A 70675-nucleotide genomic window follows, 5' to 3' on the forward strand; every position below is an offset into this window, starting at 1 on the left:
CTGCCTCCCTCACCTATTTTGTTTTGTTTTTTGAAGTTTACTCAAAAAGTAAACAGACATCTTGTACTCTTATTACACAAAAATTTTGTTCCAAAAAGGAAACCAAATTTTACATTTGCATTAGTATTTATTAATAATGAAGCTAATTTTAATAAAATTTTATAAACAAATCCATCCATTCTTAACCAGTTTGACCACAAGATTTTTATAAATCTTTTATAAGCTTTGACAATTTTCCATTTTCTTTTTCAACTTTCTATATACATTTAGTTTTATCTATCATTTTTAAATTCCCTCAGTGTAAAACTTAACTAGGCAAAATTAATATCCCTTTAACAAAAACTACAATGGTATGGCTTCTTATAACCTCCTTTACTAAAAACACGTTTTACTTTCCTCATATATTTTGCACATAGAAATGTTTTTCTTCTATCTAGTAGTTTTATTTATTTATTTATTTTTGAGACAGAGTCTCACTGTGTAGCCCAGGCTGGAGTTTTAATTACATATATTAATTATGATGTGAACTCTTAGTAACACTTATTTTTAGAGAAAAACCTCGAAGGTCAGCAATTTTAATAATGTGCTGGATGCAGAGCCCAGGACAAAGGACAGTGCCTGCAGCTATGCCTCCACATGGCTGAGGTGGGACGATTGCTTGAGCCCAGGAAACAAAGATTGCAGTGAGCCAAGATCTCACCACTGAACTCTCACCTGGGTGACAGAAAAAGACTCTGTTTCAAAAAATTAAAATAATAAGCAACAGTTTTATGACTTTAAAACATTTAGGTGACAGAATCTGACCAAACAAACAGACCATTAGACTTAGACAAAAATGTCTAAGTTAAATTCTGAAGACATTTTACTATCCTGTTTTACCAATAGTTTAGAACCCTATTTACCAAAGATTGCTAGAGTCACCTGAACTAGAACTCATTTGAGTTAACGTTTCTGTTTTTCTGATAAAATATTTGATTTAAGTGCTTACCTTTTCCTTAAGCCAATTAATTAGAGCTCTTTCATGTATTTTGGTAGTGAAACATGACATACACATGACATACATAAACACATAGACATACAAACACACAAACACAAGCAGATCTTATAGACTCATAAGATTCTTCATTTGCCATTTTTCATATAGTTTCTCTCCCTCACTTCAGACTATTAATCTCTTAACTGTTTCATGCCCTAAACAATTGTGAAGGAACTGTAAATTTTCATCTCCAAAAACATGACTCGGCAGGTTGAGGCAGGAGAATCAGGCAGGGAGGTTGCAGTGAGCAGAGATGGCGGCAGCACGGTCCAGCTTCGGCTTGGCATCAGAGGGAGACTGTGGAAAGTGAGGGAGAGGGAGACCGTGGGGAGAGGGAGAGGGAGAGGGAGAGGGCCTGTTTCTTAATTAGATGACTAGATAAATTAGATTACCCTGAAGAGTAGAGCCCTTTAATGAAAAGGGGAAAGAAAGCATGGTGTTTTTAGGGCCTAATCTTTAAATACGCATAAAGCAGGCACAGCTGGAAGGCAGAGCACAGATCCTCCAAAATCAAAGACCCCATTTTTACACCAAATCCTGGGTCCCAGAAAGAAGAGAGCAGTGTGGGACTGGCCGGTGCAATGCTCCCACGGTACATTTCATCTCCTCACAGGACTGAACGGTGTGATCCTCCCACGGTGCATTTCATCTTGGCACGGGACTGGACGGCGTGATGCTCCCACGGTACATTTCATCTCCTCACAGGACTGAACGGTGTGATCCTCCCACGGTGCATTTCATCTCGGCACGGGACTGGACGACATGATGCTCCCACGGTACATTTCATCTCAGCACGGGACTGGACGGCGTGATGCTCCCACAGTGCATTACATTTTGTCATGGGACTGGACAGTGCAGTGCCTCCACAGTGCATTTGATTTCAGCACAGGACTGGACCGGGCAATACCCCCACAGTGCATTTCATTTCGTCATGGGACGGGATGGTGTGATGCTCCCCACAGTGCATTTCATTGTAAGGACATTCCCTGGAGGCTGGTGGGCAACCCAGAGCTCTAACTCAACAGTAGAGTAGGTTAGTTGCTGGCCACTTGCAGAGTCCAATTATTTAGAATGAGGTCTGGCACAAATAAGGTTATTTATTCCAAAGCTAGCTTGGGGAAGTGGCACAGGCATTTGTCTTGCATTTAGCTGTCCCACTTTGCTTTTGGAACAGAAAGTGGGCACTTCTAAAAGACAGGGGAGGAAGTGAGCAGGGGCAGGAGTGGGTTCATGCTAGCTCCAGTGCGTTATCTATCAGGTGGTCGAGCTTGTGACTGCTGGCACTTTTGTGGGCAGACCATTATCTCTCCAGGCCACCCCCTGATGGAGGAGTTCCATAGCAGGCATGCTTTGGTCTGTAAATCAACTGTTAACTCTCCAGGAGTTAGATGCACTTGCCAGGGGATCTCGAGGGACTGTCTGGTGAAGGAGGGGAGAAAAGGCTAGATTTGCATACCTAAAGGGCTAAGTAGGAAGTCAGGAACTGGGAAAAGGAGAAAAAAAGAGAGAAAAATATAATTAAATATCTTTTAGAAAAATGGGGGTACTCGGAAACAAAGCCAGTTATCCCAATCTGTGGCCAGCCTATCGTCCGTGGAGTCGTATCCCTTGGTGGGCTGTGTTTTCATAGCCTCTAGGTAACACAGGCACACCTCAAAATTGGGGCTTAGCCTGAGAGAGTTCTTGGCTTTGCTCAGGAAATAATTTAAGAGCAGGGCTAACCCACAGGGAGAGGCCAGAGTAGCAGTAAACAGCAGCAGGAGGAGGAGCAGCAGCAGCAGCAGGGGCAGCCACAGCTGCAACAAGGGAGCACTGGCTAGCCACAATGACACCCGGTCTTAATTATATGCTAATCAAGGGGTGGGCTATTCTGAATTTTCTAGAAAAGAAGTAGGGGAGTTCTGGAACCATATAGGGTATTGCCATGGCATTTATAGGCTGTCATAGTGCCGTAAGGAAGGTCTTCATGCTGATGAGCAGTGAGGGCAACTGGAGGTCACTTTTCTTTCCATCTGCTGGTTTCAGCTGGTTTTTTTTTTTTTTTATTTAAGCCTGCTTTTTTTTTTTTTTTTTTTTTTGAGATAGGGTCTCGCTCCATTGCCCAGGCTGGATCGCAGTGGTACAATCATGGCCTACTGCAGCCTTGACCTCCTGGGCTCAAGCAATCCTCCTGCCTTAGTCTCCCAAGTACCTGGGCCCACAAGCACATGCCACCATGCTTGGCTAATTTTGTAATTTTTTGTAGAGACGGGGGTCTCACTATGTTGCCCAGGGTGGTCTCAAACTCCTGGCTTCAAGTGATCCTCCTTTTGCAGCCTCCCAAAATTCTGGGGTTATAGGGAAGAGCCACTGCACCCAGTTTGCATCCTGCTTTGACCAGCAGGGTCATTACTGGTGCTCAGAAAACAAATCCGGCTGATTTCCCACCTCATTGGTGCCCCAAACCATGCTTTTTGTCACCCCCTGTAGTAATAACCATTTTCTGTAAGCAACTGCCATCAGCCACCTCTAAAACTGTATCTCTTGCCTAACCATTACGCAAACCACGGTCAAGTTTTCTCACAATACAGGGCCATTTTTGGTATCTCCGAAAAGCCAAAGAAATCGGGTAATACTGTGCAAAAGAGAGCGGAGCGTTAGACCTCAGGAGACTCTCCATGTGGCGCTTGAAACTCCACAAGGAAAGCAGAAGCCCTCCAACCAACGGTGAGTGGCATCTTTTTTTTCTGAGTTCCTTAAGGGGTTTGGGTCATTAGAAATCTCTAGATCTCTTTACATGGTACTGAATATGGCAGCGGAAGCAGGAGTGGGGCAGAGTAAAAGTATACGGGAGAACAATTTTTGTAAATTAAGTGAACAGCGGTGTCAGAGGCGTTCAAACCAGAGTGACTCCATCTTGAACAGGGTCCGGGTAAAATAAGGCTGAGGCCCACTGGGCTGCATTCCCAGGAGGTTAGACATTCTTAGTCAGAGGATGAGATAGGAGGTTGGCACAAAATATAGGTCACAAAGACCTTGCTGATGAAACAGGATGCGATGAAGAAGCCAGCCAGAACCCACCAAAACCAGGATGGCGATGGAAGTGACCTCTGCCTGTCCTCGCTGCTCATTATATGCTAATTATAATGTGTTAGCATGCAAAATGACACTCCTACCAGCGCCATGATGGTTTACAAATGCCATGGCAATGTCAGGAAGTTACCCCGTGTGGTCTAAAAAGAGAGGGAATCGGTCGGGCATGGTGGCTCACGCCTGTAATCCCAGCACTTTGGGAGGCCGAGGTGGGCGGATTACCTGAGGTCAGGAGTTTGAGCCCAGCCTGGCCAACAAGGTGAAACCCCTCTCTACTAAAAATACAAAAATTAGCCAGGCATGCTGGCGGACGCCTGTAATTCCAGCTACTCTGGAGGCTGAGGCAGGAGAATTGCTTGAGCCTGGGAGGCGGAGGTTGTAGTGAGCCAGGATCGTGCCACTGCACTCCAGCCTGGCCGACAGAGCAAGTCTCTGTCTCAAAAAAAAAAAAAAAAAGAGAAGGAATTGGCTGGGCACAGTGGCTCATGCCTGTAACTCCAGCATTTTGGGAGGCCAAGGTGGGCGAATCACTTGAGGCCAGGAGTTCGAGACCAGCCTGGCCAACGTGGTGAAACCCCGTCTCTACCAAAAATACAAAACTTAGCCAAGCATGGTGGTGCATGCCTTTAATCCCAGCTACTCGGGAGGCTGAGGCATGAGAATTGCTTCAACCCAGGAGGCGGAGCTCGCAGTGAGCTGAGATTGTGCCACTGTACTCCAGCCTGGTTGACAGAGTGAGACTCTGTCCCCCCTGCCCCCCAAAAAATCCTTTCAAATCTCTTGTTAGCAGATTTTAGCTGGGCCAAACAGCTGATAATTCTTTTTGTATAAGTCCCAGACCCATCCCAAAGACAGCTCAAAGAAAGTGAAGTTTCACTAGCCACAAGTGGAGTCTAACTCACATTTCTGTTCAGCTGTATTCTCTAGGGTCTCAGCTTCTCAGCTGACCACCTGCACATAAGGGTCCAAAAGCCCTGTGTCCCAAAGACAGAAGGCAGGAAATCAAAAGCTGTTCATGGAAGGGATAAGGATCAATAAATGGAAGCCAGCAGGGACTGATTCTCTGATCAGGAGGCAAACCCAAGCCGCAGTGAGAATTTTAAATACCAGACTCCAAAATGGAGTAGCTTCCATTGTTAATCCCACATGGAATCCAAAGTGTGCAGTTTGGTTGTTTTGTTTGTTGTTTTTGTTGTTGTTTTAATTTTTTTAAGAGATAGGGTCTCACTGAGTAGCCCAGGCTGGAGTGAAGTGGTGCAATCACAGCTCACTGCAGCCTCAACCTCATGGGCTCCAGCGAAACGCCTCATCTTGTCTTTAACCTCCAAAGTGGGCTTGTGCCAAGCTCACTTTGGGAGACATTTAGTTTGTGGTTTAAACGATAATAGCCCTTCTCCAAAACTAAACTGTCATCGTAAGGCTAATGAAAGTCTACCAAGTTAGGAGGATGAGAGGAGCCTGAGTTTTGCTGATGTGTACACATAAATCTAAGATTGGCCTTTTGAGATGTCTTTTCAGGATTTTGCATTTCTTCTTCTTCGGTTTTTTTTTTTTTTTTTTTTTGAGATGGAGTTTTGCTCTTGTTGCCCAGGGTGGAGTGCAGTGGCCCGATCTCGGCTCACTGCAACCTCTGCCTCCCGGGTTCAAATGATTCTCCTGCCTCAGCCTCCAGAGTAGCTGGGATTACAGGCGTGTGCCACCACGCCCAGCTAATATTTTATTTTTTATTTTTAGTAGAGATGGGGTTTCACCATGTTGGCCAAGATGTTTTTGATCTCCCGACCTTGTGATCTGTCTGCCTTGGCCTCCCAAAGTGCTGGGATTACAGGCTTGAGCCACTGCGCCCAGCCAGGGTTTTGCATTTCTGACAGATGATGGGTCCACCTGGACCTGCCAATGTGTCCTGTGGCCTCACCCAGAAGAAGACTGTCACCCCTGTCATTGCATCTGTAACCAACCAGCAGCACTCATTCCCGGGGCCCCCAAACTATCCTTGAAAAATCCTAGCCTCCGAATTCTGGGGAGGCTGGTTTGAGTCATCATAAAACTCCAGTCTCCTGTTCAGCCAGCTCTGCGTGAATTAAACTCTTTCTCTATTTCGATTCCCCTGTCTTGATAAATTGGCTCTATCTGGGAAGTAGGATAAATGAACCCACTACACGGTTACAATAGCAGCATTCACGAGAGCCTGATGGCCATGAACAGACAAATGAATCAGCAACGCACGGCGTTCACACAATGGAATACGATATGGCCACATCCGGGACGAGGCACTGACACAGGCTATGACACAGAGGAGCCTCAAAACATCATGCAGAGGGGAAGACACCAATGCAAGAGGCCACATATTACACAACTCCACGTATATGAACTGTGCAGAACAGGCAAATCCAGAGATGGAAAGCAGATTGGTGGTTGCCTTTTACTGGGAGCTGCTTAACGGGTGTGTGGTTTCTTTTTGGGTGGTAAAACTGTTTTGAAACTAGATGAAGTGGTCACACAATGTTGTATATTTACTAAATGCCACTGAATTGTGTTTTTTTGTTTGTTTATTTCACGGAGTCTCACTCTGTGACCCAGGCTGGAGTACAGTGGTGTGGTCTTGGCTCACTGCAACCTCCGCATCCCAGGTTCAAGCAATTCTCCTGCCTCAGTCTCCCCAGTAGCTGGCATTACAGGCGTGCACCACCACCCCTGGCTAATTTTTTTGTATTTTTATTAGAGACGGGGTTTTGCCATGTTGCCCAGGCTGGTCTCGAGCTCCTGAGCTCAGGCAATCCTCCCAGCTCGGCCTCCCAAAGTTCTAGTTCTAAGATAACAGGTGTGAGCCACCGTGCCTGGCTTGAATTGTTTATTTTATTTTATTTTATTTTATTTATCTTTTTAAGACAGATTTTCACTCTTGTCACCCTGGCTGGAGTGCGATAGTCAGATCTTGGCTCACTACAACCTCCACCTCCAGGGTTCATGCGATTCTCCTGTCTCAGCGTCATGAGTAGCTGGGATTACAAGCACCTGCCACCAAGCCCAGCTAATTTTCATGTTTTTTTCTTTCTTTCTTTCTTTCTTTTTTTTTTTTGAGACAGAGTCTAGCTCTCTCGCCCAGGCTGGAGTGCAGTGGCGCGATCTTGGCTCACTGCAAGCTCCGCCTCCCAGGTTCATGCCATTCTCCTGCCTCAGACTCCCGAGTAGCTGGGAGTATACGTGCCCGCCACCATACCCAGCTAATTTTTTGTGTTTTTAGTAGAGACGCGGTTTCACCGTGTTAGCCAGGATGGTCTCGATCTCCTGACCTCGTGATCCACCCACCTCAGCCTCCCAAAGTGCTGGGATTACAGGCGTGAGCCTCCGCGCCCAGCCTAATTTTTGTGTTTTCAGTAGAGATGGTTTCACCATGTTGGCCAGGCTGGTCTCCAACTTCTGACCTCAGGTGATCTGCCCACCTTGGCCTCCTAGAGTGCTGGGATTATAGGTGTGAACCACCGCACCTGGCCTGAATTGTTCATTTTAAAAATGGTAATTTTGGCTGGCCATTGTGGCTCACACCTGTAATCCCAGGCCAAGGTGGGTGGATCATTTGAGGTCGGGAGTTCAAGACCAACCTTGGCAACATGGCGAGACCTCCGTCTTTAGAAAAAATAAAATAAAATAATTAGTCAGGCATGGTGGCATGCACCTGTAATTCCAGTACTTTGAAAGACTGAGACAGGAGGATCGCTTGAGGCCAGGTATTTGAGACCAGCCTGGGCAATATGGCAAGACCCCATCTCTACAAAAAAAAATTTTTTTTAATTAGCTGAATGTGGTGGCACATGCCTGTAATCCCAACTACTTGGGAGGCTGAGGCAGGAGGATTACTTGAGCCTAGGAGTTTGTGGCTGAAGTGAGCTATGATCACACTACTGCAGTCCAGCCTGGGCAACAGAGCAAAACCCTGTATTTTAAAAAAATTTTTTTGTGGCCGGGCATGGTGGCTCACGCCTGTAATCCCAGCACTTTGGGAGGCCGAGGTGGGCGGATCATGAGGTCAGGAGATCGAGACCATCCTGGCTAACACGGCAAAACCCCATCTCTACTAAAAATACAAAAAATTAGCCGGGCGTGGTGGCGGGCGCCTGTAGTCCCAGCTACTCGGGAGGCTGAGGCAGGAGAATGGCGTGAACCCGGGAGGTGGGGCTTGCAGTGAGCCGAGATCGCGTCACTGCACTCCAGCCTGGGTGACAGAGCGAGACTCCGTATAAAAAAAAAAAAAATTGTAAATGGTTAATTCTATGTTGTGTGAATTTCGCCTCAATATTTAAAATGAAAAAGAAAAAAGTCAATAGATGTGACTTAGCTGGGTTATATTTGAGGTGTCTAGACATCCAAGTGGAGCTGTCAGGTAGGCAGTTGTAAAACACAACAGGAGTGACCAGTTTTACCAGCTCTTATGGAAATAGCTGCTTCCTGCCATTCCCCACCCAGCCCACTGCACGCACTGTTGCGGCCCAGAGGTGGGCGTGAGGTCTCTGCTGCCACTCATCCTCATCCACAGCCAGCCACGCTGCAGAGCCACCCAGCCAGAGACGCCTACTCTGGTCTCCAGCTAGGATGTTGAGGACCTGTTTCGAATGTCTTGGAAGAAGTCCTGGAATCCTCCCAGCCCCCAGGTACAAGAGTGAAGACGCATACGCTCCCTGTTTATACAACCTGACCCTTTATTTACCTCCACCCGTGGCAGGGGAGTCAGGTAGAGGCCCCCTTCCTCGATCAACCTAAACTCCTGATCTTGGGGTTTTCTTGTGAGGGTCTGATTTTTATTCTTCTAGGGCCTCACGCCTCCATCTTCATCTGGTGCCAACATCATGATTTCAAGGCAAAGCTTTTCCCCAACTCCCTACATTCTATGGATGAATAAAGTGCCCAGAGGAGGCCAGACGTGGTGGCTCATGCCTGTAATCCCAGCACTTTGGGAATCCAAGGTGGGCAGATCACTTGGGATCAGGAGTTCAAGACCAGCCTGGCCACCATGGTGAAACCCCGTCTCTACTAAAAATACAAAAATTAGCTGGGCATGGTGGCACATAGCTGTAATCCAAGCTACACGGGAGGCTGAGGCAGGAGAATCACTTGAACCTGGGAGGTGGAGGCTGCAGTGAGCTGAGGTCAAGCCACTGCACTCCAGCCTGGGTGACAGAGTGAGACTTGTCTCAAAAAAAAAAAAAAAGTGCCCAGAGGAGCTCTTCAGCTGGCCCAAGTCTGGCACATGTCCGTTTCTTCACTGATCACTGCCACGGGGCACAGAGCCCCTGGGTGGTGCCGTCCTGGTGCCTGCTGGCCCCTGTCCCCCAGGTCCCCCTTCTGAGTTTTTCCAGGGATACCCTAACCTAACCTGGCCGGATTACTAGAGGTGCTGCTTTATTGGCTCTGGACATGTGTATGCAGCTGCAATTCTGTGTGATACAGATGACCTGCCAGTGGGGCCCTCCTGAAGATGCCATAGTGATTAAGATATGTTTTGTTTTGTTTTGCTTGAGACAGGGTCTCCTTCTATTGCCCAGGCTGGAGTGCAGTGGTGCAACCACGGCTCACTGCAGCGTCTACCTCCTGGGCTGAAGTGATCCTCCCACCTCAGCCTCCGGAGTAGCTGGGACCACAGGCATGTTGCACCACACCCGGCTTTTTTTTAAAATTATTTTTTGTAGAGACAGGGTCTTCCTGTGTAGCCCAGGCTGGTCTCGAACTCTTGGCCTCAAGCAATCCTCCCTCCTCAGCCTCTCAATGCACTGGGGTTACAGGCGTGAGCCACTGCACCTAGCCTAAGATATGGTTTTTGACCTTAGAAAACACAGGGTCCTTCAGGGTTGTGGCTTCCTTGACTGTTTCTTTTTATTTTATTTTATTTTAGGTTCCGGGATACATGTGCAGAATGTGCAGGTTTGTTACATAAGTAGACATGTGCCATGGTGGTTTGCTACACCTGTCAACCCATCACCTAGGTTTTAAGCCCCACGTGCATTAGCTATTTGTCCTGATGCTCCACCTCCACTCCCCCTACCATAGGCCCCAGTGTGTGTTGTTCCCCTCCCTGTGTCCATGTGTTCTCATTGTTCAGCTCCCACTTATGAGTGAGAACATGCAGTGTTTGGGTTTCCGTTCCCATGTTAGTTTGCTGAGAATGATGGCTTCCAGCTTCATCCATGTCTCTGCAAAGGCCCTTCATTCCTTTCTACGGCTGCACCTTGACTATTTCTATGGCTATTTCTGTTCTTAGGGAGGCTCCTCCCATCTCCAGTGCATTCTTCTGCCCCCGTCTTTTACTGGGAATGGCGGCATTTCTTTGCGTTTTCTGTAACTAGAATTCTCTGTGTGGCTGGCACAGTGTGATGAGCTGGCAAGCTTTCCCACTGTGGGGGAGGGCTTATCATGAGGTCTGCTGGAGGAAACTATGAGAGCTGAGCCTTAGGGGCTTAAATGAACTGCCCGAGGGGAAGCTGACACCCAGTGGGGCTGTAACCCTGGTTGGAGAGTTCATGTCTGCACCTGGCCTCGGCCTGTGTTCTCACTTGCTCTGCCCAACTGGCTGTGCCTTCAGCCGGCTCATCACCAGGAGATTTGGGTTGGAGCTACTGCTCAGCCACCACGAGCTACATGACCTTGAAGGCCGATCTTTGACTGTCCGCAGGATAATCCTGAAGGTTCTCAGGCCATGGAGCTGTGAATTTCCCTTCTTTCAGTGTCTGCATCATTGGGAACCAAGCCCCTAACCAATGTTTATTCATTCACTCAACCAATATTTGTGGAATATCACAGCCCTAGGGGTGGGGACACAGCAGGGAACAAGAAAGACAAGAATTATTGTCCTCAGTAGGTTACTGTGGAGTGGGGAGGCTGGCAGGAAGCCACGTAACTAGAATACACATTAGGTCAAGGCAGTATTCCCACAGAGAAGATGGAACAGGGAAGGGGAGTGAAGGCCAGGATGGGAGGTCTACGGACTTAAGTAGGATGATCTGGGAAGTAGCATTTGAGTAGAGTCTGGAAGGAGGGATGGGAAAGAGTGTTCCAGGCAGTGGGAACAGCAGGTGCAAAGGCCCTGGGGCAGAAGTGTGCCTGGACTGTCAAGACTGTCGGGCTGTGTGTCTGGAGCAGGTAAAAGAGAGATAAGGTCAGCAAGGACCTGATAAGCAGAGCCTCATGGTCACGCTGAGGACTCCAGGAGCTGTACACCGAAGGGAATGACAGGAGCTGACTCATGCTCTAGCAGGACTTCTCTGCCTGCTGTGTTGAGCGCTGGTGATGGGGGCGTGGGAAGAAGTTAGGAGCCATTGCAGAGGTCCCGGTGGGCCATGATCAGGGCACCACAGTGCAGGTGGTGAGAATGGATCGGATTCTAGACATATCTCAACGTGGAGGACCAAGACTTTCATCTAAATCTAAACAATAGTTATGAAATGTTAACTTGAGATGGATCTATTGGAATTATTCAGATACTTCCAATAATGGATCGTGAGAACCAAGAAAGGCCCTAGAATTTATCCTGATCTTCGTAGGATTTTCCCAAGGGTAGAAATGATGATGAACTGGGTGACCGTTCACAAAGGAGAGAGGATTCCCAGCCCCCAACCCTGAAGCCTTCCCCTCAATCACCCTCAATCACCATCTTCTATGGGTCGACCAGATGCACGGACTGTTCTCCGCCATCCCTGTGGTTCTTACGGCAATGTCCAGCTGTGGGACTGTACTGGTGCTTCGATGGCTCATAGAAGCCCCATATAAGGCACTGCTCCTGTGGGATGTGCCTGTCAAACCTGCTTGTCCACTGCCGTTCAGTTCAGCCAGAGATTGGGCCACATTCAGTCCTCGCTTCCCTGGGAGGGGGAAGGTAAGTGCGCGCAGTCCATCCGGCGAAGAGCAGGTCAGCCTACGGAGGGCTCAGCCTACGGAGGGGCTCAGCCGACACAGGTCTGATGGGGCCCGAGAGTGGTCCCAGGGGAGTGGGAGGGGCCGGCATCTTCCTCATCAGGAGTGGAGGAGCTGCCTTGTATGTGGACTAGAGAGCAGAAAACGGCTTGTCTGTGTTGCTGGGTCAATCACTGGAACATTCTCTGAATGCTGAGTTCTGCCTTCAAACAGCACGGGTCATGCTAGATGAAAGGGATCTCTGTTTTATACTCTCATCTCTTCGCTATTGCCGCGGGATGAAAGACAGCAGAAGGAAGGTGTCTAAGTTCAGAACAAAGTGAGCAAGACCAGCTGCCTGCTGTTGGTAGCAGGGGCACAGCCAGCCTGTCATGGCACTGGGGGGCCGGGGTGAGCTGTGCCCCCTCCTCCTGGGCTTGTCACCCTCTGCCCCCCATGGGGTATGTACGTGTGTGTGTGTGCGTGTGCGTGTGTGTCTGTGTACATGCCTTCTTCCTACATCACTGGCAAGGGAAGAGACTGACACTTGGGTTAGGAGAAGGATGTTGACCTGGGAGGGGTCAAATAAGGAGAACCCACATCTTAGATGCTCAGGATTTTATGATCTTAGGCTCTTCTAGAATTGCTGTACAGTTAGATTCAGAGTTTGGAATTAGGGATCTCTGGGCCCTCCCCTCCCCTCCCCTCCTCTCCCCTCCTCTCCCCTCCTCTCCCCTCCTCTCCCCTCCTCTCCCCTCCTCTCCCCTCCTCTCCCCTCCTCTCCCCTCTCCTCCTCTCCACTCCCCTCCTCTCCCCTCTCCTCCCCTCCCCTCTTCTCTCCTTTTTCAGAAGTCTCCCTCTGTAGCCCAGGCTAGAGTTGCAGTGGCACAATCTCGGCTCACTGCAACTTCTGCCTCCTGGGTTCAGGTGATTCTCCTGCCTCAGTCTCCCAAGTAGCTGGGACTATAGGTGCACGCCACCACACCTGGTTAATTTTTTTATTTTTAGTAGAGACAGGGTTTTGTCACGTTGGCTAGGCTGGTCTCAAACTCCTGACTTCAGGTAATCCGCCCATCTTGGTCTCCCAAAGTGCTGGGATTACGGGCGTGAGCCACGGCTCCTGGCGCCTTCCCATTCACCTTCCCCTTCCCCTCCCCTCCCTCCCTCCCTCCCTCCCTCCCTTCCTTCTCTCTCTCCTTCCCTTCCTTCCTCTCTCTTTCTTTCTTTTCTTCTTTTCTTTCTTTCTTTCTCTCTCTCTCTCTTTCTTTCTTTTTCTTTCTTTTCCTTTTTTTGAGCCAGGGTCTTGCTCTGTCACCGAGGCTGGAGGGCAGTGGCACAATCATAGCTCACTGCAGCCTTGAACTCTTGAGCTCAAGCAATCCTCCTGCCTTGGCCTCCAAAGTGCTGGGATTACAGGCCTGAGCCACTGTGCCCAGCCCTAAGATGTTTTGTTTTGTTTTGTTTTGTTTGTTTTACTGTTAGGACTAACCCTTATTTACACTGGGACAAGTTACAGAGAAACTCCTGCAATTGTTAACTGCCACTGGAGTCTACTGTAAGTTGCTTCGTGGCAACTGCAGAAGGGACCAGTGACTTCTATTTAGCTCCACCCACTGATGCTTGAAGTTCAGTGTGGCTCTCGGGGCTCCAGAAGCCTGAGGGGCAGCTGGCTGGGGCAGTTGGCTGGGGTCTGGAGAGTTCTGCAGAGCCCCTGTCTTCAGCTGCTGGTGAGGCAGCTTTGGCTTGAGCTGCGCTGGCTTTCTGAGTTCAGTCTGATGGGAGGGCACAGTCAGCACCCTCAGACCCTCCTCAGGAGTCCTGTGAGGCTCGGGCAAGTCAGGGGCAGAGGGACAATCCAACTAGAGGACCCTCCCAGACCCGGTCGTTGCCACCTGGACCCAGCCCCGGGAAGGCACCCGAGAAACCTGTAGTCCTGGGCTGACCACCAGTCCTGGTCCTCAGGGTATCCGCAGAGACCTGGCTGTCCAGAACTCCCAGGGTTTCAGCTGCTAGCTGGAGATGTGGCCCCTTGGCAACTCGATGTAGTAAAATACTGGAGAGTGTGCCAGAGTGTCATTTGCTACAAACAAACATTATACTGTGGTAAGCCCTAGTTTTTCAGTCATTGGCTCTTTGGCACCAACTTAATCACAAGGCCATTGGCCCCAAAGAAAGGCCTTGTAGGCGACTGTTTAGGGACACCTGTATTTTCCATCTGCCTTGGAACCTCTAGGCTCAGGCCCAATGCCTATTGAAGTAGATGTTTCGTAAGAGATTTGGGGGCAAATACCGGGATTTTAGAAAGATGCTGCACTCTCCTTCACTAAGTAGAAAGCTGAGAAATCCTGCCCTGAGGGGAAGAAACAGTTGTCTTCCTGACTGATGCATCCTAGACCAGCCAAGACTTCCTCCCGCTTTCCTTCTTCTAGAACTTTCCCCACTTCAGCCAGTATCTGTCATCCCCTGGGCTCCCACCCTCTCCATGTGCCGCGTTCATGGGGGCTGAGGGGAGCAGGAGAGGAGACGTTTCTGCTGGTGTCCCCGCGTAGCTGGAGGAGCTCGACTCGGCGTGCCTTCCCCTCCCCTTCCCATGATGCCCCCTAAACCCAGTCTGTATTGAGAGAGAAAGGTGGCACCGTTGATCATTACTCCAGGACAAGAGTCATAAAAGGACTGTGCCAGACAACCTAGGACCCCAGTGTTCCGTGGCGAACACTTCTAGGATGAGGCCCATCTCCTTCTCTGTTTCATCAATTGGATTAATTTTATTGTTTTCTAAAATAATGACTTTATGGTTTTTATTGAACCCATACTTTCTTATTCTAAACAGATTTCTTTTTTTTTTTTTTTTTTTTTTTTTTTTGAGGTAGAGTTTCACTCTGGCTCCTAGGCTGGAAAGCAGTGGCACCATCTCAGCTCTCTGCAACCGCCACTTCCCAGGTTCAAGCGATTCTCCTGCCTCAGCCTCCCGAGTAGCTGGGACTACAGGCGAGCACCACCACAGCCGGCTAATTTTTCTATTTCTAGTAGAAATGGGGTTTCACCATGTTGGCAGGCTGGTCTCGAACTCTGACCTCAAGTGATCTGCCTGCCTCAGCCTCTGAAAGTGCTGGATTGCAGGCGTGAGCCACCGCACCAGGCCTAAACAGATTTCTTTACAATCTACCACCATGAACAGCAAGCATTAGCATTGGTGAGGAGTGTTCCAGAATCCCTCTGCTCTCTGCCTCTCCATTTCTCTCCCCCTCTCTTTCTCTCTCATGCACACACACTCACACACACACACACACACACACACACACACACACACGGAATGACAGGACAGACTGATCGGCAGATTGGATGAATGGATGGATGGGCACATAGATTGAGGGACTCCCAGAGATAAACTAACACCATTTTATAAAAATGGGATCGTATTCTACGTGATTGAAATGTAAACTTTTAATTTTACTTAAATTTTAGTTCAGCTCAGATGTTGCTGGCAAAAGTTTTTTTTTATTTTTTTTATTTTTTATGTACTGCTCCTTGAGGAACTGGGCTAACTCATAGGCAGTGCATCCAGATTCGGCATTTTTTTTTTTTTTTAGACAGAGTCTCGCACTGTCACCCTGGCTGGAGTGCAATGGCACAATCTCGGCTCACTGCAACCTCTGCCTCCCAGGTTCAAGTGATTCTCCTGCCTCAGCTTCCCAAGTAGCTGGGATTACAGGCACACACCACCACACCTGGCTAATTTTTTGTATTTTAGTACAGATGGGGTTTCACTATGTTGGCCAGACTGGTCTCGAACTCCTGACCTTGTGATCTGCCCACCTCGGCCTCCCAAAGTGCTGGGATTACAGGCGTGAGCCATCGCGCCCAGCCAAAAAATATTTTTTAATTGTTAAAAATAATAATGGAATGCCAAATGTAGTAGAACAGTTTCACAATGACAAGAACTATTAGTTCTTAAAAAATCCCCAAGATTCAGATAAGAGATTACAAAAACCTTGATAAATTAGTGACATTGTGTAAAATCAACAGTGCTGGGTTTGCTGGCTCAGACCTGTAATCATTGCATTTAGGGAGGCAGAGGCGGGAGGAGTGCTTGAGCCCAGGAGTTTGAGAGCCTGGCCAACATAGCAAGACCCCATTCTCTACAAAACGGAAAATAAAATAAAATAAAATCAGCATTTTGTTTTATTTTATTTATTTATTTGAGATGGAGTCTCGGTCTGTCTCCCTGGCTGGAGTGCAGTGGCGTGATCTCAGCTCACTGCAGCCTCTGCCTCCCGGGTTCAATCGATTCTCCTGCCTCAGCCTCCCAAGTAGTTGGGATTACAGGTATGTACCACCACACCCAGCTAATATTTGCATTTTTAGTAGAGACAGGGTTTTGCCATGTTGGCCAGACTGGTCTCGAACTCCCGACCTCAGGCGACCTGCCCATCTCTGCCTCCCAAAGTGCTGGGATTACAGGCATGAGCCACGTCGCCTGGACTTCCTTTATTTTAGATAGCACAGGGTCATGGAAGATAAAGTGATGCCTTCCTTCCCCTACCCCCTACCCCGATTTCTACTGCTTGCATTATTTCTTAGGGTAAAGAATCTTCTTAGGTGGCTGGAAGACTCTATTCCCACCATAGTTTAGTCCTGGATGTGTGATTAAAGAAATCCAGTGGTTGCCCTGCGCTGAGAAGGACAGCCGGGCCTGGGTTCTCTCCTGGCTCAGTATAGCCCCCTCCCCACTCCTGCTGAGGACTCCCAGGGAAGCTGGAGGCAGCTCTGGGGCGTTTTCTCTGTCTTCCCTAGACTTTTCTTCAGCTGCCCAAACAGTAGAGGGATGCTGAAGCCCTCTCTTCCCGCAGTCTGTCCCTAAGGGTTGCGCTGGCACCTGCGCCCCCAGTGCCCCTTGGCAGCACTCCTTTGGTTTCAGGGCTTGTCTGCCATTTTTCTTTTTTTTTCTTTCTTTTTTTTTTTAAGACAGGGTCTCAGTCTGTCATCCAGGCTGGAGTGCAGTGATGCAATCTCATTTCACTGCAACCTCTGCCTCCCGGGCTTAAGTGATCCTGCCACCTCAGCCTCCCAAGTAGCTTGGGAACCACAGGCTCACGCTACCATGCCCGGCTAATTTTTGTATTTTTTGTAGAGACAGGGTTTCGCCATGTCACCCAGGCTGGTCTCAAACTCCTGGGCTCAAGCGATCTGCCTGCCTCAGCCTCCCAAAGTTCTGGGATTGCAGGTGTGAGCCAACATGCCCGGCCTGCTATTTTTCAGTTTGTGGCAGAAAAGTTGTTTTCCTTTCCTCATTTTGTGGTTGCTGCTTTATTCACTTATTTGTTTTTTTAACTTTTTAAAAAGCAACATTTGGTTCATTTCACCAGGAGCTGGGGAGGGAGGTACAGGAGGCTGCCCTGATCCTTTGTTGGGTTTGACCTGGAGACTTCGGGCTTGACATGACAGAGCGACTGCACCCACTGGTTGTCCTCTAAGAAGGCGTGAGGGGAACCCCAGACGCCTCTGCAGGAGCCAGAGACATTCCTAGGGGGTCACAGGGTCCGCTGAGGTGAACAGGGATTCTGGAATGAGGAAGCCAAGGGGATGGAAGGGAGGAGGCTGCCAGGGAAACGCCCAGAGCACGTGCTCCTGCCCGACACCTCCTGGCAGAGAACAGGAGCTGGCAAGAGAGGAAACCCGCTTGTGGTGGGGGCACTGAAAGGCAGGGCCTGGCTGGGATGGGGGCCCAGCCTAGGCTGAAAACGAAGAGAAAGGAAAGAGGGTGCCGGTGTCCCACGCACTGTGGACCCCCAGCCCTGGCCCTGGGGTGGCAGGGGCAGAACTGGGCACTGCAGGGACCTCCTCAGCCCACCCTCCTCCTGCTTCCTGGCAGGGATGAGAGAGGGAAGCAGGAGGCAGGGTGGGATTGCCAGCTGCTCTCGGATCGTTTTTTTTTTTTTTTTTTTTTTTTAAGAGACGGGATCGTGCTATGTTGCTAGGCTAGTCTTGAACTCCTGGGCTCAAGTGATCCTCCTGCCTCTGCCTTCCAAATTACAGGCATGAGCCACTGCACCAAGCCTGGATCTTTTTTTTTTTGTTAAACAACTTTGTTGAGATATAACTCACGGCCAGACACAGTGGCTCACACGTATAATCCTAGCACTTTCGGAGGCTGAGGTGGGAGGATCACTTGAGCCTAGGAGTTTGAGACCAGCCCAGGCAACATAGTGAGACCCCCATCTCTACAGAAAACAACAACAACAACAAAAATGAGCCTGGCATGGCGGCACATATCTGTATTCCCAGATACTCCGGAGGCTAAGGTAGAGGATCACTTAAGCCCAGAAGACGGATGCTGCCGTGAGCTGAGATTGCACCATTGCACTCCAGCCTGAGCAACAGAGCAAGACCTTGTCTCAAAAAAAAAAAAAAAAAGGAAGAGCTATAACCCATACGGCACACAATTCACCCGTTTAAGATGCTTCTAGTGTATTCACAGATGTGTGCAATCGCCGCCACAGTTAACTTTAGGACATTCCATCATCTGTAAAGGAAACATCCCCTACCTTTAGCTACCACCCTGATAGACAGGGGGCCTGAAGACCCCTCAGTGATGCAGGGCAGGGCTGGAGTGGGGGCCCTGGGCTGACTTTATTGCTCTGCTATTGCTGCCTTGAAATTCTGAATACGTTTTTAAAACAAACGCACCATCCTTTCATTTTGCCCTGAGCTCCACAGACGATATAGCTGGTCCTGAAGTGGGGCAGAGGATCATTCTGACTTGGAGTCAGACGCTAGCGACGCAGGCTTCTACTGGGTGGAGGCCCAGGAGCTCAGGAGCCTTCGGTGGGAGTGTGCCCATTGGCAGCGCATCCCTGGAGATGGACGGACAATTTCCACATCGCCTTTGCCCCTGTGCACGCTCCCTCTGGCTACCGTCATAAATGACCACAAACTGGGTGGCTTAAAACAACAGAAATGTATTTGCTCATGGTTCTGGAGGCCAGAAGTCCACACTCCAGGGGTCAGCAGGGCCGCACCCTCATGAAGGCTCCAGGGAGGGTCTGCTTCATGCCTTCTCTTGAGTTTCTAGTGTTGCCACCTACCCTTGGCGTGTCACTCCAGTCTCGGCCTCTGCCAACATGGGGTGATCATGGGGTGTCTAGGTCTAGGGCCCTACTCCTCTTCTTCTTCTTCTTCTTTCTTGTTTTTTTAAGACAGGGTCTTGCTCTGTCATCCAGGCTGGAGTGGAGTGGCACTATCTCAGCTCTGCAACCTACACCTCCCAGGCTCAAGCGATCCTCCCACCTCAGCCTCCTGAGTAGCTGCGACTACAGGTGTGCACCACAACACCTGGCTAATTAAAAAAAAATTTTTTGGGGCCAGGTGCAGTTGTTCACGCCTGTAATCCCAGCGATTTGGGAGGCCGAGGCAGGCGGACCATTTGAGGTCAGGAGATCGAGACCAGCCTGGCCAACATGGTGAAACCTTGTCTCTACTAAAAATAAAGAATTAGCTGGACATTGTGGCATGCACCTGTGATCCCAGATACTCAGAAGGCTGAGGCAGGAGAATTGCTTGAACCCGGGAGACAAAGGTTGCAGTGAGCCAAGATTGTGCCATTGCACTGCAGCCTGGGAGACAAGAGCAAGACTCTGTCTCAAAAAAAAAAATTTTTTTTTGCACATTTTAGCAGAGACAAGGTCTCACTGTGTTGCCCAGGCTGGTCTCAAACTCCTGAGCTCAAGCAATCTGCCTGCCTTGGCCTTTCAAAGTGTGGGATTACAGGCCTGAGCCACTGCACCCAGCCCTTCTCCTCTTGTTATAAGGGCACCCATCCCTGGACTAGGGCCCACCCTAATGACCTCAACTTGATTATGCTGGCAGAGACTTATTCCCAAATGAGGTCCTATTTACAGGTACTGGGGGTCAAGGCTTCAGCATTCTTTAGCGGGGGGCCACAATCAGTGACACCCTGACTCGCAAGCCTCAATCACCTGTTCCAGTGAGAAACAGGACTGAGATCAGAAGGAATGAGGCAGAGCTGCCCTCGGCTGGTTCTCCTCTCCTCCTCACCTGCCCGCCCCGGCCTCTGCACCCGTCACTGTCCTCTCCAGCTGTTCTTCCTTCGGGGCAAGGAGACTCAGCAGAAGGGTACGAGTGGCCTGGCCCTGTGGGGAGCCGCAGACAGGCCTGTGGGTGCTTTGGATAACTACTGCGCCTGTCAACTCTCCTTGGTAGTCTAGGGTTCAAAGCCCAGGTCCATTCTAGAAGTCTGCTTCCAAGCGCTAAGGAAGCTTCAATAGTTACTGGGAAAACCACAGGGGTCAAAGGTCCGTCGAGTTATTTCCCGGATCCGAGTTTGTCGTCTTTTCCCCGCCGCTTGCGGTGGTTGTGACCGAACTTTGAGTTTTGGAACAGGTCACATGGCTTTGAAATCACGGTCCATTCACCTGGTGCTGCTTTGGCTTCAGGCTCTTCCTTCTGCCCAGCTCCATCCCACCCAGCAGCCCGCAGAGAAAGGAGGCAGCTGGCACCACACTGGGCTTTGGAGACACTGCGGGGACTGTGGACCCCACCCTGCTGCACGGAGCTCCTGCAAAAGCAAACCTGAGAACCTTGGTGAGTACTTCCGGAGACCCGGCTCCTGGGACGGCTTGTGGCGCTGCTCCTGCACACACGACTCTCCAACGATCATTTTCCATGTTTTATTTTTATCTTTTAGTTTTTGAGATGGAGTCTCACTCTGTCACCCAGGCTGGAGTGCAATGATGCAATCTCAGCTTACTGCAACCTCCGCCTCCCAGGTTTAAGCGATTCTCCTGCCTCAGCTTCTCAAGTAGCTGGGACTACAGGCACCCGTCACCATGCCTGGCTAATTTTTGTATTTTTAGAGACGGGGTTCCGCCATGTTGGTCAGGCTAGTCTCAAACTCCCGACCTCAGGTGATCTGCCCGCCTTGGCCTCCCAAAGTGCTGGGATTACAGGCATGAGCCACTGCGCCCAGCCCATTTTCCATTTTTCAGATGACAGGTGTTGATTTGCTCTGATTTTCAAGTATTTTTAGCATACAGATCCCTGCAAGAGGCATCTGTCTCCAGTGGTCCAGTCTCTCATTCCAAATGAAAAGAATCAAGTCACAGGAATTCATGGGTCTGTGAGGAATTGCTCCCACCTGTGCCCAGGAGATTAACAAAGGCGGTGGCTGCAGCTCTGTGAGCAGTGGAGAAAAATTAGGCACAACCTGATATCCTCCCACAGGAGCGTAAGTCCACTGTGGTTATTCATATCATTGAATCCAGTGCACAGTTTAAAGGACCGTGCATGTATCAAGCTGCATGTATCAGTATGAGAAACCTCAGAAGCCGTACAGCCTTGCACAGAACGATAGTTTCTGTGAAGTTCCAGCTAACACTGAAGGCACTGTTGATGTAAAGCTGCTGTCTGCATGAAGTATCATGCAAAGATGCTATGTACTGTTTATACACACTTCCACTTGTAGGAAATGATTTTTAAAATATCATTTTTAGGCTGGAGTGTAATCCCAGCACTTTCAGAGGCTGAGGTAGACAGATCACCTGAGCCCAGAAGTTGGAGACCAGCCTGAGCAACATACAGAGATTCCATCTCTACAAAAATTAAAAAATAAGCCAGGCATGGTGGCGCATGCCTGCGGTCTCAGCTACTTGAGAGGCTGAGGTGGGAGGATTGCTTGGGTCTGGGAGCTCAAGGCTGCAGTGAGCCATGATCACGCTACTGCGTTCCAGCCTGGGCAACAGAGTGAGACCCTACCTCAAAAAAAAATCATTTTTAAATGATTTTAGAATGTCTGGCCAGAGAGGGAGGGAAGAGGGACTGAAGAGAACAAAAAGGTGCCATCTGCCTCGCGTTTCCTTAAAAAGAAACCTGAAGTGCAGAATGTCAAGATGGTTGAATCCGCACGGTAGATATGTGGATATTTGTTATTTGCATGGTATTTGTTATTTGCAGGATTTTTTAATATGCTGTAAACAGTGCACAGTTTTAAAACATTTTAAAATTATTTAGATGGATTAATGGGCTAATGGCCTTATGTTGATGCCAGAGAGGGGCTCAGGCAGGGGCACAGTGGGGGACACAGCTCATCTCTCGCTGGGATGGGAGGCTGGGCAGGTGACGGCTGAGGACCTCCAACAGCTCTTAGAGTCTGCACTAGCCAGCATGTCCCCTGAAGAGCAGGTGTTCCAGGCTGTAACGGCGACCTGCTTTGTGTATTCTGTCCAGACAGACCTGGGCTTGGGACATCAGCCCTGGTGGCGGCCCCAGATCAGCTGCAGCTCAGCCCTTTCGGGGACCTGTCCACCCTCTGTCTGCCTCGCCATCTTTGGAAGCCCACACCCCCCGCAGCTGAGCAGTGCTGGCCGTTACTACCCTGAAGTGTCTTCTGCGAGGCACTTGTGCCCAGTGTCACTCCCCAGCACATTTCCCTCAAGTGGAGTCCTCTGCGCAGTCCTCTGTCTGCGCACTGTCCTGGGCCGCTGCAAACAAGGGACCACCTGCTGCGTAGTTGAAAACAATGGGAACTTTTTCTTTGTTTTTTTAGACAGAGTCTTGCTCTGTCGCCCAGGCTGGAGTGCAGTGGCACGATCTCGGCTCTAGAGAAGCCGACAGTCTTGCTTCTAATGAAAATTACCTTTCATAAAGAACATATAAAGCAGCATTTCCAAAGTGCAGCACCCCTACTGTTATTTGTTTGTTTGTTTGTTTGTTTGTGTGTTTGTTTACCGGGACAGGGTCTCCCTCTGTCACCCAGGCTGGAGTGCAGTGGCACAATCTCAGCTCACCACAACCTCTGTATCCCAGGCTCAAGTGATCCTCCTGCCTCAGCCTCCTAAGTAGCTGGGATTGCAGGTGCATACCACCATGCCTGACTAATTTTTGTATTTTTAGTAGAGACAGGGTTTCACCATATTTGCCAGGCTGGTCTCGAACTCCTAGGCTTGAGCAATCCTTCCCCCTTCGCCTCTCAAAGTGCTGGGATTATAGGCGTGAGCCAATACGCCTAGCCTACTACCATTATTTTAGATGAATTTCTAAAAAAAAAAAAAAAAGTATTTCTTTACTTTAATTTTTTAGAAAAAGCTGTAACTGACACAACAAAGTGTGATTTAGTGACTTTATTGCTTAGGATTGGGGTAGAGCAGGTGGGGCCATGGCACTCAATCTTACACAGAGGGAGAAACCAGAATGGCAAATGGCCACTGGAATGCTTCCTCTGCCGTAAACATCTCAGGACTGTGGGTTCTGACTGGCAAAGAGTGCGCCTTGCTAATTTTACGATGGAGTTGATTTTAAAACGGTGTCACCCTGGCTATCCTGGGGTCCTGCTTCCCTGACAACTCCACCCCCATGGCCACCCCTCCTAGGGTCCTCCCAGCGCCCAGCCATGGGGGAACTGTGCCGCAGGGACTCCGCACTCACGGCACTGGACGAGGAGACAGTGTGGGAGATGATGGAGAGCCACCGCCACAGGATCGTACGCTGCATCTGCCCCAGCCGCCTCACCCCCCACCTGCGCCAGGCCAAGGTGCTGTGCCAGCTGGACGAGGAGGAGGTGCTGCACAGCCCCCGGCTCACCAACAGCGCCATGCGGGCCGGTGAGTGCGGCTCCCTCTTCCCCACCTCTTCCAGCTTCCCGCGGCCCACATGGCTCCACTGTCTGCCTCTGTCTTCAGGGGGTCTCTTCTCGTCCTGTCTCTTATAAAAACGCTTGCTGTTGCATTTAGGGCCCACCTGGATAACCAGGATGATCTGATCTTGAAATCATTAACTTATATCTGCAAAGGCCCTTTTCCCAAAAAAGGTCATCTGGACGGGTTCCAGGTGGATGTGTCTTTGAAGGGGAACCACCATTCACACCACTACAGCTGTCTCTGGACTCCGTTCTGATGGTCCGACTAGTGTTTATTCATTAAAAAATGGGGATGGTAATGGCTTTACTGTATACGGTTGTTAGGAGAAGCAAATGAGTTACTGTTTATAAAACAGTCACTGCAAAGCTGGGGCCATAGAAAACAGGCAGTAGGTGGTAGCTGTCAACATGATAATGTTCATACATGTTGGCGTACGAACCCCAAACACAGGAGAGATTGATGCACGCTGGTCATTCTGGCTGAGAGAGATGGGCTCTGGGCCCTGCACTCCAGCCTGGGCGACAGAGTGAGACTCCATCTCAAAAAAAAAAAAAAAGGCCAGGCGCGGTGGCTCATGCCTGCAATTCCAGCACTTTGGTAGGCCAAGGCAGGCGAATCACGAGGCCGGGAGTCCGAGACCAGCCTGACCAACGTGGCAAAACCCCATCTCTACTAAAAATACAAAAATTAGCTGGGCGTGGTGGCACGCGCCTGTAATCCTAGCTACTCAGGAAGCTGAGGAAGGAGAATTGCTTGAATCTGGGAGGCGGAGGCTGCAGTGAGCTGAGATCACGCCACTGCAGTCCAGCCTGGGTGACAGAGTGAGACTCCATCTCAAAAAAAAAACAAAAGAAGTGGCCAACGCCAAAGTCCTCTGCAGAGCGATGGATTACTTTTGCCACCTTCCTGAAAACCAGGAGCAGAAAGTACAGTGACTTCCCCGTGGAGCAGCATGACATCCCTGGGGGGCAGTGTGTCTACCTGGGTGACCAGCACTATTGTCTTCTGGGTCAGCTTTTATAGAAGCGGACACTGCTCTTCTGCCACGTCACAGGCCAGGGCCTGACCCCCGTGTGCGACTTTTACCATCCAGATTGACATCACTAAGTCATCTCGCGCCCTAAAGTTCCTCTGTAAGGTGGACGTAGTAGTGACAATAACATATGTTACTTCCTCCCCTCATCCTAGTCCCATGTGGGGTTAAGAAGCAGGAACGTTTGTCTTGAGGCCAGCAGCGTGCCTAGTCTCGGTGCCGAGGTTGACCTGCACTAACGCTCTGCCAGGCTCACCAGGTCTGCAGTTGACACCCAAGACGGTCAGGGAGGGTTGATGGAGCGTGGTAGCCTCGGCCAGCCTGGACCGACCATCAGCGTCCTCACCTTCTGTGCCACCGCCCAGCCTGGCAGGGCCAATGTAGCCTTAGCCCCTTGTAGGATCTGACCCTTCCTTGGCTGCTGTAACAAAATACCCAAGACTGGGTAATTTATAAACAACAGAAATGGATTTCTCACAGGGCTGGAGGCTGGGAAGTCCAAGATCGAGGCAGGTTCTGTGTCTGGTGAGGGCTGCTGTCTGTATCATAAATGGCGCACTCTCCATCATCGTGGTAGAAGGCGAAGACAAGCTCCCTTGAGCGCTAAATGCCACTGATGAGGATGGAGGGCCCTCAGGACTCATCACCTCCCAACAGCCCCACCACATTTTTTTTTTTTTTTTTTGAGACCGAGTTTCACTCTTGTCACCCAGGCTGTAGTGCAATGGTGCAATCTTGGCTTATTGCAACCTCTGCCTCCCAGGTTCAAGTGATTCTCCTGCCTCAGCCTCCCGAGTAGCTAGGATTACAGGCATCCGCCACCATGCCTGGATAATTGGATTTTTAGTGGTATTTGTATTTTAGTTTATTTGTATTTTTAATTGAGATGGGATTTCACCATGTTGGCCAGGCTGGTCTTGAACTCCTGACCTCAGGTTATCTGCCTGCCTCAGCCTCTCAAAGTGCTGGGATTACAAGCATGAGGCACTATGTCCGGCCAGCCCCACCTCTTAAAACCATGTCATTGGGGATTAGGTTTCAACATAGGAATTTGGGGGAGGGGCAAACCTTCAGACCATAGGACAGGGCTATCAGGAGTCCTGAGTGAGGAGGTCGGCATGGGGTGGGACAGTGCTCCCTGTGTGGGAAGGGACAGGGTTGGAGGGGGGAGAGGAGTTGTTTCCATCCTCTGAGAGGCCAGGGGTCTCCTCAGGGTGGTCCACACGGTACAGCCCATTACATGGGACGCTGGCCTGTGGGCACCTCAAGGCAGCTTCATCTGTTTCTCACCAGTGCCTGATACAGGCCCTGCCTCAGTGGGACCCTATTGAACTTAGGTGAATTTTAAAGCAATAGGCCAGGTGTGGTGGCTCATGCCTGTAATCCCAGTACTTTGGGAGGCCTAGGTGGGCGGATCACCTGAGGTTGGGAGTTTGAGACCAGCCTGACCAACATGGAGAAACCCTGTCTCTACTAAAGATACAAAATGAGCCAGGTGTGGTGGTGCATGCCTGTAATCCCAGCTACTCAGGAGGCTGAGACAGGAGAATCATTTGAACCCGGGAGGCGGAGGTTGTGGTGAGCCGAGATCACGCCACTGCACTCCAGCCTAGGCAACAAGAGCGAAAGTCCATCTCAAATAAAAATAAAGCAATGTGGACCCCAGGCAGCCTTGTAGTGGAGACGTCTTAGTGCCGGGGAGCGTTCAAGCTGGCACCCTCCGCCCTGGGAGAAGGCATCCCGGGGGTCTCGTGGCTCAGCCCCCTCATATCTCTCCCAGCTCATCCTATAAAACAAGGCCTGCTGTTGGTGAGAAAACGCTCTTGGCTGATGTTCTGGGCAATGAGTCACTGCGTGTGGCTGGGCCAGCTTCACAGGTGTGACCCATGCAGGCCCACAGGCCCCGAGCTCAGCAGGCTGCAGCTGGGTTTAATGCTCCACGGTCACCATCTTGAAATTGTGAATAACTTTTGAACAAGGGGCCCCACAGCCTTTCATTTTGTGACGGGCCCTTGGCAAATGCTGTGGCTGGTCCTGCAAGGGGTGGTGCGTTCTTTCCCATTTACATTGGTATAGATTAATATAAACGCTTCCTTTCTTTCCTTGCCTGGTGGGGAATGGATCAGAAAGCCAGGGCTGATGATAGAAAGCAGCAGAGAATCTCCAAGTGTAAGACATTAGTCAAAGGCCCGGCGTGGAGCCCACAGGTCCTTAGCGTTCGGAAGACGATTGCCTTCCCAGCCCACTCCAAGGAAGAATCAGTGCTGCCTGGCAGCAGCCTCCAGGTGTGTCTCCACAAAGGCCCAGCTTTCCTTTTTGCAAATCGATGACATCAATAATCCGTTACATGGCCTGCAGAGAAGCCCTCTGGCGGCCACTGTGGGGCCCTGTGGGCCTTATGCCTGCTCTTCCTGATCTGGTGGAGGCTCCGAGAGGAGCTAGGACAAGGGATGGTGCCCCTATACCACCCCACCCCCACATACTTGCCTGCAGAAGGCCACATGACCAGGATTATGGTGGGTGAGGGCCAGAGGGAAGGCCCAGGTGAGAGGGTGGAATGTGAACAGGCTGGTTATTTGCATGCCAGGGACAAGAGAGAAAAAAGCTCAGCATTAGCAGAGAAGACGGACTTCTGCAGTGGCACCTACAGCTGTTCCCTTGGCCTCCCAAACAACCCAGGTGTGACGTCGGGAACCGGGAATGCAGGCAACAGAGTGATTCCAGCTGCCTCACAAGGAAGAGGGTGTGGGGGAAGAGCAGAGCATCCGGGCTGGAAGCACAGTCAGAACCCTGCGTGCAGCCGGACACTCACTGTTCTTCCCCACGTGTGCTGGGCACCCGCCCTGCGTCAGGCTCTGTTCCAGGAGTTGGGTGAAACGGTGACTGAAATAGACAGAACTCCTGTCGGTGATGCCCACGTGAGAGAATATAATCAATGGACAATGCACCGCACATATTTAAAACGTGCAAATTGATCCGTTTTGACATGTGAATGTCTGTGAACCAGCTCTACAGTTAAGATGGTGACCATCTCCATCACCCTCAAAGTTTCCTTCTCCTCTTTGGAATCCCCTCACTCCAGTCTCCAGCCACCCACTGAATGGAAACCACTGGTATGTTTTTTGTCAAAATATATTTCTTTGTATTTTATAGAATTTTGTATAAAGGGGAATTTTTTGGTCACACACTACTCAACATAATTTCTTTGAGATTTATCCATCAATAACTCATCCTTTTTAGTGGCTAAATGGTTTTCCGTTGTATGCAAATGCCACCATTTCTTTATCTGTCCTTTATGGATATCAGAATTGTTTTTGATTTTTTTGTTTGTTTGTTTAAAGACAGGGTCTTGGCTGCGCGTGGTGGCTCATGCCTGTAATCCCAGCACTTTGGGAGGCTGAGGCGGGCAGATCACCTGAGGTCAGGAGTTCACGGCTAGCCTGGCCAACATGGGGAAACCCCATCTCTACTAAAAATACAAAAATTAGCCGGGCGTGGTGGTGGGCGCCTGTAATCCCAGCTACTTGGGAGGCTGAGGCAGGAGAATTGCTTGAATCCAGGAGGCGGAGTTTGCTGTGAGCCGAGATCGTGCCATTGCACTCCAGCGTGGGCAACAGAGCGAGACTCCATCTCAAAAAACAAAACCAAACTAAAACAGGGTCTTGCTCTGTCACCCAAGCAGGAGTGCAGTGGCACCATCATAGCTCACCATAGCCTCAACCTCATGGGTTTAAGTGATCCTCCCACCTCACCCTCCTGAGCAGCTGGGACTACAGGCATGCACCAACACATGGGGCTAATTTTTTAAATATTTTGTAGAGATGGTGTCTCACTGTGTTTCCCAGGCTGGTCTGGAACTCCTGGCCTCAAGTCATCCTCCTGCCTTGGCCTCTGAAAGTGCTGGGATTACAAACGTGGGCCATCACCCTCAGCCCCTCTCTGCAATTTTTGGCTATTATGAATAAAGCTGCTATGAGCAGTCATGGACAAGTCTTTGACATTATTTTGTTTCTCTTGGGCAAATAGCAAGGATGATGTGGTCAGTTCATATGGGGGGTAAACTATTCATTGTTTAAGAGGCTGCCAAACTGTTTCCAAATCGCTGCACCATTCTGCATTCCTCCCGACTGTGCAGGGGAGTTGGCAGGGGCTGCGTATCCGGGCCAGCATTGGCGTGGTCTGTTTCCTTTTAGCCATTCTAGTGACTGTGTATCTCACTGTGGCTCTTACACTCCCCTAATGACTATTGATGTTGAACATCTTTTCCCCCACTTATCTGTCATCCATCAATCTTCTTTGGTAAAGTGTCTGTTCGCCTCTTTTGCCCATGGTTAAACTGGGTCGTTCCTTATTATAGAGTTATAACATACGTCAATTTTCTAGTGCTGCCGTAACACATGACCACAGTTTGAGGGAATTAAAATAACACAGATGTATTTCATCACAGTTCCATAGGTCAGAAATTTGATACAAGGGCTCTCCTGGCTGAAATCAGGGTGTCAGCAGGGCTGCCTTCCTTTCCAGAAGCTCCAGGGGAGAATCCGTCTCCTTGCCCACATGGGCTACTGGCAGAATTGTTTCATGCAGTTGTAGCACTGAGGTCTGTGTTTCCCTTCTGTCAGCCGGAGGTCCTTCTCAGCCTACAGAGGCTTCCCCCATATCTTGGCTCATGCCTTTTTCAACCCCAGAAATGAGGGACTTGAGTCCCTGTCATGCCTGTCCTTCCTTCCATCACATCATTCTCTGACCAACCATAGCCAAAGAATAGTCTTGACTTTTAAGGGCTCATGAGATTAGATTGTGTCCACCTAGATAATCCAGGATCCCCCATCCAAGATCCTGCACTTACTTCTGCGAAGTCCCTATTGTCATGTAATGTGACATATTCACAAGGTCCAGAGATTTGGACCTGACAATCTTTGAGGACAATTATTCTACCTACCACACAAAGCTTCCTTATTGGGCCAGTGTGGTGGCTCCTGCCTGTAATCCCAACACTGGGAGACCGGGACAGGAGTTCTTGAGCAGGAGTTAGAGACCAGCCTGGGCAACACAGCAAGACCCCATCTCTACAAAAAGCAAAAAATTAGGCCGGGCACAGTGACTCACGCCTGTAATCCCAGCACTTTGGGAGGCCGACGCAGGTAGATCACGAGGTCAGGAGATCGAGACCATCCTGGCTAACACGGTGAAACCCCGTCTCTACTAAAAATACAAATTAGCAGGGCGTGGTGGCGGCTGCCTGTAGTCCCAGCTACTCGGGAGGCTGGGGCAGGAGGATGGTGTGAACCCGGGAGGTGGAGCTTGCAGTGAGCGGAGATCATGCCACTGCACTCCAGCCTGGGCGACAGAGCGAGACTCTGTCTCAAAATAAATAAATTTTAAAACTAAAAATAAAAAAATAAAAAATTGGATGCATGCAGCAGCACATGCCTGTGGTTCCAGTTACTAAGGAGGCTCAGGTGGGAGGATTCCTTGATCTCAGGAGGTCGAGGCTGCTGTAAGCTATAATTGTGGCCACTGCACTCCAGTGTGGGTGACAGAGCTGGACTATCTCAAAACACACACACACACACACACACACACACACACAACCAAAACTCATTATGCTTTCCCCATAAAACTGCTTAAGTGCCTTTGTTGGAAATCCATTGACCATAAATGTGTAGTCTTTCTGAACTTTCTACTGTTTTCCCTGGATCTACAACAGGTCTATATTTATGACTATACCACACTGCCTTTGCTACTGTAGCTTTATAATATTTCTTGGTATCAGGAGTAGCTTGGTGCACTTTTCCAAAGTTGTTTTGGCTATGCTAGATCTTTGTATTTTCATATAACTTCTAGAACTAGCTTGTCAATGTTTAGCCCTATCCCCACTCTCCCAAAAAAGGCTCCCTGATATTTTGGTTGGAATTGTGTTGAGTCTGTACATCAACCTGGGGAGAACTGATGTCTTAACAATATCGACTCTTCCAATCTGCTCAGTGTATCTCTCATTTATTTACATCTTTAATTCTCACAGCAACGTTTTGTAGCTTTCAATTACAGAGCTTGCTCATCTTTTGTCAAGTATACCCCCAAGTATTTCATGTATTTGATGGTACTGTATGTGGTGGTGTTTTCCAAATTTCCCATTCCAAGTGTTCATTCCTGGCATATAGGAATACAACTGACTCTTCTATATTGACTTTGTAGAATGCTACCTTCCCAAAACTCAATTATTAGTTCCAGTAGCTTTGTGGTAGACTCCTTAGGATTTTCTACATAGAGAAACATATAATCTGTGAAGAAAGCCTTCTTCTTTTCCACCCTGGAGGCCTATTCTTTCTCTTGCCTTGTTGCACTGGCCAGAATCCACAGTGTAATATATTGAACAGAAGGGAGAGGACACCTGTGCCTTGTTCCTGAGAGGGTTACTGAAAGCCCCAATTGCCACTGTGGATTTGTCTATTTCCCCTTGCAGTTTTATCCATTTTTCCTTCCTATATTTCCTGTATTTTGAAGCTCTGTTATTAGGTGCATAGGTATTTAGTATTGTTATATCCTTTTAATGAATTACCCCTTTATCATTATCAAATGACTCTCTTTGTCCCTTGCAATATTCTTTGCTCTGAGATCTCCTTTGTCTAATATTAACAGAGCTGCTTCAGGTTTATTTTGATGTGTGCATTACCATGGTGTATTTTTCTCCATCTTTTCACTTTTGTCTTTATATTTCTCATAAGCAACAGTATATAGGTGTGGTATGGCTTTATAGTCCAGCCTAACAATATCTGTCTTTTAATTTTGCAGTAGGCAATTTGCTTGTTTTCCCTTGCTCGTGCTTTTGGTTTGTAAGTGTAATTTTAGAGGGGGATGCATGAGATTCCTCATGATATTTGTGCTGAGATGTAATTCACACACCATAACATTTACCATTTTAAAGTATGCAATTCAGTTTTTAGTACACTTGTACAACCATCACGATTATCTAATTCCAGAACATTATTATCACCTTCAAAAGAAACCCTATACTCATTTTCAGCCACTCCTCGTTTCACCCATCCCCCTCCTCCCCCCTCAAGCTCCTGAAACCACTGTGAATGGTTTCCTGCTAATCTCTCTATGGATCTACCTGTTCAGGACGTTTCATGTAAATGGAATCACACCACGTGTGGCCTTTTGTGTCTGCCTTCTTCCACCTAGCATATTGCCGAGGTTCATCCAGGTTGTAGTGTGTCAGCACTTCATGTCTTTGTATTGCCAAGTAATATTGTGTGGATTCACCAGTTTTGCTTACAGCTGATGAACATCTGGCTTGTGTCCACTTTTTGGCTCTTATGAACAATGCTATGAACACATTAGCTTTATGTGTGCAGATTTTTTGTTTTAATTCTCTTGAGTATAGACCTAGGAGGAGAATTGCTAGGTCAACTCCTATGTTCAACATTTTGAGGAACTGCCAGGCTGTTTTCCATAAAGGCTGTGCCTGTTTACAATCCCACTAGCAATGTATGGGGCTTCCAGTTTCTCCACATTCTCCTAAACACTGCAGAGCAGTATATTAGTCCATTTTCATATTGCTATAAAGAACTGCCTGAGCCCGGGTGCTTTAAAAAGGAAAGAAGTTTAATTGACTCACAGTTCAGTGTGTCTGGGGAGACCTCAGGAAACTTACAATCATGGTGGAAGGCGAAGACGAAGCAGGAACCTTTTTCCCAAGGTGGCAAGAAGTGCCAAGTGAAGTGGGAAGAGCCCCTTATAAAACCATCAGACCTTGTGAGAACTCACTATCACAAGAATAGCATGGGGGGAACTGCTCCTATGATTCAATTACCTCCACCTTGTCTGTCCCTTGACATGTGGGGATTAGGGGGATTACAATTCAAGATGAGATCTGGGTGGAGACACAAAGCCTAACTAACTCTATCAGTCAGTTTGGGAAAGTTATCTTCCAATCCATGAACCTGGGACATTTATATATTTAGGTTTGCAATGCCTTTCAACAAGCTATTTGTAGTTTTCGGTGAACAAGTATAGCCCTTCTTTTGTTAAATTTATTCCTACATATTTCACTCTTTTTGATGCAATTGTAAATGGAATTATTTTCTTAATTTCATTTTCAGGTTGTTCAGACTGCTAGTGTACAGAAACACTGGCTTTCCTATGTTGAACATATATTCTGCAACCTTGCTGACCTCATTTATAAGTTCTGATAGGTGATTTTTTAAATGTGTCAATTCCTTAAGATTTTCTAGGTATAAATCATGTCATCTGGGACTAGAGAGTTTTGATGCTTCCTTTCCGATCTGGATGCCTTCTTTCTTTTCTTGCTTAATTGTCCTGGCTCGTAACTTCCAGTACAATGTTGGAATAGACGTGGCAAGAGCATTCTTGTTTTGTTCCCAACCTTAGCGGGTAATGCTGTGGTTTTTCATCGATGCTGTTTATCAGGTTGAAGCAGCCCCCTTCCATTCTTATTGTCTATCTTGAAAAGGTGCTGGATTTTGTCCAGTGCTTTTTCTGCATCTGTAAATCATCATGTGGACTTTGTCCTTTATTCTATTGATAGGGTGTATTACATTGACAGATTTTTGGATATTAAACCAACTTTCCATTCCTGCGATAAATCCCACTTTGTCAGTGTACAATCCTTTTTATATGTTGCTGGATTTGTTTTGCCAGTTTTTTGAGGATTTTTACATCTACATTCATATGATATTGATCTAGTTTTTTCTTGTGGTAGCTTTGTTTTGGTGTCAGGTAATGCTGGCCTCAGGGTGAGTTGGGAAATGTTCTGCCTTATATTTTTTGAAAGATTTCGTGATCCAGCACTTTGGGAATCTGACGGGGGCAGATCACAAGATCAGGAGTTTGAGATCAGCCCGGCCAACCCAGTAAAACGCCGTCTCTACTAAAAATACAAAAAATTAACCGGATGTGGTGGCAGGCACCTGTAATCCTAGCTACTGGGAGGCTGAGGCAAGGGAATCACTTGAACCCAGGAGGCGGAGGTTGCAGCAAGCCAAGATTGTGCCACTGCACACCAGCCCAGGCAACAGTGTGAGACTCTGCGTCAAAAAATAAATAAATAAATAAATAAATAAAAAATTGTGATGGTGATAATTCTGTAAAAGTTTAGCAGGATTCACAAGCCTTGGCTTTCCTTTGTTGAAAGTTTGATTACTGATTTAATCTGTTTGTCCTAGGAATTTCTCCATTTTATCAAGGTTCATCTGTTGGCAAACAATCCATGGCACTGATACTTTGTATTCTGTACAGTCAGCTGTGCCATCACCTCTTTCATTCTTGATTTTAGTTATTTGAACATATTTTTCCTTAGACTTGCTAAAGATGTGTCAATTTTGTTGATCTTTTCAAAGAATGAACCGTTGGTTTTATTGATTTTCTCTATTTTTTTCTATTCATTTATTTCTAGTCTCATCTTTATTATTTCCTTTCTTCTGCTTCCTTTGGGTTTAGCTTGCTTTTCTTTTAGTTTGAGGTGAGACAGACAATCTGCAATAAATGTAATTATTGACATGGTTATTTTCAACCTACTACCGTTTTGTATTTGTCCATCTCATAAGTTCTCTGTTCCCTTTTCCTTCCTTTTCAGGATTCTTAGATTAAGTATTCCTTAGAACTCTTATTTTGTCTCCTACGTTGGCTGTTTATTTCTGTTTCACATTTTTGTATTGCTTTAAAGGTTCATACCTAAAAATTGCTTAACACTTTTATATATGTTTCGCATCTTTAATTCATCACAATCTGCCTTCAAGTAATAGTGTAAGAATCTTGACAGTAGACTTCCATGACTCCTTTCTTCGGTGCTGTGCTATTTTCGTCATACATTTTATGTCTATGTATTATTTTAAACAATCTTACTACAAAGAAACATGCCAACAGCATCAACATTACCATTCTATTTCTATACTTTAGACATACCTCAAAGGGTCAGGACACTCTAGCTCTTGGTTAGAACCCTTTTTATGTGGTTTTTCTTTTAGGAAAATTGCCTGGCTTTAAGACAAGGCATCCTATATGTATTTGTTGAATAAATTTCAACCACCCAAAAAAAAGAAAAAAAAAAAAAACCAGAAAATATACCATTAGGAGTATAAATGGGTGGAAAATCTTTCTGCAACGTTAATTTGAAACATGTACCTTGATCAAGACAATCACTTCTAAAGATTATTCTGGGTGGGCACAGTGGCTCATGCCTAATCCCAGCACTTTGGGAGACCAAGGCAGGAGGATCACGTGAGGTCAGGAATTTGAGACCAGCCTGGCCAACATGGTGAAACCCCAACTCTATTAGAAATATGAAAAATTAGCCAGGTGTGGTGGTGGGCGCCTGTAATCCCAGCTACTCAGGAGGCTGAGGCAGGAGAATCGCTTGAACCCAGGAGGTGGAGGTTGCAGTGAGCCGAGATCACACCATTGTACTCCAGCCTGGGCAACAAGAGCGAAACTCCATCTCAAAAAAATAAACAAATAAAAGATTATTCTAATGAATCTTCAACTGCTTCCAAAGGAGGCATGGTATAGAGGCTGGAAAAGTAGCTTTTTTTTTTTTTTTTTTTAACATAGTGAAATATATATGATACATTACTAAGCAAAAACCTGAGTTAATAATGGCAAAGTGGGTTACAATTTTGGCTTAAAAAGGTCTTTATGTACAGGTAGATGTACAAGATAAATTAAAATACTGGATGGACAGTCATCAAATTGTGAGTTATATCTGGGTAGGAGGATTAAGGATGACTTTTTCAAATTATGCATCTCTATGATTTTTTTCAGTGAGATTATACTTTTGTAATGAAGTACATAACCCAGGGGTTTTTCATCTGGATTTGGTTGCTGGGGACCTTGGGAAGCCCCTCAGGATCTAGAGCCAGTTTTTCCACCTGACCAGAGGCCCAGTGATACCTACCTAGCAAGGCTCAGCAGACCCCCTGCCTGAACTTGACTCCATCTGGACTCTGGGAGGATCCTGGCCCCAAACCACCCTCCCAAGAACCTCCATGAGTTCTCTACCTCGTGTATCCTTCTCTTCCCAGCATCACTGCAAATGTTCCACCCTGTCCCGCACCATGCCCCCATCCATGAGCACTTAGCATCCTTCCCTGGTATAGGCAGGAGCAACGCTCAACTTCCTGGAGAAGTCCACGTTCCAGACAGCTGTCTACAGCAGAACCACACACCACCAAAGGGAAATAGCATTTTCATCACTGACTGCCCAAGGGCCAGGCTGCTCTCCAGAAAGTCTGGAGACTTTCCTTGTCAACCTTTAGGACTGGTGGTTTTTAAATCTTGGAGAATCACATACCATTTCTGATTTGTCAGTACAGTTTGACATTTTTATGAACACTTGTTCTGTATTTTTCCTTTTTGGATGACCTTTCCTAGACAGTGTGTGGGGTAGCTTAAGCCCCACCCCTTCTCCTGCCATCTCCTCCCCAAGGCACCAATGCTGCCTCCTCCACTGTAACACCACGTGCTTATTCATCTAGAATCATTCTTACTGGTAATGGAGGCCTTCCGTCCTCCGGAGTGACTGTGTGGAAACCTGAGCCACTCCTCACCTCTAACACAAGCCTGGCAGCAGCTCCTGATGAGACCAGGTGAGCCTCAGCTCAGGCGCCTGCAGATACGGACATTGAGGCTGGCACTAGCCAGAGCTGTGGTGGGCGTCACTCCCCACTGCTGCTGAGCAAATGCCCTGAACACACCTGTATCTGGTTCCTCCTTGCCAGGAACTCATTAAGCTGCCTGGGCCTGTAGTCTCGTGCTCCTCCCGCTCGGCCAGCAGTGCCACCTGGGAGTCTTGTTACCTGCAGGTTCTCACTCAGCAAGCCAGGACAGGGCCCGAGCACTTGCATTTCTAACCAACTCCTGATGATGCAGCTGGTCTACCAGCCACCAGCTGGCTAGCAAGGGTCCAGTCACAGTTTCAGTGAAAGGAAGTTCCATTCATAAACTATAGAATTTCAGATGCCTTCAAGTAGAATCACCTGAGGAAATTTAAAACTATTTCCAAGCTCACCCTAACCCTGAAATAAGATTATCATCCCAACTAATTTCAGGAAGGGAGGGGCCAGTTTTAACATTTCCATTTCAAATAGTAGAGCCCGGTGTGTAATCCCAGCACTGTGTGTGTAATCCCAGCACTTTGAGAGGCTGAGGCGGGAGGACTGCTTGAAGTCAGGAGTTTAAGACCAGCCTGGTCAACAGAGGGAGACCCTGTCTTTAAAAAATTAAAAATTGGGCAGCTGTGGTGCTGTGTGCCTATAAAGCTACAGGTAATTACTTTAACTATTTCAACAGATAACTTAAATACTTTAATAATTTAAATATTTAAACAGATAATTATCTGTTGTAGCTTGTCAACATTGTGGTAAGTCATGATCCTGCCACTATACTCCTGCCTGGGTGACAGGGAGATCCTGGGCTCTCAAAAAAACAAACAAAAAAATTAGAAAAATGAAGCCAGGCATGGTGGCTCACACCTGTTATCCCAGCACTTTGTAAGGCCAAGATGGGAGAATCACTTAAACCCATGAGTGACAGACCAGCCTAGGCCACAAAGTGAGACCCGGTCTCTACAAAAAATTTAAATATTAGCCAGATGTGCTGGCATGTACCTGTAGTCCCAGCTAACTCAGAAGGCTGAGGTGAGAGGATCGCTTGAGCCCAGGAGGTTGTGGCTGCAATGAGTTGTGATGGTGCCACTGCTCTTCAGCCTGGGCAGCAGAGCAAAACTCATCAACGATGAAACTCTTTCCAAAAAAAAAGATTAGATAAGTGAGTGAAATGGGCCAGGTGCAGTGGCTCACGCCTGTAATCCCAGCACTTTGGGAGGCCGAGGTGGGTGGATCACGAGGTCAGGAGATGGAGACCATCTTGGCTAACACGGTGATACCCCGTCTCTACTGAAAATACAAAAAAATTAGCCTGGCATGGTGGCGGCCGCCTGTACTCCCAGCTACGTGGGAGGCTGAGGTAGGAGAATGGCATGAACCCAGGAAGTGGAGCTTGCGGTGAGAGGAGATCGCGCCACTGCGCTCCAGCCTGGGCAACAGAGGGAGACTCTGTCTCAAAAAAAAAAAAAAAGAAAGAAAAGTGAGTGAAATGACCCAAGACTACACAGTAAGTTACTAGAGAAGCTGGTGGCACCTTAGAAGTAGAGAGTTTATGGGAAAAGTTTTAAATCTTTAATGAAAAAGACTTAGAACAATGTATTATTTACATGTAAATAAGAAAAGGGAGCAGAATCCCCATATCCTCTTCAAAGGAAGGGAGACGGGAGGCCATTTATGAGAAGAAAGTCCATATAAACCCCATCAAGTAGAATCTGGATCCAAATACTTCCAAACAGGAGTACACAGCAGGTGAACAGTCTCCCTCATCCAACTGATCTGCTGCTTCAGATAAGATCAGCAACTGAAAGTGAAGAAACAAACAGATTAAGGAACAACACAAACAAAATGAAAATTTGTTAACGTAAATTTAACTAAAACCTCACAACAGACTTCTCAAAACAAAAAACAGGCCAGACATAGTGGCTCACGCCTGTAATCCCAGCACTTTGGGAGGCTGAGGTGGGCGGATCATTTGAGGCCAGGAGCTCGAGACCAGCCTGGCCAACATGGTGAAACCCCGTCTCTACTAAAAATACAAAACTTAGCTGGCTATGGTGCACGCGTCTGTAATTCCAGCTACTCAGGAGGCTGAGGCAGGAGAATTGCTTGAACCCAGGAGGCAGAGGTTGCAGTGAGCCGAAATCGCGCCACTGCACTCCAGCCTGGGTGACAGAGCGAAACTTCGTCTCAAAAACAAAACAAAACAAACCACAACAACAACAAAACAAACTCAAGTGCCCCAAACTAAGAATAGGGAAGTTCCCTCTACAATTACAGTAGAGCTGGACGATTTCCTACCGTTCATCGGCATCTCATCAATCTGAGTGGAATAGTACTGCTCGATATCTCTGAGGATGCGGATGTCGTCATTCTTTACAAAGTTAATGGCCACACCCTTCCGGCCGTATCGACCTGATCTCCCAATTCTTCAGGAATAAAACAATATTACAGTTAGTATATATAACAATCAAGATTTAGTAAATGTGTCACAGAAGTGAAGCCAATGAGAGCTTGCACCCTACCTGTGTATGGACAATTCTCTGTTATTGGGGAGATCGTAGTTAATGATGAGGGACACCTGAGGGACATCCAACCCCCTGGCCCAGACGTCTGTAGAAATAAGCACTCGGCTGCAAAAAGAAAGAGTGTTTGAGGTGATTAAATTACTCATACAAGTATAAGACTGGACTTGCTTCCATTGCTAATTTTAAGGAATCCTGGCTGCAGGTCCAAAATATACGAGATTCTCCTCTCTCAACAGTCTGTCTGCAAACGTGAAGCCTCAGGGACAGCACCAGAAACCCCTGTGCAGAGGGGCTGTTGGTGGATTTAGTTACTTCGGTCATGTGCTCCATCAGATTAAAAAAATAGACATCTTTTACTAGACTATCTTTAACTTGTTTAATCGGTCCTAAACCAATAATTGGGAAAAATACTTCACTTTTGCCTAGCAAAAAATTAAAAACGGTAACTTCAGCCGGGCATGGCGGCGGCTTATGCCTGTAATCCCAGCACTGCCAGAGGCTGAGGCAGATGGATCACCTGAGGTCAGGAGTTCGAGACCAGCCTGGCCCACATGGTGAAACCCCATCTCTACTAAAAATGAAAAAAAAAAAAAAATTAGCCATTCCAGCTACTCGGGAGGCTGAGACACAGGAGTCACTTGAAATCAGGAGGCAGAGGTTGCAGTGAGCCAAGATTGTATCACTGCACTCCGGCCTGGGTAACGAAGTGAGACTGTCTCAAAAACAAACAAACAAAAAAAAGACACACACAGCACATTTGTTAAGCTGACCACAAGGTGGGCAAAGAAGGAAGTCTGAATCAAGTTCAAATGAATGAAACCACCCAATCCACGCTTTCTGACCACTGTGGAATTAAACTAATTGAAACGATGAACAGAAAACCCCCCTACTTACTGGAAAAGAAGACACACACTTGTAACCAAGGTGACCAACCTGGCTAGTTAAGGCTAGTTATCACCTCAACCTAAGTATTACAGGAGCACAGCGGACCCCTCATTAACTGGAAGGTTTTCTGCTCACCCAGGGCCTCAGCTTTCAGAGCAGAAGCTTGTCATCCCCCCGGGTGTGGGGCCTGCACTTAGGCAGTGCATATGAAGTGCTTAGCACAGTCTAGCAAACCCTGACCTGCAGAGCCACAGCATAGCGGACCCACCTGGCGCCCGACCGGAACTCCTTCATGATGGACTCCCGCTCTTTCTGGGGCATGTCTCCATGCATCGAGGATACGGTGAAGTTGGCTTCCCTCATTTTCTCCGTCAGCCAGTCCACCTACAAATCCAATCAACAGATGCTACTGCAAGCTAGTATACCAAAGCAGAGACGTGCATTCGGGACTTTACCGCATCATTTGCAGAACCAGTATCAATATTCATAAGGTAACTGCTCTTAAAACTCAGAATCATCCTAACTGGATGTACAAACTTTTTCCCAGAAAATGTTGGGGTGCACTCACAAAACCCTCTTACTTCATTTTCTCCATATAATGACTCTATGGGGGGAGGGGGCCAGGTGTGCTCATTCTCATTTGAAATCCAATCTTGTTAGAATGTAGCCCAACTCCTCTCCTTTCTCAGGAAAGTGGCCGACAGTTCTCAGGTCTGCCTCCACATTACCATCACCTGGGGATCTAAAACTACTCAGGCCTGGGGTCCACCTTCAACCAACGAAATCTGAATCTTTAGGGGTGGCTGATATCGCTGTTCTGTAAATGAAGTTTTAATGGTCACAGCCACGTGACCGTTTGCATATTGTCTACAGCTGCTTTTACAAGAGAACACATACCCTGAAAGCTTAAAATATGGACAAACTGGCCCTTTACTGAAAAATCTTGATTGACGTCATTCAGAGACTCAATCTGCAGTTTCCCTTCAGCACAGGGAGGCTGTGCAGTGCCTCTCACCTTTCTTTTGGTGTTGCAGAAGATGACCGCCTGAGTGATGGTCAGTGTGTCGTAGAGGTCACACAGAGTGTCAAATTTCCACTCTTCCCTCTCCACTGCCACGAAAAATTGCTTGATGCCTTCCAGAGTCAATTCATCACTGAAGGACAAAGACAAATCCTGTTACATACTCATCCTTCCTTCTAGGACTTGAGGGTGGGCCAAGCCAGGATCCAGGGAGACCCTGGTGGAGAAGGTCACACCGTGATATCTGGTGCAGACCCAGCAGCCCCAGCCCTGTCCTCCATCCTATCACCACTTCCGTCACACAAGCCTCCATTCTGTATCCTACTTAACATTTCACAATGTGCAGCACATGGAATACGATTCTAAATGAAACACTGATAAATAAATACAGTCACCTAATTTTTAAATTTAGAATTATTGGTTCAAACCACAATGAGGATTGTAAAAGATGGGTTGTTTTGTTTTGTTTTGTTTTGTTTGAGACAGGGTCTTGCTCTGTTGCCCTGGCTGAAGTGCAGTGGCACAATCAAAGCTCACTGCAGCCTCAGCCTCCTGACCTCAAGCGATCCTCCCACCACAGCCTCCTGAGTAGCTGGGACTAGAGGCATGTGCCGCCCTACCTGGCTAATTTTTTATTATTGGTAGAGATAGGGTCTCTATATGTTGCCCAGCCTATTTGGTTTTTTAAAACAGGAATTTTAAAAGAATTTGCATGCTTTCAATTCCTTTACACTCAGGCAAGAGGATAGCCTGAGGTCCGGGTTTTGACACCAGCTTCAGCAACACAGCCAGACTCTGGCTATAAAAAGTTTTTGAAATTACGACATAAAATCCTTTATAAATGCGGCCCAGTGTTCTAGTAAACTTGACAAGAGGGGCTCCTACCGTTTCACCAAGATGCGGATTGGGTCGGTCATGAACTTGTTGGTCATCTCCAGAATCTCGTGTGGCAGCGTGGCACTGATGAGAACCACCTGTGTGGCTGGAGGCAGGTACCTGTATACATCGTAAATCTGCTCTTTGAAACCTGGGACAGGGAGCAAGACAGGTGAGGGATGTTTAGGGCGGCACACCCAGAAATGGAAGGTGCACGCCCAGTGTTCCCACTGGGTTAGAGGCAGAGTGGTGATAAGGTACGTTTGACAGGAAATCTCATTTTTACAGCACCAGGCCACATCCACGCGTTCTCTCCGTCCCTACTCCCCGCCCCCCGGAGTGTTATCTGGTTGAGGGAATCTGGTTTCCCTTTGGTGCTTCTTCAATCTGAAGTGATCTAGGGATCAAGAAACCCACCCCGAGAGTCCTAGATACCAAATAAAAAGCCATAGAGGCTGGCCTGAGTCACCCACGATGAATAAACAAATAAAATCAAGGTAGGAATTTTTTGTTCATAATTGCCACCAAGGCACAATTGTTTTTCCACGATGAAAACGCTATTCACATTCAGAACAGTCACTGGCGGTTTCAATTTTACACTGTGAAAATTTAAGAACTAAGAATTATGTCAGTAGAAAAGTAATTCTTTTGTTACTCATACCTTTATTCAACATTTCATCAGCTTCATCCAAAACCAACATTTTGATAGCACGTGTCCTTAGCCTTCTGCGACGAATCATATCTATAACATGAGATTTTGAAATACTTATGACAAATCACATCTATGAGATTTTGAAATAATCACACCTGAGGCTCCCAAGAAAGAGCTCATCATTCCACTGGTCTCAGGGTTCCAGAGACCTTCCCTCCACCTCCTGCAAGTGACCCAGGTGCAAAAGTCTACCGTGCGGCCTACCAAATCGAAAGCTGTCCTGTACCATTTAAGCACTTCTTACAAATACTACCGGCAGCACCATTTTTAGCGACAAAAGTGCTTACCAAAAACACGCCCTGGAGTGCCCGCGACAACATGCTGTCCATAATCCAGCTTCCTGATGTCCTCGCCAACATTGGTGCCTCCAATGCAGGCATGGCACTGGACATTCATGTAGTCACCGAGAGCAAGCAGCCCCTGAAACAAAGCACAGGTTCACGTCCAGGGTGGGAGAGAGAAACATCCACATTTTCCAAAAAGAAAGACTGTTTCTCCTCCGAGATGATCACCGATTATTATTTATGCCATTCTTATCTCCAAACCACAAAATTCTCCTGCTCTTTTCTCTGACAAAAACAAGTTAATTTTGCTTTTTTTTTTTTTTTTTTTTGAGACGGAGTCTCACTCTGTGGCCCATGCTGGGGGGCAGCAACGCAATCTTAGCTCACTGCAAGCTCCGCCTCCCGGGTTCAGGCCATTCTCCCGCCTCAGCTTCCTGAGTAGCTGGGACTACAGGCGCCCGCCACCACACCAGGCTAATTTTGTTTTTGTATGTTTAGTAGAGATGGGGTTTCACCGTGTTAGCACACTGTGCTGTGTGCATCCTATATGTGTATTCAGGGAGTCGTTATCTCCTGACCTCCTAATTGGCCTGCCTCGGCCTCTCAAAGTGCTGGGATTAGAGGCGTGAGCCACCACACCCGGCCTGCTGGTTTCTTATTACAAAAGCTATATCATTAACAGAAAAGAATATGTAAAATTCATAATCCCATCCACTGAAGAAACCAACATTAACATCTTAATATACATCTTTTTAAACATACGTCTTTATACTACGTTAAGTATAAAATGGGTACAATTTATTTTTTTTTGAGACAGAGTTTCACTCTTCTTGCCCAGACTAGAGGACAATGGCACAATCTCAGCTCACTGCAACCTCTGCCTCCCGGGTTCAAGTGATTCTCCTGCTCAGCCACCCAAGTAGCTGGGATTACAGGCGCCTGCCACCACGCCCAGCTAATTTTTTTGTATTTTTAGTAGAGACAGGGTTTCACTATGTTGACCAGGCTGGTCTCAAACTCCTGACCTCAGGTGATCCACCCACCTCGGCCTAATTTATTTTTATTAAAATTGACTTTTCGCAAAAAATCTACATTTCTAAGGCTGTAAAAAACTACCGAGAGCACACAAGCCACACCAAAAATGACTTAATACAAACCAGCAATTTATATAATGATTCATGGCAAAATGTTAATCAGGAAGAAAATTTTGAGGTATCAGAAAACAGGATTGGATTAAATAAATAAGTCGGTGTTTCACAACTAAATCACAAAAGCAGTACTTGTTAATCGGACACCGCTATCTTTAGCCATCTCACCTTCTGGATCTGCACAGCCAACTCTCTTGTGGGAGCCAAGATCAAAGCTTGAGTTTCACGAAGCTGGTGAAATAATTTATCAGAAATTAGAGAATCCGCAGTATTATCAAAGTGGATTCCAAGGTCAAAGCTCGAGTTTCACGAACCTGGTGAAAGAATTTATCAGAAATTAGAGAATCCACAGTATTATCAAAGTGGATTGTAGTCATTCACACTCAGATCAATATGAGAAATAGTATCTCATATTAATCATACTTCTCATCTCTTACAGGTTAGCAAATATTAATGTCATTTAAATTGCAAATCCAACAATAACTTAATGTGTCAGGATCCTCGTCTGCAGACAAGAGCTTCCTCTAGTTAAATAGCAAATCGTGACACAATATTAGTGCAAATATTAGTGTACAACTAAGACTCTGTGTAAAAATTTGCTGAGTCAATACATACTAGAAAATTTTAAATTATACTTTTTGAACACTGTAGTTACAGAAGAAAAAGCAAGTATTTCCTAGAATTACATAACAGTTTGTTTTAAGAATGGCAAATTACCTGAATATCCAAACACTGGAGGACTGAGATACTCAAGGTGGCTGTTTTTCCTGTGCCGGACTGAGACCTATTCAAGGAAACAAAAGCAGTGGGATTAGAGGGAGGACAGGCCACGCCACAGCTGCACTCCAAGGCCTGGGCTCCAGAGGCACTTAGGTACCTTCTTAGAGCAAGCCCCCGTACCTAATACCATCTTAACTGCGAGGAGGCAGGACTCGGGCCCAGTGTCACAGCTTGTTAAGTGTCCATGAAGAGAGTAGACATGGCTTCTGCACGGGGGCAATGGAGTCACAGACTCTCTAACTTCAAGAGGCGTTTCATAGGTGTCAGAAAAAGGAGGACTCCCCTTTATCGAAATACAACTCTTTTCCTTCTAGGATTTTGGACTAACTCTCTCCTCCAAAGAAATTTTTGTGTAAATGAGTCTTTTTTGAAATTAGGCAAACGAGGGATAAAGCTATGAAAAGAGGATTTGTGGTGCTAGGAGATACGGCTATATACAGGTTTTCATCCAGAGTTCCTGGCTCACAGCTCCCATAGCCCTTATTACAGTCTTATTAAATTGATGGGTTTGTTAGGCCTCAGGAAACAGTCTCTCTGACCTTCTGCTCTCCTTTCACCTGCTCCACAGCAGGGCTCTAATCTTCCCTGCCTTTCAGATTGTGAGTCATAAAGACCCTCATGTCACGGCGTGGTGGCTCAGGCCTGTATTCCCAACACTCTGGGACACAGAGGCAGGATTGGATGAAGCCAGGAATTCGAGACCAGCCTGGGCAATACAGCAAGAGACCCCATTTCTAAACAAAACAAAAAACTAACCAGGAACGGCGGCACATTCTGGCAGTCCCAGCTACTTGGGAGGTTGAGGCGGGACGACTCCTTAATCCTTGAAGTTAGAGGTTGCAGTGAGCTATGACTGCACCAATGCATTCCCGCCTGGGTGACGAAGTGAGGCCCCATATCTTAACAAAAAAAATGTTGAGGGCGGGCACAGTGGCTCACGCCTGTAATCCCAAGGCTTTGGGAAGCCAAGGCAGACAGATTGCCAGGAGTTTGAGAGCAGCCTGGGCAACACAACAAAACCCTGTCTCTACAGAAAATATAACAAGTAATTGGGCATGGTGATGTGTGCCTGTAGTCCCAGCTACTTGGGAGGGTGAGGTGGGAGGATCGCTTGAGGCTGCTATGAGCTGTAATCACATGACTGCTCCAGTCTGGGAGACAGAGTAAGACCCTGTCTCGAAAAATGTAAACAATTTAAATTTCAAATTTTTTTTTAAAAAAGCATTATGGTATTATCCCAGAAAAGCTCCTGCCCTATTCCCTTATGGGGGAAAGAATGCTGACCTCATGGAATTTTCCATAAAAACCCAAGAGGACTGGGTTCCAAGAGCTTCTAGATGGCTGAACAGACAGTGGAACACAAGGAGGTTCCGGGAGGTGACCACCCGCCCCTTGGAGGCTGCACCCCTCCCCCCATATCTGTATCCTCTGCAGTACCCTTTATCATAAACCACTAAATGTGTTTCCCTGAGTTCTTTGAGCTGCTGTTCCAGCAAATTAATCCAACCTAAAGAGGAGATCCTGGGAACCCAACTTGAAGCTGCTTGGTCAGAAGTTCTAGAGATCCGAACTTAGAACTGGTGTCTGAAAAGAGGGTAGTCATGGGGACTGAGCCCTCAACCTGCAGGATATGGCCTATCTCCAGGCAGGTGGTGTGAGAGTTGAACTGGAGGACACCCAGCTGGAAAACCCCCACACCTCTGCTCACAGAAGTCGTCTTCTGTGCTGATGATTGTCTTGGTGGTGTGAGAGCAGAGGAAAAGCACAGTCTGTTTTTCCGAAATTGTGTTATATACAATTCCACATGCCAGCAAACCACTAAGCAAAGCTGGCTAAGAAAATGAAAGCCTTGGCCGGGTGCGGTAACTCATGCCTGAAATCCCAGCGCTTTAGGAGGCCAAGGAGGGTGGATCACCTGAGGTCAGGAGTTTGAGACCAGCCTGACCAACATGGTGAAACCCCGTCTCTACTAAAAATATGAAAATTAGTCGGGCATGGTGGTGCATGCCTGTAATCCCAGCTACTTGGGAGGGTGAGGCAGGAGAATAGCTTGAAACTGAGAGGCAAAGGTTGCAGTGAGCCGAGATGGCACCACTGCACTCCAGCCTGGGCAACAGAGCGAGACTCCATCTCAAAAAGAAAATGAAAGCTTTCTACAGTAGAGAACACAAATTTAAAAAATTATTAAACCCTGTGGCTAAAGTCAGGGAAAGTGTTGGAACTGAGCGTGTACAAGCTGAGGGAAACAGTCATCCCGGAGCATCTAACTGCACTGCGCTGCCCAAATTCACATCCAGCCCTGCGCCACACCCCAGGACAACTTACTGTGCGATGACATCTCTCCCTTTGATGATCTGCTTGATTGCTCGTTGCTGGATTGCTGATGGTTTTTCAAAACCTGCAAATAAAAACAAAAAATTAGCTCTCACCACAATGACGGCATAGAAACCCTGTACTGTAAGCTCCTCAGGGGCAGACATGGTTTGTTTTTTGAACCTGTCCTCCAGCCTAACCCAGTGTTCAACATAGCAAGCTCTCAAAACCCAGGGGCTCAATGAATTGGGCTGAGTGGATTTCTACACTAACGTGGGATATTATTTGTAAAGACCAATCTCTATTTTAAAAAAAACCACCAAATTGTAGAATATAGACACCACATTTGTTTAAAAAAAAAAAAAAAATCTGGGCGTGCAGCATCTGGAAGTATAAGTGCCAAAATGTTCCTGGCAGTTACTGCAGTAGAGGGGTGGAAAGAAACTTACTTTTTACTCTAATTACTCCCTTAGGTTTGACTGGATTACAAACAACCTATACTACTTTTTAAATTAAAAAAAAAACAAACAAAAAAACAGGAAAGGCACTCTAGCCATTGTTCTCTCCTACTAGCTAGCATTAAGTCTGTGTGTTGCTGACAGGTCTACAACTCCGTTTAACCTGCGTGGGTCACGCTGCAGGGTGTCCTGTGTTGTTCTGTCTGGATGCAGCTCACTAACTACAACACCATCTCTCTTGCAAAGCAACTACTACACCAAAGGGTGAGGCTATTTTCAAGAAGAACCACGTGTTTTTCAAGTAAATAAAATTTTATGTACAAAAACTCTATTTCAATTATTTTTTGGTAGTCTCTTAAATGTAGCTCTGCTCAGTTCTGGGGCATAGCGAAAAATAAGAAACAAAAGAAAATGTAGCACAATTTCCCATCTTAACACAAACGCAAATATAGCAGATGATTTAAACTCTTCATGAAGAGCAAGCACATAGATGGGAAACGAACAACAGTGTCTTAGGGCAGGGACCGCCTGAGTGCCAGGAAACCAGGTGGGGCTGTCAGCCTCACTGCGAGGCTGCCTGAGATGCTTTTTCACCACCCATCCTCAGCAACTTCGCTTCACTTTGTCCAAACAGTTGTGGCATCAAGAACTACAGGATACGGCCAGGTGGGGTGGCCCACACCTGTAATGCCATCACTTTGGGAGGCAGAGGCTGGTGGATCACTGAGGTCAGGAGTTCAAGACCAGCCTGGGCAACATGGCAAAATCCCCTCCCTACTAAAAATACAAAAATTAGTAGGACGTGGTGGCCCACACCTATAATCCCAGCTACTCGGGAGGCTGAGGCAAAGGAATCGCTTGAGCCCCAGAAGTGGAACTTGCAATAAGCTGAGATCATGCCACTACACTCCAGCCTTGGTGACAGAGCAGGACTGTCAGAAGGAAAAGGAAGAAAGAAAAGGAAGAGAACTACACGATAAAAAATGTCCCTGTCCCAAGCATTAAACACAGGCCATTTATCCCAGATGCTGGTCATTCCCATCTATGTGCCCAACCCAACCTCTTCTCCAGGCTCTCCCTCAACTTCCTCACATCTTTCAAACATACCAAGAGACAGCTCCTGATTCTGACTCTCTGGAGTGCTGCCTACCTAGCCAAATGTCTGCAGCATCAACCACCGCTTACTCAAAACACTCCAACTCTCCTTCTTCTGTCGCTCACGTTCAATCCATCAGCCAATGCTGTCAGCTCCCTGGTACTCCATCTCCAAGGCAGCACAATCCTCTCTTCCCTGAACTGGAGCAAAAGCTCCCAACTCTCTTGTTTCCTCTCCTGCCTTGCCTCGCCTCACCTCAAATCTACAGACACCCAGAAGAATCTTTAAAACTGTAAATGTGATCGTGTCACATAGCTACTTAAAACCTTCCAGTGGCTTCCCACTAGATTTCTAAATGAAATTCAAATTATTCGTCACCCTACACGTCTTTGCTAGATCTGCCCCGACTAGCTCTCCAAAATCCCACCACAGGGGACTTCTTTCAGTTCCTGGAATGCAGCTGGCTAAGGGCTGCAAGGCCCTGGCACCAGCTGTTCCTTCTGCCCCAACTGCTCTTCCCTCTTCTCATTAACAGTCTCCTTCATCCAGAACTCTGCTCAAATGGCACCCCCTCCTGCGAAGCCCCTTACCTCTCTGCTTTACTAATTCTCTCCTCCTTCCCGGTCCCACTCTATTCAATTACCCCGCTGCAGGTTCTTCACAGCAACCACCACTGCCCGGGCAGCCTGACAGTATGCTTTCCCCCCAAACGAAATTCAAAACCCGTAAAGGCGCAAACCCATCCGCTTTACCGCCAAAACCCCAGTACCCAGAAAAGCTAATAGGGAGAAAACAGTTATCTGCTGAATGAACGACGCTGAGGCGCCTCGAAGCGGCTGCAGCCCCCGACAGACCCAGCGCCGAGCTCTGCACGGGGGACACGCACCGAAAGCGCCGACACAGCCAGGCGTGAGGGCGAGGACGGGGGTGGGGGTGGGGGTCGGACGTCACTGGCCCCCGAGCCTCGACCCTGACCACGACCTCCGGAGCGCAGGGCCGGCCCGGGAGTCACCAGTCGGGCCCTCAGCCCCCGGCTCGCCCCCGACTCGCCCCCGGCTGGCCCCCGCGGCCCGCGCCCGCTCACCGTAAGCGTAGATGCCCCGCAGCAGGTCCTCCCGCAGGCCCATGGTGTCGAACGTGGGGGTCACATCCACCTCCTCGCTGGTCTCGAATTCCACTTTAGTCATGTCTTCCTCTTTGAGCAGCCGCTTTCGCGCCGAGCCCGAGGTCGCCATCGTGGCCGTGGTCGCCATGATTCAGAGTCCGCGGAAGAGCACAGCGGACCTCGCTGCCGCTGCCGACCTCGCTGCCGCTGCCGACCTCGCTGCCGCTGCCGACCTCGCTGCCGCTGCCGACCTCGCTGCCGCTGCCGCTGCCGCTGCCGCTGCGGACCTTAAGAGAACTGCCAAGCGGAGCCGAGAACTGAGGCCTTAAGTATGCCAAAGCGAGAGACGTGCGTGCGTACGTGCTTACGTGCGTACGTGCTTACGTGCGACGCGGCCACGCCTCTGGGGGACGGGGCACTCTTCGTCACGTGAAAGGGAACTGGGCGTTTGCCGCAGGGAAAAGTAAGGTGTTTCTGCTCTCGCGCCACATGCAGTTCCCGCGGGATCTCGTTGAGGGCGGGGTACCCAGTTCCTTACAAAAGGGATGGAGGGTGTGGGACCTCTGAAGTTGGCGGTGTTTCGTAGCGGCTGCGGGATTTCGCGGACTGGGGCGCTGAGGTTCTTTGAGCGGCGTGTGGCCCTGAATTCCCTGGAAACAGGCTGGGGCCGCGAGGGGCCTCCGCTCCGGGCGGGGTCCCCAGATAGCCCCGCCTCGAATAAAAATGACGAGCACGGGTCCTCTCTCGGGCCCGCAGTGGGTGGACTGCGTCGCGGACCCGTAGTGGAGGTGCCCAGCTCGCCGGGGAGATTCGGGTGGAAACCCTCACGGCCGCCGGTGGTGGGCCCCGGCGCGGCGCTGGGCTCCGGCGGGTCTGCGCTGGGGAGGGCCAGGGCCCCTGACGCCGGCGTCCCTCTTAGGGGACGCGCCTGGGTGTGTCTTCACCGTTTGCCTGGTGAGTTGGAGACAGGGTCTGGCTCCGTCGCCCAGGCTGGAGTGCAGTGGTAGGATCAGGGTTCACTGTAGCCTCCGCCTCAGCCTCTGGAGTAGCTGGGACCTCAGGCGCGCGCCACCACGCCCGGCTAATTTTTAAAATTTTTTTGTAGAGACGGGGTTGGGGGAGGGGGGGGTTAGGGTTGTCCTGGCTGGTCCTGAACTGCGGGGCCTCAGGTGATCCGCCTGCCTTGGCCTCCCAAAGTGCTGGGATTACAGGCATGAGCCACTGTGCCCGGCAAGCAGCTGTTCTAAAGTAAAATACACGCTGAGCCTGCCATTTGCTCTTAATGAAGGCCACTTGTCAGTAGACGATGCTGCTAATGCGTGTCCTGCAGCAAAGATAACCCAGACGGGATCATTTTTTAATTGCCCAGCAGAGCTTTAACCAGTTGCGCATCTTAACCTGCTTTTGGTTTGTTCGTTTGTTTGTTTTGAGACAGTCTGGCCCTGTCGCCCAGGCTGGAGTGCCATGGCGCGATCTCGGTTCACTGCAGCCTCCACCTCCCGAGCACAGGCGATCCTCCCGCCTCAGCCTCCAGAGCACCTGGGACCACAGGTGTCGCTACTACGCACAGCCACTAACCGCTTTCTTATCTGACACTTTAAGTGCTTCTTCGTACCCAGCTCCTCTAACGCCTTTTGAAGCAGCTCCATCATCTTTGAAGGGCAGTTCATGCTGTTGAGAATCATGTTTGTAACTTTGGGAAAATTGTATTTCCACGAGCGCCAGCTCTGTCCTTTTTTTTTTTGTTTGACGGAGTCTTGCTGGGTTGGCCCTGACTGGAGTGCAGTGTCGCAATCTCAGCTCACTGCAAGTTCTGTCGCCCAGGTTCACGCCATTCTCCTGCCTCAGCCTCCCAAATAGCTGGGACTACAGACACGCGCCACCACGCCCAGCTAATTTTCTGTATTTTTAGTATAGACCGGGTTTCACCATGTTGGCCAGGATGGTCTTGATCTCTTGACCTCATGATCCGCCCGCCTCGGCTTCCCAAAGTGCTAGGATTACAGGCGTGAGCCACCGCGCCCCGCTATTTTGTGTGTGTGTGTGTGTGTCTGTGTGTGTGTGTGTGTGTGTGTGTGTGTGTGACAGAGTCTCGCTCTGTTCCCCAGGCTGGAGTGCAGTGGCGCAATCTTGGCTCACTGCAACCTCTGCCTCCCGGTTCAAGCGACTCCCCTTCCTCACCCTCCTGAGTAGCTAGGATTACAGGCATGCACCACCACGCCCGGCTAATTTTTGTATTTTTAGTAGAGATGGGGTTTCCCCGTGTTGGTCAGGCTGGTCTTGAAGTCCTGACCTCATGGTCTGCCCGCCTCAGCCTCCTAAAATGCTGGGATTACAGGCATGAGCCCGGTGCTGTCCTTTCTTATGGTCACAAATCTGGCTTGCATCACTGGGCACATCTTTAATCCACAGCTTCTTTCTAGGAGTGCTTGAAAAGCTCTCCTTTTGTGAAGGTTAATTTTAGTTAAAACCAGAGCATCCTGGCCAGGCCTGGTGGCTCACGCCTGTAATCCCAGCACTTTGGGAGGCCGAGGCAGACGGATCATGAGTGTAGGAGTTCGAGAACAGCCTGGCCAAAATGGTGAAACCCCATCTCTAGTTAAAAAAAAAAAAATACAAAAATTAGCTGGCCGTGGTGATGGGTGTCTGTAGTCCCAGCTACTCTGGAGTCTGAGGCAGGAGAATCTCCTGAACCCCAGAGGTGGAGGTTGCAGTGAGCTGAGATTGCGCCACTGCACTCCAGCCTGGGCGACAGAGACTCCATCTCAAAAATAAACAGAAAACCAGAGCATCCTTTTATCAAGAGGTCGGTGGATTGCAGTATTTCAAGGGTGAACAAGTAAATGCAGCCTTCTCCAAGAGTGAATCTCATTCTGGCCCCAGAATTTATCCATGACAGATAATTGACCTTCTGATAAACATTCCTTGTAAGGATGCTGGTGTTACCCAAAATATTAAATATTTATAAAGCTGAATAAAATGTAAGTTCTGATACCTTCCTCACTCTACAAAGGATCATTTAGTGCCTCACACTGTTTCCCAGGCCGTGCTGTAGCGCTTTGTCGTAAAATACACACAGATTTCAATGACTTAATGTAGGAGAAGAATGTAAAATACCTTGTTGACTAAAGAAAAACAGTTAAGCTTTTAAAGAATTAAAGTTAGTTTTATTCAGAAGCCTTACTGAGGACCCTACACCCTGGCCCCAGCCCAGGAGCTCAAGCGATCCTCCTACCTCGGCCTCTCAAAGTGCTGGAATCACAGGTGTGAGCTACCAGGCCTCACCTTGTTCAAAGTTTTAAAATCTAATCCACAAACTGCTTAGATTTGTTTTCCTTCATATTTTTATGACTAGATGATCTAACATTTTACACCATTTTCCTGGAAATGTTGTTTATGCCAGGTGTCTGAACACACATCTTAAAGGGCTCTAACTTTTCTGGGGAGCAGTAGCTTTTTTCTGGGGAGCAGTAGCCCAGAGTCTATGACAATGTGACAATGATGAGAGCTGCTGAGGTTTGCTGCAGTCTCTGGGTGAACGATGCTTTCTAGGGAAACAATGGGGCATAAAAGAGACATGGGCTCTCCTGCCTTGAGATTAATCACGTGAGATGGACCCCTCCCCAACACACAAACACTGTGGGACATGAGGTGCTGGAGACGGGGCTGCTCACCCAGAGCTTAATGGGTCTGTCCACCTTTGTGACCAAGAGGCCTCTTTTCTTAGAGGCTGAGGGGCCCTGGGATGATGAGGGTAAATCCACTTTTTAGAGTAGGAATCTCCAAACCCCAGGCCACGGACCAGTATCAGCACCTGTGTGTGGCCTGTTAGGAACCAGGCGGTGCAGCAGGAGGCAAGCAAGGGAGCTCAACTGAGCTCTGCCTGCTGTCAGCAGCAGCACTGGACTCAGAGGAGTGTGAACCCTGTTGTGAACTGCACATGCGAGGGATCTAGGTTGTGCACTCCTCATGAGAATCTAATGCCTGATGATGGGAGGTGGAATAGTTTCATCACGAAACCACTACCCCTTCCATCTCTGGAAGAATTTTATTCCACCACCTGTGGAAAAGTTGTTGACGTGGCTAGACTTTGTGTCTTCACCCACATCTCATCTGGAATTGTAATCCCATAATCCCTATAATCGCCACGTGTCGAGGGAGAAGCCAGGTGGAGTAATTGAATCACGGGGATGAGTCCCCCATGCTGTTGTCTCGATAGTTGTCTCGAGATCTGATGGTTTTATAAGGGGCTCTTCCCCTTTTGCTCGGCACTTTTCCCCTCCTGCCATCTTGTGAAGAAGGTGCCTTGCTTCCCCTTCACCTCCTGCCATGATTGTAAGTTTCCTGAGGCCTCCCCAGCCATGCTGAACTGTCAATTAAACCTCTTTCCTTTATAAATAACCCAGGCTCGGATAGTTCTTTATAGCAGTATGAAAATGGAATGGGTTTTGTCTTCCACAAAACCCGTCCCTGTTGCCAAAAAGGCTTTAGAAAACGCAGTGCGGGAAGGTGGTGAATAGATGGGAGGAGACTCATGTTTTTGTCATGTAGGAGAGCAGCAAGAGCTCCTCTCAAGAGAAGAGGTTTTTGCTGTGAAATATGGTGAATGCTTTTCCATGGCCTATGTAGTGCTCAGCAGATGCCCTAGCGTCAATAGGATCCCAAACCCCTTGTTCTGTTTATTACTGGTAGGCAGTTAGGATCGCATCAGCCGTGTCTTGAGAACATGCCTTGTGAGTCATGCACCAGATTTGTTAAAGTGTCGGCTCTGAGTAGCTCTGTTGTGCTATGCATAACATCTACTTAAAAAATGAGAGCTGACAGCCTCGCTTACCTTTCTATCCACAAGTCCCCTGCTTAAAGTTCTGGATAAATGTTTCCGTTCCTATGGGAAACCTCCATTATCTCCATAAGTACAGAATGCAGATAGCTATCTTTTTTCTTTTGCTGATGGAGACACTAAGGCCCAGTGTGATAAGTTCAAGCGCCCTACAGGGAAAGGCACAAGCAGGCCAGGCTCTGAGTTCCCTAAACAGTAGCTATAGTGCCTGCCCTTTGTCCCTGGCCCCCATGGCGTCTAGGAAAAGAGGCTCCCGGTCACTGAGGTAGACAGACCCCTATGCCTGGCCTCAGCATCCTCGCTGTCACCGGCATCTCACTTCCCACATGGTTTCCACGTTGGGGAGGGAGACTACTCACCCCATTAAATGTGGCTGCTAGGGTCATGTCTGTTTCGCCCCCACTGTTTCCCTAATGCTCAGTAGGTGTTCAATAAATAGTTGTTGGCTTACTCAATGTGTGGACCTCTGGGGCAAGAGAGAGGGAGGGACACAACGCAGTCCCAGCTGGCCAGGAGCGCTGTGAGCTCAGGAGATTGCTGTAGGGGAGATGGTGAGGTAGGAATTTGGCAGGACTTGTTTCACAAGATAGAGGTCACAAAGACCCGCTGATAAAACAGGGTGTGGTAAAGAAGCCTCCGAACTCCACCAAAAGCAGGATGGTGATGAAAGCAGCCTCTGCCTGTCCTCACTGCTCCTTATATGCTAATTATAACGCCCAAAAGACACTCCCACCAGCCATGACAGTCTCCAAGTGCTATGGCCACCCCTGCAAGTTACCCTATGTGGTCTGAAACAGGGAGGAACCCTCAGTTCCGGGAATTGCCCACCCCTTTCCCGGAAAACTCATGAACAGTCCACCCCTTTTTAGCATACGATTAAGAAATTACCATAAAAGCCAACTGGCACCCCTCAGGGCTGCTCTGCCTATGACGTAGTCACGCTTTTATTCCTTTACTTCCTTCATAAACCTGTTTTCACTTCATTCCGTTGGCTCACTTTTGAGTTCCTTCCCGTGGGAAGCCAGGAACCCACGTGGTCTCACAGGCTGAGTCCTACTTTGGGGGTTTGCCCTGTGACAATGGGAACAGCCCGGTGGTCTGCCACCCTCCAGAGCCGACCTGTCCCTTTTCCTTTACCTTCATTGGCTCCCAGGAATCAGGTAGAAAAGGGTGAGGTGGCTCTTCTTGCCCAGGAGGCTCAGGGGCAGTGCTGCTGGGCTGCACTGGGTTCCTGTAACTCATCACTGCAGGAGTTGATGTCCTAGATAGAAGTGACCTCGATCTGATCCAAGGGGCCATCCCCTAAAAGTGACTTCCTGCCAGAAGCCTCCACCCATCCGTAGGTATTAAAGGGTGAACACTGTTCATTTCTAGGCACAGCCCTGCCTAAACCCAACTGGCTGGGGCAAGGCACCTTGCTGAGCGCTGCCTGAACTCACCTCACTGCTGTCTTGACTCTCAGACCCTGCACTGGCTGGTCAGAGTCTAGCACATGTGCAGTGTTAACAGAAAAACCAAACCCTGTAAAAATGTTTTCAAGAGGGTTATTCTGAACCAGTAGAAGTGACTGTGGCCTGGAAAAAACACAAACCCAAAAAGCCTTAAGTGGTCACAAGGTACCCAGGTAACAGTTTCTGTCAGGCCTCTGAGCCCAAGCTAAGCCACCATATCCCCAGGGACCTGCACATATACATCCAGATGGCCTGAAGCAACTGAAGATACACAAAGGAAGTGAAAATAGCCTTAACTGATGACATTCCACCATTGTGATTTGTTTCTGCCCCACACTAACTGATCAATGTACTTTGTAATCTCCCCTACCCTGAAGAAGTTTCTTTATAATCTCCCCCACCCTTAAGAAGGTTCTTTGTAATTCTCCCCACCCTTGAGAATGTACTTTGTGAGATCCTCCCCCTGCCCTCCAAAACATTGCTCTTAACTCCACCGCCTATCCCAAAACCTATAAGAACTAATGATAATCCCACCACCTTTACTGACTCTCTTTTTGGACTCAGCCTGCCTGCACCCATGTGAAATAAGCAGCCGTGTTGCTCACACAAAGCCTGTTTGGTGGTCTCTTCACAAGGACACGTGAGACAGTTTCCTTTTTTTTTTTTTTTTTTTTTTTTTTGAGATGGAGTTTCACTCTTGTTGCCCAGGCCGGAGTGCAGTGGCACAATCTCAGCTCACCACAACCTCTGCTTCCCAGGTTCAAGCGATTCTCCTGCCTCAGGCTCCCAAGTAGCTGGGATTACAGGCGTGCAGTACCACGCCTGGCTAATTTTTTGTATTTAGTAGAGATGGGGTTTCACCATGTTGGTCACGCTGGTCTCAAACTCCTGACCTCAGGTGATCTACCCGCCTTGGCCTCCCAAAGTGCTGGGATTACAGGCAGTAGCCACTGTGCCTGGCTGGTAACAGTTTACTTTTATACATTTTAGGTAAACAGGAGTTACAGGCAAAGATGTAAGTCAGTGCATGGAAGGTGTACGTTTGGTTCAGCCTGAACGGCAGGATATCCCAGAGCAGGGGCTTACAAGTCATACGTGGGTTTTACAGATTCTTTACTTGCCATTTGAGAGAGTTCAGCTATTATTTATATTACGTTTTGGGGGAGTCAAAAAGAGTTAATCTACCGTCTAAAGACCTGAAGTAAGTAGAAAAGAATGCTTGAGTTAAGGCAGTTGTGGGGATGAAGGCCCTTGTTATGTAAATGAAAGCCTGATAGGTTTCTAGCAGCCCTCCGAGAAAATGGATGGCAAATGTCTCTTTTCAGACATTAAAGGTGTCAAGCTGTCAGCAAATCTCTCCTAGATCCAGGCAAGGCCTGGATATGTTAATGGACATTCTCTACAGATGCAAATTAATTTCCCCCACAAAAGATAGCTTTTTTTTTTTTTGAGACGGAGTCTCGCTCTGTTGCCCAGGCTAGACTGCAGTGGCACAATCTTGGCTCACTGCAAGCTCCGCCTCCCAGGTTCATGCCATTCTCCTGCCTCAGCCTCCCGAGTAGCTGGGACTACAGGCGCCTGCCACCACGCCCAGCTATTTTTTTTGTATTTTTTAGTAGAGACGGGGTTTCACCGTGTTAGCCAGGATGGTCTCAATCTCCTGACCTTATGATCCACCTGCCTCAGCCTCCCAAAGTGCTGGGATTACAGGCGTGAGTTCACCGCGCCCAGCCGAAAGACAGCTTTGCAGTGCCATTCCAAAATATGTCAAAGAAATATATTTCACAGAAAAATATTTTGATTTCCATTCTGTCATGTGTGCTCATCCAGAACCAGTTTGGAAAGGAAGCCACCTTGTACCAGGTTAATTAAAAAAAAAAAGGTTGACAAGGGTTTATGGTTAGTAGGGTGTGAATCAGCCTTTGCCTGCCATGGCCTTAGGTCTTGTTTATAATTTGGTATCTTATTGCCACAAAGAGTCTGTTTGATCAATCTTATCTCTATTTTAACCTAAAAGAAAAACTTCAGCCTGTTGCAGGAAGCCAGGGACCCCGAATGGAGGGACCAGCTGAAGCCACAGCAGAAGAACATAAATTGTGAAGATTTCATGGACATTTATTAATTCCCCAAATTAATACTTTTATAATTTCTTACGCCTATCTTTACTGCAGTCTCTGAACATAAATTGTGAAGATTTCATGGACATCACTTCCCCAATCAATACTGTTATAATTTCCTATACCTGTCTTTACTTTAATCCCTTAATCCCATCATCTTCATAAGCTGAGGATGTATGTCCCCTCAGGACCCTGTGATGATTGCGTTAACTGCACAAATTGTTTGTAAAACGTGTGCTTGAACAATACGAAATCTGGGCATCCTCAAAAAGAACAGGATAACAGTGACTTTCAGGGAACAAGGAAGATAACCATAAGGTCTGACTGCCTGCGGGGCCGGGCAGAACACAGTCATAGTTTTCTTCTTGCAGAGAGCAAATAGGAGAAATATTGCTGAATTCTTTTCCCAGCAAGGAATAACCCTGGAAAAGGAATGCATTCCCAGGGGGAGACCTCTAAAACGGCCACTCTGGGAGTGTCTGTTTTATGTGGTTGAAGATAAGGGATGAAATACACCTTGGTCTCCTGTAGTGCCCTCAGGCTTGCTAGGATTAGGAAATTCCAGCCTGGCAAATTGTAGTCAGACCGGTTGTCTGCTCTCAAACCCTGTTTCCTGTTAAGATGTTTGTCAAGACAATGCGTGCCCAGTGGGACATGGAACCTCATCAGTAATTCTGATTTCACCCTGGCCTTGTGATCTTACTCTGCCCTTCTGCCCTTGTGATCTTTTATTGCCCTTTGAAGCATGTGATCTTTGTGACTTACTCCTTGTTCGTACCCCCTCCCCTTTTGAAATCCCTAATAAAAAACTTTCTGGTTTTGGGGCTCAAGGAGCATCACGGAATCTACCAATAGGTGATGTCACCCCCAGAGGCCCAGCTGTAAAATTTCTGTCTTTTGTACTCTTTCTCTTTATTTCTCAGAGCAGCCAATACTTAGGGAAAATAGAAAAGAACCTACGCTGAAATATTTATTGGAGGCTGGTTCCCCTGATAGTATGAGCTTCAGCTTGCAAGGCCTCAGGGAAAATGTGGTAGCAATTTCATTCGGTCCACATCAGAAAGATGGAAGAAGATTTTGAAAATGTTAGTTTGGAGATTTGTAGCCAGATAAGAATGGAGGATTCATCACAAATTGTAGAAAATAATAAAAACTGAAAAAACAATGGACAAGGCTGGAAACTAACAACAAGTGTACTATAGTATTCTTTCTTTCTTTCTTAAAAAAAATTATTGTAGGGAAGAAGTCTTGCTATGTCACCCAAGCTGGTATTGAACTTCTGGCCCCAAGCAATCCTCCCACCCAGCCTGTAGTTTTCTTTTGAAACCTAATTTTTCTGTCTCCAGTTTCCCATTGTTATCAAGAAGAAATCATAGTAAGACCAATATATTGGTAAAATAAGTTTTAGTCTTATTACACTTGGCCCGATTATTTGCATAAAGTATAGTAAAAATAGTAATTGGCCATATAGGCTCTTTTAGGTTGCTTTTGCTGGAACTTTTTATAAGGTTAGACTATTTATTTAATCTCTCTGTCTCTCTCTCTTTTAGACAGAGTTTTACTCTGTCACCCAGGCTGGAGTGCAGTGGCACGATCTTAGCTCACTGCAACCTCTGCCTCCCAGGCTCAAGCGATCTTCCCACCTCCACCTCCCAAGTAGCTGGGACTACAGGCGCATGCCACCACACCTGAGTATTTTTTGTATTTTTGGTACAGATAGGGTTTTGCCATGTTGCTCAGACTGGTCTCAAACTCCTGACCTCAGGAGATCTGCCCACCTCAGCCTCCCAAAGTGCTGGTATTATGGGCATGAGCCACTGCACCTGGCCTTATTTATTTTGGATGCAGGGTCTCACTCTTTTGCCCAGGCTGGAGTGTAGTGGTGTGATCATAGCTCACAATGACCTTGAACGCCTATGCTCAAGTGGTCCTCCAACCTCAGTCTCCCAAGTAGCTTGGATGAGAGAAACATATCATTACACTGGGCTTTGTTGTTGTTGTTGTTGTTTTGGGAGATGGAGTCTTACTATGTTGCACAGTCTGGTTTTGAACTCCTGGCCTCAAGCAATCCTCCTGCCTTGATCTCCCAAAGTATTGGGATTACAGGCTTGAGCTACCATGACTGGCCAAGGTTAGACTTTGTAAAAGCCTCTTGAGCCAAGCCAAGGATTTATCTGTGCCTGCAGATACCTGTATGAGTTGGGAGACAAGCCAAGGATTTATCTGTGTCTACAGATACCTGTATGAGTTGGGAGCCAAGCCGAGGATTTATCTGTGCCTACACATACCTGTATAAGTTGGATGACTTATTCTAGAGGTCTCAAAATATATTTTGACATTCCTGGGCCTAATCACAAAATGACATTCTTTACTTAACACAGGTCAGGAAGCTTGCAGGGGAACCACTGAGTCAAGGTACCAGGCCAGTCTTTTCAACTGTCTTTTTTTCAGCTCTATAAGTTAACCTCAATTCCTCAAAACAGTCCAGTCATATCTAAAATATGCCATTCTAGTCGATGCCTTGGTAAAATAATCAGTGTCTCCAACTGTGTCCTGTTATGAAAGACAACAGATTCTTACTGACCTTATGCAAATAACTATATTGCCATAAATTAGGAATACTCACAAATAGTTTTCAAACTTGGAGACATCAGATGAAGAGAAAGAAATATGCTTCAAATTTTGCTCACAAGAATATACTTCACTCAATTGTTAAAAGCTATAAATAGCTCAAAAGAAAATAGTTTGTCAAATATCAAAGGTTTAAAACACTTCATATCACAAAATAGGATCACAGGTCACTGTAAAATGGTCATTGAGCCACAATGATAATTGAAATACTTCAAAAAGCAAAAATTATATACTCTTTAATAGAGTCAGTTTCCCAAACAATCATAAACCTAATAAATTCAGGCTGGGCACGGTGGCTCATGCCTGTAATACCGGCACTTTGGGAGGCTGAGGCCAGTGGATCACCTGAGGTCAGGAGTTCGAGACCAGCCTGGGCAACAGGGCGAAACCCCATCTCTACTGAAATTACAAAAATTGGCCAAGCGTGGTGGTGCATGCCTGTAATCCCAGCTACTCAGGAGGCTGAGGCAGGAGAATCACTTGCACCTGGGAGGTGGAGGTTGCAGTGAGCCAAGATTATGCCACAGTACTCCAGCCCGGGTGACAGAGCAAGACTCCATCTCAAAAAAAATTCAAAAGCCAAAAAACTAATAAATACAGCATGAGGCCACTGAATCTGTCTGCCTCCCTCACCTATTTTGTTTTGTTTTTTGAAGTTTACTCAAAAGGTAGACAGACATCTTGTACTCTTATTACACAAAAATTTTGTTCCAAAAAGGAAACCAAATTTTACATTTGCATTAGTGTTTTATTAATAATAAAGCTAATTTTAATAAAATTTTATAAACAAATCCATCCATTCTTAACCAGTTTGACCACAAGATTTTTATAAACCTTTTATAAGCTTTGACAATTTTCCATTTTCTTTTTCAACTTTCTGTATACATTTAGTTTTATCTATCATTTTTAAATTCCCTCAGTGTAAAACTTAACTAGGCAAAATTAATATCCCTTTAACAAAAACTACAATGGTATGGCTGCTTATAACCTCCTTTACTAAAAACACGTTTTACTTTCCTCATATATTTTGCACATAGAAATGTTTTTCTTCTATCTAGTAGTTTTATTTATTTATTTATTTTTGAGACAGAGTCTCACTGTGTAGCCCAGGCTGGAGTTTTAATTACATATATTAATTATGATGTGAACTCTTAGTAACACTTATTTTTAGAGAAAAACCTGGAAGGTCAGCAATTTTAATAATGTGCTGGATGCAGAGCCCAGGACAAAGGACAGTGCCTGCAGCTATGCCTCCACATGGCTGAGGTGGGACGATTGCTTGAGCCCAGGAAACAAAGATTGCAGTGAGCCAAGATCTCACCACTGAACTCTCACCTGGGTGACAGAAAAAGACTCTGTTTCAAAATATGAAAAGAATAAGCAACAGTTTTATGACTTTAAAACATTTAGGTGACAGAATCTGACCAAACAAACAGACCATTAAACTTAGACAAAAATGTCTAAGTTAAATTCTGAAGACATTTTACTATCCTGTTTTACCAATAGTTTAGAACCCTATTTACCAAAGATTGCTAGCGTCACCTGAACTAGAACTCATTTGAGTTAACGTTTCTGTTTTTCTGATAAAATATTTGATTTAAGTGCTTACCTTTTCCTTAAGCCAATTAATTAGAGCTCTTTCATGTATTTTGGTAGTGAAACATGACATACACATGACATACGTAAACACATAGACATACAAACACACAAACAGAAGCAGATCTTATAGACTCATAAGATTCTTCATTTGCCATTTTTCAAATAGATTCTCTCCCTCACTTCAGACTATTAATCTCTTAACTGTTTCATGCCCTAAACAATTGTGAGGGAACTGTAAATTTTCATCTCCAAAAACATGACTCGGCAGGTTGAGGCAGGAGAATCAGGCAGGGAGGTTGCAGTGAGCAGAGATGGCGGCAGCACAGTCCAGCTTCGGCTTGGCATCAGAGGGAGACCGTGGAAAGAGAGGGAGAGGGAGACTGTGGGGAGAGGGAGACGGAGAGGGAGACGGAGAGGGAGAGGGAGAGGGAGAGGGAGAGGGCCTGTTTCTTAATTAGATGACTAGATAAATTAGATTACCCTGAAGAGTAGAGCCCTTTAATGAAAAGGGGAAAGAAAGCATGGTGTTTTTAGGGCCTAATCTTTAAATACGCATAAAGCAGGCACAGCTGGAAGGCAGAGCACAGATCCTCCAAAATCAAAGACCCCATTTTTACACCAAATCCTGGGTCCCAGAAAGAAGAGAGCAGTGTGGGACTGGCCGGTGCAATGCTCCCACGGTACATTTCATCTCCTCACAGGGCTGAACGGTGTGATCCTCCCACGGTGCATTTCATCGCGGCGCGGGACTGGACGGTGTGATGCTCCCACGGTACATTTCACCTCCTCACAGGACTGAACGGTGTGATCCTCCCACGGTGCATTTCATCTCGGCACGGGACTGGACGGCGTGATGCTCCCACGGTACATTTCATCTCCTCACAGGACTGAACGGTGTGATCCTCCCACGGTGCATTTCATCGCGGCACGGGACTGGACGGCGTGATGCTCCCACGGTACATTTCACTTCCTCACAGGACTGAACGGTGTGATCCTCCCACGGTGCATTTCATTGCGGCACGGGACTGGACGGCGTGATGCTCCCACGGTACATTTCACTTCCTCACAGGACTGAACGGTGTGATCCTCCCACGGTGCATTTCATCTCGGCACGGGACTGGATGGCGTGATGCTCCCACAGTGCATTACATTTTGTCATGGGACTGGACAGTGCAGTGCCTCCACAGTGCATTTGATTTCAGCACAGGACTGGACCGGGCAATACCCCCACAGTGCATTTCATTTTGTCATGGGACGGGATGGTGTGATGCTCCCCACAGTGCATTTCATTGTAAGGACATTCTCTGGAGGCTGGTGGGCAACCCAGAGCTCTAACTCAACAGTAGAGTAGGTTAGTTGCTGGCCACTTGCAGAGTCCAATTATTTAGAATGAGGTCTGGCACAAATAAGGTTATTTATTCCAAAGCTAGCTTGGGGAAGTGGCACAGGCATCTGTCTTGCATTTAGCTGTCCCACTTTGCTTTTGGAACTGAAAGTGGGCACTTCTAAAAGACAGGGGAGGAAGTGAGCAGGGGCAGGAGTGGGTTCATGCTAGCTCCAGTGCCTTATCTATCAGGTGGTCGAGCTTGTGACTGCTGGCACTTTTGTGGACAGACCATTATCTCTCCAGGCCAGCCCCTGATGGGGGAGTTCCATAGCAGGCATGCTTTGGTCTGTAAATCAACTGTTAACTCTCCAGGAGTTAGATGCACTTGCCAGGGGATCTCGAGGGACTGTCTGGTGAAGGAGGGGAGAAAAGGCTAGATTTGCATACCTAAAGGGCTAAGTAGGAAGTCAGGAACTGGGAAAAGGAGAAAAAAAGAGAGGAAAAAAATAATTAAACATCTTTTAGAAAAATAGGGGTACTCGGAAACAAAGCCAGTTATCCCAATCTGTGGTCAGCCTATCGCCCGTGGAGTCGTATCCCTTGGTGGGCTGTGTTTTCATAGCCTCTAGGTAACACAGGCACACCTCAAAATTGGGGCTTAGCCTGAGAGAGTTCTTGGCTTTGCTCAGGAAATAATTTAAGAGCAGGGCTAACCCACAGGGAGAGGCCAGAGTAGCAGTAAACAGCAGCAGGAGGAGGAGCAGCAGCAGCAGCAGGGGCAGCCACAGCTGCAACAAGGGAGCACTGGCTAGCCACAATGACACCCGGTCTTAATTATATGCTAATCAAGGGGTGGGCTATTCTGAATTTTCTAGAAAAGAAGTAGGGGAGTTCTGGAACCATATAGGGTATTGCCATGGCATTTATAGGCTGTCATAGTGCCGTAAGGAAGGTCTTCATGCTGATGAGCAGTGAGGGCAACTGGAGGTCACTTTTCTTTCCATCTGCTGGTTTCAGCTGGTTTTTTTTTTTTTTTATTTAAGCCTGCTTTTTTTTTTTTTTTTTTTTGAGATAGGGTCTCGCTCCATTGCCCAGGCTGGATCGCAGTGGTACAATCATGGCCTACTGCAGCCTTGACCTCCTGGGCTCAAGCAATCCTCCTGCCTTAGTCTCCCAAGTACCTGGGCCCACAAGCACATGCCACCATGCTTGGCTAATTTTTTAATTTTTTGTAGAGACGGGGGTCTCACTATGTTGCCCAGGGTGGTCTCAAACTCCTGGCTTCAAGTGATCCTCCTTTTGCAGCCTCCCAAAATTCTGGGGTTATAGGGAAGAGCCACTGCACCCAGTTTGCATCCTGCTTTGACCAGCAGGGTCATTACCGGTGCTCAGAAAACAAATCCGGCTGATTTCCCACCTCATTGGTGCCCCAAACCATGCTTTTTGTCACCCCCTGTAGTAATAACCATTTTCTGTAAGCAACTGCCATCAGCCACCTCTAAAACTGTATCTCTTGCCTAACCATTACGCAAACCACGGTCAAGTTTTCTCACAATACAGGGCCATTTTTGGTATCTCCGAAAAGCCAAAGAAATCGGGTAATACTGTGCAAAAGAGAGCGGAGCGTTAGACCTCAGGAGACTCTCCATGTTGCGCTTGAAACTCCACAAGGAAAGCAGAAGCCCTCCAACCAACGGTGAGTGGCATCTTTTTTTTCTGAGTTCCTTAAGGGGTTTGGGTCATTAGAAATCTCTAGATCTCTTTACATGGTACTGAATATGGCAGCGGAAGCAGGAGTGGGGCGGAGTAAAAGTATACGGGAGAACAATTTTTTTTTAATGAAGTGAACAGAGGTGTCAGAGGCGTTCGAACCAGAGTGACTCCATCTTGAACAGGGTCCGGGTAAAATAAGGCTGAGGCCCACTGGGCTGCATTCCCAGGAGGTTAGACATTCTTAGTCAGAGGATGAGATAGGAGGTTGGCACAAAATATAGGTCACAAAGACCTTGCTGATGAAACAGGATGCGATGAAGAAGCCAGCCAGAACCCACCAAAACCAGGATGGCGATGGAAGTGACCTCTGCCTGTCCTCCCTGCTCATTATATGCTAATTATAATGTGTTAGCATGCAAAATGACACTCCTACCAGCGCCATGATGGTTTACAAATGCCATGGCAATGTCAGGAAGTTACCCCGTGTGGTCTAAAAAGAGAGGGAATCGGTCGGGCATGGTGGCTCACGCCTGTAATCCCAGCACTTTGGGAGGCCGAGGTGGGCGGATTACCTGAGGTCAGGAGTTTGAGCCCAGCCTGGCCAACAAGGTGAAACTCCTCTCTACTAAAAATACAAAAATTAGCCAGGCATGCTGGCGGACGCCTGTAATTCCAGCTACTCTGGAGGCTGAGGCAGGAGAATTGCTTGAGCCTGGGAGGCGGAGGTTGTAGTGAGCCAGGATCGTGCCACTGCACTCCAGCCTGGCCGACAGAGCAAGTCTCTGTCTCAAAAAAAAAAAAAAAAAGAGAAGGAATCGGCTGGGCACAGTGGCTCATGCCTGTAATTCCAGCATTTTGGGAGGCCAAGGTGGGCGAATCACTTGAGGCCAGGAGTTCGAGACCAGCCTGGCCAACGTGGTGAAACCCCGTCTCTACCAAAAATACAAAACTTAGCCAAGCATGGTGGTGCATGCCTTTAATCCCGTCTACTCGGGAGGCTGAGGCATGAGAATTGCTTCAACCCAGGAGGCGGAGCTCGCAGTGAGCTGAGATTGTGCCACTGTACTCCAGCCTGGTTGACAGAGTGAGACTCTGTCCCCCCTGCCCCCCAAAAAATCCTTTCAAATCTCTTGTTAGCAGATTTTAGCTGGGCCAAACAGCTGATAATTCTTTTTGTATAAGTCCCAGACCCATCCCAAAGACAGCTCAAAGAAAGTGAAGTTTCACTAGCCACAAGTGGAGTCTAACTCACATTTCTGTTCAGCTGTATTCTCTAGGGTCTCAGCTTCTCAGCTGACCACCTGCACATAAGGGTCCAAAAGCCCTGTGTCCCAAAGACAGAAGGCAAGAAATCAAAAGCTGTTCATGGAAGGGATAAGGATCAATAAATGGAAGCCAGCAGGGACTGATTCCCTGATCAGGAGGCAAACCCAAGCCGCAGTGAGAATTTTAAATACCAGACTCCAAAATGGAGTAGCTTCCATTGTTAATCCCACATGGAATCCAAAGTGTGCAGTTTGGTTGTTTTGTTTGTTTGTTTTTGTTGTTGTTTTAAGTTTTTTAAGAGATAGGGTCTCACTGAGTAGCCCAGGCTGGAGTGAAGTGGTGCAATCATAGCTCACTGCAGCCTCAACCTCATGGGCTCCAGCGAAACGCCTCATCTTGTCTTTAACCTCCAAACTGGGCTTGTGCCAAGCTCGCTTTGGGAGACATTTAGTTTGTGGTTTAAACGATAATAGCCCTTCTCCAAAACTAAACTGTCATCGTAAGGCTAATGAAAGTCTACCAAGTTAGGAGGATGAGAGGAGCCTGAGTTCTGCTGATGTGTACACATAAATCTAAGATTGGCCTTTTGAGATGTCTTTTCAGGATTTTGCATTTCTTCTTCTTCGGTTTTTTTTTATTTTTATTTTATTTATTTATTTATTTTTTTTTTGAGATGGAGTTTTGCTCTTGTTGCCCAGGGTGGAGTGCAGTGGCCCGATCTCGGCTCACTGCAACCTCTGCCTCCCGGGTTCAAATGATTCTCCTGCCTCAGCCTCCAGAGTAGCTGGGATTACAGGCGTGTGCCACCACGCCCAGCTAATTTTTTATTTTTTATTTTTAGTAGAGATGGGGTTTCACCATGTTGGCCAAGATGTTTTTGATCTCCCGACCTTGTGATCTGTCTGCCTCGGCCTCCCAAAGTGCTGGGATTACAGGCTTGAGCCACTGCGCCCGGCCAGGGTTTTGCATTTCTGACAGATGATGGGTCCACCTGGACCTGCCAATGTGTCCTGTGGCCTCACCCAGAAGAAGACTGTCACCCCTGTCATTGCATCTGTAACCAACCAGCAGCACTCATTCCCGGGGCCCCCAAACTATCCTTGAAAAATCCTAGCCTCCGAATTCTGGGGAGGCTGGTTTGAGTCATCATAAAACTCCAGTCTCCTGTTCAGCCAGCTCTGCGTGAATTAAACTCTTTCTCTATTTCGATTCCCCTGTCTTGATAAATTGGCTCTATCTGGGAAGTAGGATAAATGAACCCACTGCACGGTTACAATAGCAGCATTCACGAGAGCCCGATGGCCATGAACAGACAAATGAATCAGCAACGCACGGCGTTCACACAATGGAATACGATATGGCCACATCCGGGACGAGGCACTGACACAGGCTATGACACAGAGGAGCCTCAAAACATCATGCAGAGGGGAAGACACCAATGCAAGAGGCCACATATTACACAACTCCACGTACATGAAATGTGCAGAACAGGCAAATCCAGAGATGGAAAGCAGATTGGTGGTTGCCTTTGACTGGGAGCTGCTTAACGGGTGTGTGGTTTCTTTTTGGGTGGTAAAAATGTTTTGAAACTAGATAAAGTGGTCACACAATGTTGTATATTTACTAAATGCCACTGAATTGTGTTTTTTTGTTTGTTTATTTGACGGAGTCTCACTCTGTGACCCAGGCTGGAGTACAGTGGCGTGGTCTTGGCTCACTGCAACCTCCGCATCCCAGGTTCAAGCAATTCTCCTGCCTCAGTCTCCCCAGTAGCTGGCATTACAGGCGTGCACCACCACCCCTGGCTAATTTTTTTGTATTTTTATTAGAGACGGGGTTTTGCCATGTTGCCCAGGCTGGTCTCGAGCTCCTGAGCTCAGGCAATCCTCCCAGCTCGGCCTCCCAAAGTTCTAGTTCTAAGATAACAGGTGTGAGCCACCGTGCCTGGCTTGAATTGTTCATTTTATTTTATTTTATTTTATTTTATTTATCTTTTTAAGACAGATTTTCACTCTTGTCACCCTGGCTGGAGTGCGATAGTCAGATCTTGGCTCACTACAACCTCCACCTCCAGGGTTCATGCGATTCTCCTGTCTCAGCGTCATGAGTAGCTGGGATTACAAGCACCTGCCACCAAGCCCAGCTAATTTTCATGTTTTTTTCTTTCTTTCTTTCTTTTTTTTTTTTTTTTTGAGACAGAGTCTAGCTCTCTCGCCCAGGCTGGAGTGCAGTGGCGCGATCTTGGCTCACTGCAAGCTCCGCCTCCCAGGTTCATGCCATTCTCCTGCCTCAGACTCCCGAGTAGCTGGGAGTATACGTGCCCGCCACCATACCCAGCTAATTTTTTGTGTTTTTAGTAGAGACGCGGTTTCACCGTGTTAGCCAGGATGGTCTCGATCTCCTGACCTCGTGATCCACCCACCTCAGCCTCCCAAAGTGCTGGGATTACAGGCGTGAGCCTCCGCGCCCAGCCTAATTTTTGTGTTTTTAGTAGAGATGGTTTCACCATGTTGGCCAGGCTGGTCTCCAACTTCTGACCTCAGGTGATCTGCCCACCTTGGCCTCCTAGAGTGCTGGGATTATAGGTGTGAACCACCGCACCTGGCCTGAATTGTTCATTTTAAAAATGGTAATTTTGGCTGGCCATTGTGGCTCACACCTGTAATCCCAGGCCAAGGTGGGTGGATCACTTGAGGTCGGGAGTTCAAGACCAACCTTGGCAACATGGCGAGACCTCCGTCTTTAGAAAAAATAAAATAAAATAATTAGTCAGGCATGGTGGCATGCACCTGTAATTCCAGTACTTTGAAAGACTGAGACAGGAGGATCGCTTGAGGCCAGGTATTTGAGACCAGCCTGGGCAATATGGCAAGACCCCATCTCTACAAAAAAAAAATTTTTTTAATTAGCTGAATGTGGTGGCACATGCCTGTAATCCCAACTACTTGGGAGGCTGAGGCAGGAGGATTACTTGAGCCTAGGAGTTTGTGGCTGAAGTGAGCTATGATCACACTACTGCAGTCCAGCCTGGGCAACAGAGCAAAACCCTGTATTTTAAAAAAATTTTTTTGTGGCCGGGCATGGTGGCTCACGCCTGTAATCCCAGCACTTTGGGAGGCCGAGGTGGGGGGATCATGAGGTCAGGAGATCGAGACCATCCTGGCTAACACGGCGAAACCCCATCTCTACTAAAAATACAAAAAATTAGCCGGGCGTGGTGGCGGGCGCCTGTAGTCCCAGCTACTCGGGAGGCTGAGGCAGGAGAATGGCGTGAACCCGGGAGGTGGAGTTTGCAGTAAGCCGAGACTGCGTCACTGCACTCCAGCCTGGGTGACAGAGCGAGACTCCGTATAAAAAAAAAAAAAAAAATTGTAAATGGTTAATTCTATGTTGTGTGAATTTCGCCTCAATATTTAAAATGAAAAAGAAAAAAGTCAATAGATGTGACTTAGCTGGGTTATATTTGAGGTGTCTAGACATCCAAGTGGAGCTGTCAGGTAGGCAGTTGTAAAACACAACAGGAGTGACCAGTTTTACCAGCTCTTATGGAAATAGCTGCTTCCTGCCATTCCCCACCCAGCCCACTGCACGCACTGTTGCGGCCCAGAGGTGGGCGTGAGGTCTCTGCTGCCACTCATCCTCATCCACAGCCAGCCACGCTGCAGAGCCACCCAGCCAGAGACGCCTACTCTGGTCTCCAGCTAGGATGTTGAGGACCTGTTTCGAATGTCTTGGAAGAAGTCCTGGAATCCTCCCAGCCCCCAGGTACAAGAGTGAACACGCATACGCTCCCTGTTTATACACCCTGACCCTTTATTTACCTCCACCCGTGGCAGGGGAGTCAGGTAGAGGCCCCCTTCCTCGATCAACCTAAACTCCTGATCTTGGGGTTTTCTTGTGAGGGTCTGATTTTTATTCTTCTAGGGCCTCACACCTCCATCTTCATCTGGTGCCAACATCATGATTTCAAGGCAAAGCTTTTCCCCAACTCCCTACATTCTATGGATGAATAAAGTGCCCAGAGGAGGCCAGACGTGGTGGCTCATGCCTGTAATCCCAGCACTTTGGGAATCCAAGGTGGGCAGATCACTTGGGATCAGGAGTTCAAGACCAGCCTGGCCACCATGGTGAAACCCCGTCTCTACTAAAAATACAAAAATTAGCTGGGCATGGTGGCACATAGCTGTAATCCAAGCTACACGGGAGGCTGAGGCAGGAGAATCACTTG

The 70675-nt window shown here is 47.6% G+C and overlaps 2 protein-coding genes and 1 long non-coding RNA gene across 5 annotated transcripts; 2 read left to right on the forward strand and 1 right to left on the reverse strand.

Moving 5' to 3' along the window:
- Window positions 1-8629: 8629 nt before the first annotated feature.
- LOC134808911 (uncharacterized) lies at window positions 8630-14941 on the forward strand. Its single transcript, XR_010153125.1, has 3 exons — window positions 8630-8757; window positions 9996-10024; window positions 14860-14941. It is a non-coding gene; the product is annotated as an uncharacterized LOC134808911 (long non-coding RNA).
- A 5378-nt stretch (window positions 14942-20319) lies between these two features.
- Window positions 20320-28663, forward strand: LOC129137555 (uncharacterized). Of its 3 annotated transcripts, XM_054670224.2 has the most exons (4): window positions 20322-20590; window positions 23374-23604; window positions 26804-26958; window positions 27261-28663. In XM_054670224.2, exons 1-4 carry the CDS (start codon window positions 20395-20397, stop codon window positions 27546-27548), a joined length of 870 nt encoding a protein of 289 aa, XP_054526199.1. In that variant the 5' UTR covers window positions 20322-20394; the 3' UTR covers window positions 27549-28663. The 3 variants fall into 3 exon arrangements, with proteins under 3 accessions (XP_054526200.1, XP_054526201.1, XP_054526199.1); XM_054670225.2 differs by lacking the exon at window positions 26804-26958 and having other exon boundaries at window positions 20320-20590; window positions 27261-27429; XM_054670226.2 differs by lacking the exon at window positions 27261-28663 and having other exon boundaries at window positions 20320-20590; window positions 26800-26894.
- Window positions 28664-37849: 9186 nt separating this feature from the next.
- LOC129135262 (eukaryotic initiation factor 4A-III-like) lies at window positions 37850-50380 on the reverse strand. Its single transcript, XM_054670222.2, has 12 exons — window positions 49483-50380; window positions 46857-46929; window positions 44469-44535; window positions 43920-43982; window positions 42607-42739; window positions 42269-42349; window positions 41617-41758; window positions 40726-40864; window positions 39979-40094; window positions 38823-38930; window positions 38599-38726; window positions 37850-38101 (listed from the first exon to the last, which is right to left on the reverse strand). The coding sequence occupies exons 1-12, from the start codon at window positions 49649-49651 to the stop codon at window positions 38085-38087; spliced, it is 1236 nt and encodes a 411-aa protein (XP_054526197.1). The 5' UTR covers window positions 49652-50380; the 3' UTR covers window positions 37850-38084.
- Window positions 50381-70675: the final 20295 nt, after the last annotated feature.

This window comes from Pan troglodytes, chromosome 19, assembly GCF_028858775.2.
Source record: "Pan troglodytes isolate AG18354 chromosome 19, NHGRI_mPanTro3-v2.0_pri, whole genome shotgun sequence".
In the NCBI taxonomy this organism is placed as follows: Eukaryota; Metazoa; Chordata; class Mammalia; order Primates; family Hominidae; genus Pan; species Pan troglodytes.

Coding starts and splice junctions, on each gene's coding strand:
- LOC129137555 (XM_054670224.2), top strand. CDS start 20,395: ATGGCTTTGAAATCACGGTCCATTCACCTGGTGCTGCTTTGGCTTCAG. Junction 23,605..26,803: donor CAACAGCGCCATGCGGGCCG/GTGAGTGCGGCT, acceptor TGGATCAGAAAG/CCAGGGCTGATGATAGAAAG. Junction 26,959..27,260: donor TGCCTGGCAGCAGCCTCCAG/GTGTGTCTCCAC, acceptor TTTGCATGCCAG/GGACAAGAGAGAAAAAAGCT.
- LOC129135262 (XM_054670222.2), bottom strand. CDS start 49,651: ATGGCGACCACGGCCACGATGGCGACCTCGGGCTCGGCGCGAAAGCGG. Junction 40,095..40,725: donor TCTGCAACACCAAAAGAAAG/GTGAGAGGCACT, acceptor TTGGATTTGTAG/GTGGACTGGCTGACGGAGAA. Junction 38,931..39,978: donor GAGTTCCGGTCGGGCGCCAG/GTGGGTCCGCTA, acceptor TTCTTTTTGCAG/CCGAGTGCTTATTTCTACAG.